This window comes from Mytilus californianus, unplaced genomic scaffold, assembly GCF_021869535.1.
Source record: "Mytilus californianus isolate M0D057914Y unplaced genomic scaffold, xbMytCali1.0.p SCAF_3, whole genome shotgun sequence".
Classification (NCBI taxonomy): Eukaryota; Metazoa; Mollusca; class Bivalvia; order Mytilida; family Mytilidae; genus Mytilus; species Mytilus californianus.
In genome coordinates this window covers 103,926,015-103,998,103 of record NW_026262679.1, presented here as the reverse complement: position 1 = coordinate 103,998,103, position 72,089 = coordinate 103,926,015, and the positions used below count along the sequence as shown (strand labels likewise).

The 72,089-nt window shown below is 32.3% G+C and overlaps 3 protein-coding genes across 5 annotated transcripts in view; 1 reads left to right on the top strand and 2 right to left on the bottom strand.

Moving 5' to 3' along the window:
- Window positions 1-11,213, bottom strand: part of LOC127735643 (protease-associated domain-containing protein 1-like) — a 17,117-nt gene extending 5,904 nt beyond the window's left edge. For both annotated transcript variants that reach the window (XR_007998537.1, XM_052245879.1), the window contains exons 1-5: window positions 11,084-11,213; window positions 9,211-9,353; window positions 5,124-5,233; window positions 2,934-3,101; window positions 1-2,366 (exon numbers count right to left, since the gene is read on the bottom strand). The exon at window positions 1-2,366 is cut by the window's left edge. Coding sequence is in view for 1 of the 2 variants with exons in the window: in XM_052245879.1 (XP_052101839.1) it covers window positions 2,243-2,366; window positions 2,934-3,101; window positions 5,124-5,233; window positions 9,211-9,353; window positions 11,084-11,147 (609 nt within the window). In the remaining variant the exon portion in view is untranslated. The remainder of the gene's footprint in view (window positions 2,367-2,933; window positions 3,102-5,123; window positions 5,234-9,210; window positions 9,354-11,083) is intronic.
- A 17,145-nt stretch (window positions 11,214-28,358) lies between these two features.
- On the bottom strand, window positions 28,359-49,204 carry LOC127735641 (E3 ubiquitin-protein ligase KCMF1-like). Of its 2 annotated transcripts, XM_052245876.1 has the most exons (8): window positions 49,015-49,204; window positions 45,324-45,491; window positions 41,376-41,515; window positions 40,197-40,298; window positions 38,728-38,990; window positions 37,916-37,963; window positions 37,348-37,491; window positions 28,359-33,014 (listed from the first exon to the last, which is right to left on the bottom strand). In XM_052245876.1, the coding sequence occupies exons 1-8, from the start codon at window positions 49,028-49,030 to the stop codon at window positions 32,450-32,452; spliced, it is 1,446 nt and encodes a 481-aa protein (XP_052101836.1). In that variant the 5' UTR covers window positions 49,031-49,204; the 3' UTR covers window positions 28,359-32,449. The 2 variants fall into 2 exon arrangements, with proteins under 2 accessions (XP_052101836.1, XP_052101837.1); XM_052245877.1 differs by lacking the exon at window positions 37,916-37,963 and having other exon boundaries at window positions 49,015-49,193.
- A 19,338-nt stretch (window positions 49,205-68,542) lies between these two features.
- Window positions 68,543-72,089, top strand: part of LOC127735642 (dihydropteridine reductase-like) — an 8,317-nt gene continuing 4,770 nt past the window's right edge. Inside the window, exons 1-3 of the mRNA XM_052245878.1 lie at window positions 68,543-68,670; window positions 70,389-70,578; window positions 71,627-71,767. Of these exons, the coding sequence (XP_052101838.1) occupies window positions 68,584-68,670; window positions 70,389-70,578; window positions 71,627-71,767 (418 nt within the window). The 5' untranslated portion in view covers window positions 68,543-68,583. The remainder of the gene's footprint in view (window positions 68,671-70,388; window positions 70,579-71,626; window positions 71,768-72,089) is intronic.

Sequence of the window (72,089 nt, the reverse complement as noted above, 5' to 3'; positions counted from 1 at the left end):
TTGGTTAAGGCAAACTAAAGTTAGGGAACGGAAACGAAAAATTCAGCAGTTTTTATGTTTATAAAGGACATAACTCAAGAATTGTAAAAGTGACGCCGTCCAATTTCGAACTTGATCTGTATTATGTGGTAATAAGCATGGTGTATACGTTTCATAACATTTGGTTGAGGCAAACTAAAGTTAGAAAACAGAAACGAAAAATTCAGATATTTTTCCATTTGTAAAGGGGCATAACTCTAGAATGGTTATACCAAAATTCAAACTCGATCTGTGTTTTGTGGTAATAAGCATTGTGTATAAGTTACATCACATTTGGTTGAGGTAAACTAAAGTTAGAGAAAGGAAACCAACTTTGGGACGTACGGACGGACGTACAGACGGACGTACAGACGGACAAGGGTAAAACTTAAAAATAGGAAAGGTAGGTCGGTATCTTCATTTTATTTTGTTTTTCCATTTTATTTTTTGCAACATGATATGTAATGTGGTCCGTTTTTTCATGGACGTAGTTGTCCATGGGCCCAATTGATCCATATTTCAAATGATTGGATTATTTCCCTTTGTTATTTTGGTAAAAAAATGGTGGCAAAGTGGTTTTTTCATCACAGGAGTTACCAGTTTCCTTAAAACAGCTGTCATAAGCACAACTGTGAACATCGAGATGTCTAACTACGCTTTTGAGACTAGTCCAGTTATTTTTTCCATTTACAACGGAAATAAAATGGCTTAGGGTCAGTGATTTACGGATTTCAAATTAGAAACGGTCAGGTAACCCTAAACAGACATATTATTTATTGGCCTTAAGAATATAGGTAGGGATTAACAATGTATAAAATGTCATGACAACAGAATACTGAAAAAGAAAACATCCTTTATTTTGGCAAATCTAGGGAAACACATCTTTATTAAAGTTAAGTATTATTACCCATTAAAGCTAACAATTTAAAATTCTGGTTTTAATTATTTTGAAATTGATTGCTGAATAATTGACTTTTATAGGTACATTTCTCCTATAGGAGAGTCAAAAATCATACAGAAAACCCAGCAGGCCCAAAGAGTTTTTTTTACAGAAATCAAAGCTTATTCCATTACAATTCATAACCTTAATACAAATCTTTCATAAAAACTGCAGGCATACTGCCTATGGGTCAACAAAAATTTCAAACATTGCCATCTAAATGTTAAAGAGAATAAAAAACTGAAAAAATATCAACATAAATGTACATTTAACACACATATACACATTTTAGTTATATGCATTTAGTATATCCATGAACCAAATCTGATTAAAATACAGATCTGGTGTCTATGCTTACACAAGGGTCTGACAATGCTTTGCTTTCTTTGTGAAGAACTTTTCAGGAATTTCAGATTTTGTTGTAATGATACATTCTTTCAAATATTTGAAAACAGAAAAATTAAATGGTTTACATAATAATTATCAGAACAGAGAGTAGAAGTGAATGTGTTCTGATCTTTGTAATTGAGCATGGACACAGGAGATCGCCTTGAATCATTCAGCAATTAGAAATAAAATTAAAAAGGACTCCTGCTGGCATATTTAAATACATAAAAAAAAAATGTTATGCATCATTAATCACTGGTTAGTGTTGACTATACATTAAAACAATACATATATATCAATACAGTGAAATCAGGCTAAACAAATTCTTAAACCTGTCTAATGCAGGGCTAAGTTTGGCAATAAAAACCATGAAAACATGTGAAATACAGGCCTTTGATTAGTCTAAGAAAATACTGTAAATCCAGGCATTTATTATTGCCACTGTTGGACAATGGACAAAAATGTGAAATCAATTATCACAATTTCAGGAAATGCTATCAAAATTTGAAATAACCACAGAAATAGACATGTTCTAAAGAAAGTTTAAAAAAAAGAAAAGGATGGTAAGAAGAAGGTAAAGAATAGTTGGGAGCTTGATCATGTTAGAATCTAGAACTAATGAGATGTTAGAGTGATAATTACTAGCTCTTCAAATTTTTATCTGGTTGTTTTTATAAATAAATTATTATTAATGAAAATAACAAATGATACTTTTCTTTATTTTACAAAACTTTGATCCCATCCAGAGTTATTCAAACTGTCAATTTAAAAAAAAAAATCTGTACTTTTTTCAAAATTATGTTACTAATTAACACAGTTTAATGGAATTCAACAATGATCACAGAGATTTGATATATAATTCTACAGTTGGGACTGATAAGAAAGGGAGATAATTCGTCACCATAACACCCATGGTGGTCTGTTATGCCTCTGCTGTATAGGAATCGAGGTAATGTTGATAGGTATATTGACTACTGCATTAGGTAGATTGTATTGTTCAATAGTTTTCTTGATCATATATCTGAAATAAAAAAAATAATAAATATTATTCAAAGCTTAAGTAGGACTATGATATACAGGACTTCAAATGACATGTTTACAAATCACATATACATAATGTAGTTCAAATAAATATTGTTAAAGCTGAATTTCATATGCTGAACACAAAATTTTACACAATACACTCAAGAAAATTTTGAATTTAAGATGGATGGAACTCATCATTATTATGACTGCATTAAAAATGTCTGATTAGGAAGCCTGGCACTGTCATTTTAGTCATGATAACGTGAAATTATCTTTCTTTCGTATTCACTTAAAATTATGGACCTTCTTTTTCTTCAGGTGTCCCTGTACTTTTGGGTTCTGTTTACTTTTTGGGTTAAATTAGGGTGTTTTATGCTAGGGTTAGGTTTAAGGGTTTGGGCTAGTGTTGGAGTCTTTCATGTGTCAGGGTTAGTTTCATTTAGTGCTACTTCGATTTGACCCCTTAATTAAAAGAAGGTCAAATTATGAATAAGATTGTATAAGTGTATTTATATTATTAGCATTATCAGAAACAGAAAAGGGAGACAACAGTCTAACTCACCCATCTTTCCCTAAGAGATATAATGCTGGTATTGAGACATCTCTTTCTGTTCCATCTTGTATCATATCTACAATACCCTGATCATTTGCCTCATCTTGGTCTGTTATCACTACAGCTACAGCACCAGCCTGCTCTGCATGGTAGGTCTTTGTAACAAAGGAACAACCTCTGTCAATTTAAAACCAAAACTTATTAAAACTACAGAATAATGTCAAAACTTTCTCTTGAAATCAAGCAAACTGTGGACTCATTTATTGTGGAAACCAATTTCCTGGATGAAGTAATATTATCTTTATGTGTATATTTGATTTCATTTAATTGTCAAAGTATACATACAAGCCTTTTAAAAATTTGTACTTCGTAGAGCATTTAAATTGTGGTAAACCTTTACCCATGAAATCCAAGAAAATTGGTATACAATGAATAATGATGATGACAACAGTACTCAATTTTAGTTAAATCTGTCTCTCTGTTCTTCATCTTTTATTTAGCAGGTGCTCTAGGAACAAAAATAAGTTATGTACAAAACTGAAGTTTTAACACTGATTCTTGTTAGGTGCTCAATAAGGGAAAAAATTAAAACAGTTATTCTATTGATATGATGGTCATGTCATATGAAGAGATGTGGTAAAATTCAGTGATTTAATACAGTGCTTTGGATTCAAGATGCCTACCCTATTTTACAGAAATGAAAACTCCATTGTTTTCTACAGGAAACCAACAAATAAACATTTGGACAATAAAATATATTAGGATGTACATTTACACAATGACAGGCGTTACAGATGCTTTGGAGTTAAACTGTAATCTAGTGGCTGCAGTAGAATTTAAAGCTTTTTCAAGGACAGTGAAGGAGTGGAGGGACAAGTATCAGTAAGCAGAAGTAACTATGTTTTGTGCATACAAAAATCATTTTTCATTCAACCTGTATAAGGTAATGTTTTACATATTTACAAAATTTACAAGATTAGAAAAGATACTTTCATTTACCTCATTATGAAAAATATCTTATTTGTCCAAAATTTACCCATGCCTACCCAAGATAACATCTCTTACTGCTAACTGATTCTATTAGAATGACATTATTGAGTCTTATGAGGATGAAACATGTAATAGTAAAACAAATTTTAAGCCTGGTATCTTTGTCCTTTAATGAGTTTTTACCAGGTATTTTGGACTGCCATTTATTCTGTTTTTGATTTTTGTTCTTTTTACTGTACAGAAATTTTGAATCTTTACTTTATACCAAAACATAGAAAGTTACAAGGGAGCACTTTATGAACATCAGCATTTATAATACTTTCATGGGACTTTTTTTATTCAGCAGAATGTACTATTCAAATCATTGACCATCTCACTTTTCAAAGAGATATGAACTATTATTTCTTTATGCTTTCTATGAAAGCATTCTATTTCCTTCTTATCTATACTTGCTAATTAATCACAGTAATGTAATCAAATACAAGAGATATGAATAAAAAGATATGTGGGGTGCTGCATACTTAATTGAGACAGCAATGTAACTACAATAATAACCAAAAGACATCTAGAGAGCAACCTAGTATTTATTAATAGACAGGTGTCTATACATGTATATGTTATAAATCAGCCAGAGTATCTAACATTTGTCAATAAATTTAACAGAAATGAAAAAGTATCTGCTATTAACATTCGATTGTCCAAATAACAATAAACATTAACATGATTAAGGTATGACAAACGAACTACTTACACGGTCCTTGACTTTGGACAATCACATCATAAACATAATAATGTGGCTGGGTGAAATAGTTTTTTTTAGATTTCAGCACTCAAATCTCAATCAGTAACTTATTATTCATAATAAGTGCAAAAGTCATGTGCCGAAAGTCTACATAGTTATTTTTTCAGCAGACACTGAACCACGAAAATGAGATGAAGGACAATGTTCCTATGACATAAATCAGATCATAAGGCATCTGTAAACAAAGGTATGAAGTATCCATGTCTTCTACGCTTCATTCCAACAGCCATCACCAAATAAGCACATCTATGTCTCCCATTTTGCAACTTTCATCCCAGACAAGACAACAAAAACACAAAATAAAAGTATGCTGTAAAGTGTTTTTGATTGCAGGCTTGGTATCGATAGTTTTCTACAATAATAACTTGACAATCTGATATAGCTGTTCTATTAAGCATAATACCTACCCTCTCTGTAAAAGAACAACAGAGTTAGCTACCAAATTATAGTTATTAAGACGACTGCATCCATGGTATGGATCACCTGGTACTAAGGCTATCCCAAAGTGTTGCTTGCCCTAGAAATAGAAACAGACATCAGAATTGATGAGCAGCATACAACCTGGTTAATTGCTTTCTTTCAGAAGGAACCTGAACCAAATCAGGATTATAATACATACATACATTTTATACCATATATTATTCTATAAGTGTTAATAAAGGTTGTTAAACTGGTTCTATCAAGACTACTCATAAACAACAGGATTAACTGAAGTCTAGTCGCACAAATTTTCAAGATGAGAAAAAATTAACTAGCACCAAAAATATATAGTTAGCAATTCTGCAAAGAAGGTTGACCTGAAATTTTGACTGCCAGTAGAAATACAAAGTAACTTGGATATAGGCTTAAATTTTGCTTTGCAACATACTGCAAGAGCAGCTCATTCTATATTTGGCATCAGAATTAGTGTCACTTTTAAATTTCCCATTACTTTTTACTGGGAATTTGAATACCCCACATACAGATGGTCCTTTTGAGTTTTATTACTAGACAGGAAAGATCCAGGGTACATATTTCCATAATTAAGTCAACCCTTTTAGGGTATATAGGCAAATGAAGAATAAACTACAAGAAAACTCAAGTGACATCTAGACAACAAGAGGCTCATCAGAGCCTTAATCTCTCACCTGGTAAATAAAAACTCTACCATTTTGATATCTATTTTTAACTTCATTACAATTAGTTATGTTTGCTTTTTGTAAATCTTATTTAGTGGCATTTTTGAGACCTTGTATATTGATCATCACTTTACTGGTTCCAGTTTATACCTATCTTTTTACACCTGGAGTGGAAAAATGGTAAATCTCATCTTTAAAGGGCAATACCTCCTATAAGGGTAAATTGACAATTTCAGCCAAGATAACTAAGATGTAGATCTTATTTTGCTGAACAATTTTGCTTTTTACAGTTTCGCTCTATCTATTATAGTTTTGGCAAAAAATTAACTACAAAAATCATCATTCAAAAGGAAAAACTCCTGTAAGGGGTCAATTTACAATTTCTGCCAGGTTGACTTTTTGTTAGATCTTATTATTCTGGTCATTTTTACTGTTTAAACTTTCACCCTTTCTATTGGAGTTTTACAGATAATAACCTAAAAGATAAAACAAATTTAAAAATGCATTTTTGCTTCCAAAATGGGTTGTCCAATTTTCTTAAAACTCCATAGGAGATAGACCTTGACCATCTTGTCATTTTACCCATGTCAGTTGTGCTCTGTCTTAATTTTTGAGATATAAGTAAAAATAAATGGGGAATGTGTCCATGGGCCACTGATGATGCCCCCGCTTGCATATAATGTTATAGAGACATAACTCTGGAATGGAAACGAAAAATTCAGCAATTTTTCCATTTGTAAAGGGGCATAACTCTAGAAAGGTTAAAGTGACGCCACCCAAATTCAAACTTGATCTGTGTTTTGTGGTAATAAGCATTGTGTATAAGTTTCATAACATTTGGTTGAGGCAAACTAAAGTTAGAAAACAGAAACCAATTTTGGGACATATGGACGTACAGATGGACAAGGGTAAAACCTGATGTCCCCTAGTCTACGCAAGGGGCATAATAATGTGCAAATTTGTTAAGATAAATATTTTGGGTCCAATAACCCCAAAATGGGTTGTCCTGTTTTTCTGAAAATTCCATTGGAGATAGATCTTCACCTGCTGATCATTTTAACCCTGTCAGTTGTTTTAACTGCAAAGATTTTTTTAGATACATGCATATATGCCAAAAATGCTTCGCTTGTGGCAGCTGGATACGACCGCAAAGGTCGAACTCTGAACAGTTGGGGCAAGTTTGGACACAATATTCAAGCTTGATACAGCTCTGAAATATTTGACACATAATAGATTTCTGACACAGAATAAATGTGGTCAGATAACTTAAAAATTCGAAATGGGACATTTAATCTACTTAATGGTCCAATATCCAAAATCTAATTCCATGGTTAGATTCAGCATATACATTGTATAAAAAAAAAACTTGAATTCAAACAAAGTTTAATTTTGGACCCTTTGGACCTTAATATGGACTAATTTGAAAACAGGGCCCAAAATTAAAAATCTGAATGCACAGTTAGATTCGGCATATCATAGAAATACCAGAATTCAGTTTTTGATGAAATCAAACAAAGTCTAATTTTGGACCCTTTGGACCTCAATCTAGACCTATTTAAAAATGTCCAAATATCCAATATAGTAATATATGGTAAAAAACTCAAACAAATTCAAGACTTTAAATTAATCCTCATTGAAATTGGTTAAGAGATTTGTATTTATTTTCAATTGAATTGAAGATTTCTTGCTGTTGTGCAATACTTTGCTGTTGCGCAATACTTAGTAAATCTGTTTACAAACTAAATATAATAATTTACACACCCTGTTTGGTGTGCATCCCCTGCCATATCAGTATTTGTTGTTTCTTTATATAGATCAGAAATAATTTATGTTAGAACCAGCTTAGCCAGTATAATAAAAGTCTTGGTTTTTGGCCCCTATTTGGCCTCTAGTTTCTTAACGATTAAAGCCACAACATACAAAATGGACCCTAACCTTCTGTGTGTGATATGGAACCTTGTGGTACAATTTCATAGAGATCCATTGACTAATACTTAAGTATTTGTCCGGAAACCAGAAAAACCTTGTTCCTCCCCCCCCCCCCCCCCCCCTCTTGGCCCTTTTTCCTGAAAGGTTTGAGCCATAACCCCCAAAGTCAAACCCAACCTTTCCTTTGTGGTATGAAACCTTGTGTTTCAATTTCATATAGATCCATAGACTAATACTTAAGTAATTGTCCATTAACCAGAAAAACCTTGTTCCCCCCCCCCTCTTTTTGCCCCTAATTCCTGAACGGTTTGGGCCATAACCCCCAAAGTCAATCCCAACCTTCCCTTTGTGGTATGGAACCTTTTGCTACAATTTCATAGAGATCCATACACTTATACACAAGTTATTGTCCATAAACTAGAAAAATGCCTTTTTTGGCCCCTTTTAGACCCCTAATTCCTAAACAGTTGGGACCAAAACCCCCAAAATCAATCCCAACATTCCTTTTGTGCTATTGAACCTTGTGGTTTAAGTTCATAGAGATCCATTCACTTATACTTAAGTTATTGTCAGGAAACCAAATGTCTTCCATCAACGATGACATGATAGCAATAAAGAACGCAAATTTTTTGCGGTCGTATAAAAACTGCATTTAAACTGTAAGTTCTATCATAAAAAGCAACCATGTTTCTAAATGGATCACATTTCCAGTGACAAATTTTAAACTAGATTTCCTAAGGAACATTCAAGTAAAGTTTGGAAATGTTTGGCCCAGTAGGTTCAGAGGTGATGATTTTTTTAAAATTTTATGATTACAGGCGGTTGACAAGGACAGACACCAAAGCTTTTTTGCCAGATGAGCTAAAAATGTCAATACTGCTGTACCCTGTACCTAAGCTTCCATTAACTATTACATATACTGATACTTCCAGAACTGTAGTAAATGCATGTACTAATTCTATCATAGTGATATACCGGTACAAGTTACGGTGTATACTGACTCATACTGACACTGATAGGTTTTTGGTTTATAGCAAACAGAAAACATCAATCAATGATATAATGTAAATAAATTACTGAGAAACAAAAATACGTTCTGATTATATACATTCTTTAATTAAAAAAAGAATACTTACTGCCTCATCACGGTCAGAAGTGATGTATATTTTAATTCATGCCAGAAATAATGAAATACGTGTCAATCGAGTTGGTATCATAGAAATCTAGTATATATTCTAAATATTAAATGTGTTATCTTTGAGGAATACATAAATGTCACACTCCTTGATTTTACCAAGACAAAAATTTGCAAAAACACCCCTTTTGTTCTGTAACATGATCACATTAAACATTTTCTGTTGCAACAAAAAAACATTTACAAGTATCAAAATGTTTGGTTCCTCAAATGGTTGCAAAAATTAAAATTTAAGAGCAAACTAAAACTTACAAAATCAGCCCCAAAGTTCTTGGCTCTTCTCAGTTTGAAAAGATAACTGATAACTTCAGGTTCAACAACTTCCATAAACACTGCATCTCCATATTCTAGTATGTCGATGTTTGGTGTCGTGGCAAGTTTGACTTTACTTCCATCTGAATATATTAAATACAGTTAAATAAAGTGTTCTTGGCTAGAAAAATTTCCTGGCAATTAATGGGGGAAAAAAATTTGGCATTGTAAATTCTCAAAAAAAAATTTAAAAAAACAACATAAAAAAACTATTCAATCATTGAATAAAAGTTTTTAAAATAACTTTTTTATTAAGTTTTACCATCTCAAAATTTACTGAAACAGAATATTTACTGGAAAAAAGCAAAATAACAAAAATACCAAACTCCAAGTAAAATTCAAAACAGAAAGTCCCTTATCAAATGGCAAAATTAAAAGATCAAACACATCAAACGAATGGAAAAAACTGTCATATTCCTGACTTGGTACACATGGTACAGGCATTTCCTTTCTATGTAGAAAATGGTGGATTAAACTTGGTTTTATAGCTAGCTACATTTTTGTAAACGTCTCACTTGTATGACGGTCACATAAAATTCCATTTTATGTACAACAATGTGTGAACAAAAAAAAACAGACATAATTTATATTGTATTTATATTGTGTCAAAGATCACGAGGGTTTTTAAAAACCTTGACTACCCATGAGGGTCTTGTACGGTCATAGATCAAACTTATTCGTTCAGTTTATATTTACTTGTTGTCGAGCCTTCGACTTTTGTCGAAAAAGCGAGACATAGCGATCCTACATTCAGTCGGCGTCGGCATCTGCGTCGGCGTCCACAAATATTCACTCTGTGGTTAAAGTTTTTGAAATTTTAATAACTTTCTTAAAACTATCCTGGATTTCTACCAAACTTGGAAAGAAGCTTGTTTATGATCATAAGATAGTATCCAGAAGTAAATTTTGTAAAAAGAAAATTCCATTTTTTCCGTATTTTACTTATAAATGGACTTAGTTTTTCTGCCAGTTAACATTACATTCACTCTGTGGTTAAAGTTTTTAAAATTTTAACAACTTTCTTAAACTATCCTGGATTTGTACCAAACTTGGAAAGAAGCTTGTTTATGATCATAAGATAGTATCCAGAAGTAAATTTTGTAAAAAAAAAATTCCATTTTTTCCGTATTTTACTTATAAATGGACTTAGTTTTTCTTCCAGTCAACATTACATACAGTCTGCAGTTTAAGTTTTTAAAACATTTATTAGATTCATAAATTATCCTGGATTTTTACCAAACTTGGACAGAAGCTACTTACCATCAAAAGATAGTATAGAGAAGAATATTTTTATTAATTTTTTTCCTCATTTTTGTTCAGCCTGCGATTAACAGCAAAAGTAGGCGAGACACTGGGTTCCGCGGAACCCTTCCAATTTTTTTTTTGTGTATATGTCCTTTTGATCAAAATAAGCCATTTCAGTTGATATTTAATAGTTTGTCTTTTTATGTTGAAATACTACACCACTGTCTCAGGTTCATGTGAAGGTTGGCGCCTGTTAAAACGTTTAAACCCGCTGTGTTTCTCGTTGAAAATTAGAAGTAATTTTTTTAATAATTCTAACATTATTAAATTTCAGTGTATATTCGATTCAACTAAGCCATGCGTAGTACAAGTGATATAAACTTCAACGTGTTCAAGGCGGTCATTACAAAGTAGAGGTAGAAGAGGCATCTATAAAAATAAAATACTCTCCGACAGCAGGTCAAGAATTTATCTGGACTGTAGGAAGTTTTTTTACTGCCCTTTTTCAGTTTCTGTTAGGTTTATTTGACGACTGAACATAATGGGAGATTATTCAAATTAATCTTACGACAGTAACTGTTTATCGAATACAAAGAAAAGATGATAAATGCTACAAATGTCTCCAAATGCATCTGAAATTTAATCTGACGTGTTGTTTCATCTCGAAATTAACACAGAGTTACGCCCCTTAAATCATTGTAAATTCATACTAGCCGGAACGGAAACGAATAAAAATCCGACTTTTTAACTGTCGTTATGTCAACGTATATATTTGTTCCACCTAACAGAAGTTCGGCTGTTACCCTGGAATTTTTGTTATAAACAATGTCATAATATCTGTTCCTGTTGGAAAAAATATTTTATACCCTTTATTCCGTAACTGCGCCGTAAGGAACGAAAGCTATTACATTTGTATAAAACAATATATTAAAGAATATTTCTTCCACTTGGAATTTATGTTATGAAGGGACTTATATTTCCTGACTTAAAATACTCCCAAAATATGATTATTTAAAAATCTCATAAAACTTAGACAACATATTTTTTAAAAGCATGATAAGCAGTGTCATGATAATACCAGAGACACAGTATTGTTTGTCTCTGGTAATACTATCAACCATAATACTGAAACGAATTCAACATAACACTAGTTAAAACCTGATTACCTCAACATCAATTATTATGCAAACTGTGCGATCTGAATATGATACATCGTTTTTCATTCCACTCTATAAGTATACGCGTATCTGACTACAATTTTTACTGAGTCACCATAGGCTGTTCACTCGTATTGATAACCCTGATTATCACAGAAGGCAATTTCTGAAATTAATATACTTTAACAGAGGTATTGGTTTTATTAGTTAACTTATCTAGTATGCCCAATGACCTAGCGTTCAAAACATTATACCTCCCGGCGCAGGATATGTTTGGATAACATGATAGAGTGGCTGAGCCACCTATCATTTTGTATATAAACGTATAAAAAATTCAGTAATTTTGATGTGTATTTTTTTAATTATAGAACATTTACACCAGACGTCAGTATGGACAATAAATGTCCTTCATCGAGAGACTCTGAATAGTTCAAGATCGAGAGGCTATAAACTTTCTTTAAAATAAAAGACCAAGATGTCGTCCTCAAATCGACAACTAAAATAGAAAGAGTTTCGTCAGGTCATTAAAAAAAGATGCTCGTTCATCCTATTGTGAAAATTGGTGATGGACGGGTCAAAAACTATATACCTCCGCTATCTCATGGCGTGCATTAGGATTCTGGGTCCTTCTGAATTCCAACATACATGTATGTTCAACTGCAGTAACTTTAGCTTTTTTATTTTGACTCTGTGAAATACATCTTCAATGTATAACTACGTCCATATTTATGCAATAGTGTTTTGCAGATTGACACCAAAGTTATAACACTCAATATATAGGTAAAACGAAAATAATATTTTCCGTGATATTTGATTTCAAACGGGTTCTCCAAAAATATTTTGAAATATGTATATATGTCATATTTGCGTTTCTACACTGTGAAATCTAGCTTCACTTTGACTTTTATAGGCTAATTGGCACCATTGTAACAATACCCCATAAGTACTTCAAAAGATTTTTTTTTGTTATAATTATTTGGTTATTCAGTTATTTCTGGGACATAATATATTTAATAGTCCTAGGTTATTTAGAGACAAAATCATATGTCCAGGATTCCTTAAATCAATCTCATTAAAATCAGCAAGTAGGTTAGCCAAGGTTTTTATTGTTAGAATAGCCTTATTTTGGGGCCGATTACGGTTGTGTGTGAGTTCAACTAAAAACCGATTTTTTTTTTTGCAGGATTTATTCTATCGATTGTATGAAATAAGTTTCAAAGTTTTCTGCATTTATTGATTTCCTACCGTTAGAAATGTCGTACAAATTGATATTTGGAAAAATTGGCAGTAAAGAAGATGATGGAAATATCCATGGATTAAGTTTATTAAAATGTATAGGTCACTGGCCATCTATAAGGTGAAGATGAATTAATGATTTTCACAGTTTTGGGGCAGTTGTTTAGTTATTGTACATGTGATCTTAGAGCATTACTTGTATTGTGATTTTATATAAAGACTTTCATTTGATTTAAATGTTTCAGCTATCTTACATTTGCCAAAAGTACTCATATTATCATTGTGTTGTGTCGAATAATTTCATTGTTAAGACTTTAAAGCACACAACTATTTTTGTAAAAGGTCATTTGAGCTTTTGTCATCACATGACGTCCGTAAATTTTATTAAATATCTACTCCTCTGAAACTGCTGAACAAATTTCAACCAAACTTGGGTTGAGGCATCTAGTATAAAAGTTTTTAATTCTGGTTAATTAACAAACACCGACCGTGCACTGCGAGGGCTATAAAGCCAGTCAAGGTCGTTAAAAACTTATGCATTAATTGTCTTCACAGGTACTTGTTTCTGAAAAAAAACCGTTTTATATTAAGGTATATATGTATTTTTTTCAGAGACAAGTGCCTGTGATTGTCTTGTATTTTGAAATTAAGAATAGGCAGAGAAAATTTTAACAGAGCATAAATGATCATAATGACAAGATCTGCCTTTTTCCCATTACGCCAAAATTATCAGATGACACTTCAAGTTAGGAAACAGGTACGCAATGAACGATCTCATGGAATTTTATGAAATTTTGCATACAACTAGAGCATGAAGAACTGTACATGAACATCGAAAAAAATGTATTAAACTTTTATACTTTCTGCGATATGGCAAAATTAAATTTAACGAAAAAAGATGCACAATTGTCTAGAATGCATGTAAATAATGTAAAAAAAAGTTCAGAATTTTGACTAATAGTTATCATTTATCGAAATCCTATCCTGCGCCGAATTTTTCTTTTAAAATGATATGTTCTTTCTACTGAAATTTCCGTTTTATTGATAAAAAATTAATAGGGTCACTTAACTCATCACATTTTCGGGTATAATATTCTACTCAGTTTAAAGAAAAAACGCAGAAAAAGCAAAAGAAAGACGTTGTGACTGAATTGTGCATAGAAATCTTATTGTTCGACGTTTTTTTAGATGTATCCGACACACTTGAATAATTTCTATACATCAAAATAATTCGGCGACCCCTTTATATTTTTATACCAATAAAACAGACATTTTAGTGGCAATAATATATAGTTTATAAAGTAAATTCGTAGGACAGATTTTTGAGAAAAGGCAACTAGCTTATAGTCAAAATATTCAATAATGACTTTTTGCGATATTTACGTGCATCCTATTCATTTCTTCTTCTTTCGATAATATATTCTTTTTGATATTTCTCCGGAAGTATAAAAGTTACTTATACTCTTTTTTCTATATTCATATGCAGTTCCGCATGCTCTACTTGCTTGCATAATTTTAAAAAACATAAAAGATATAAAATTGATATCTCTCAGGTCAATAAATTGCAACTATAGGTTACAATTAAGAGCCCAATTATTCGTAATGCATTTTCCATAGGGTAACAGTGACGTTCAATTTTTTTTTTCTCGAAGACTACACACTCTAAGAAAAAATGGGTAGCAGTTCCTGTTACTAGAAATGTCAGTGTTGCATAACAACCAAAAAAAATATATATGGTCATGCGGCAAAAGTTGACTTAAAATGCAGTTGAAAAACATCGTCTATTTTTTTCGCTTAATGAAAAAGGCTGATTTTTAAAGGCTCCGACGTGCAGATATTAGAAATATTTTCTATACTTTGTAAAATGTGAATTTGATTTTCTGCATTTTTTAAACCGATAAGCTTTCGATTAAAAGTAATTCCAATCCTGTATCATCCAATCAGAAGCCGTATAAGATTCTATTCTGAGTACCATCTTTCGCTCTTGTAACCTAAAGATTACATACGTTTGTTTTCACTACCGGTGTTATGTCCAAATATATTGTAATGTTTCGTTTGTTGACAACTTACATCAAATGGAATTCCCATTGCGTTTTGCGTTGAATTAGTTCAAGAAGAATGATATTTCTAAATTTCCATAGGCTTTCACAGTTTAAAAGTGTTCAATGTTGTCTTCTTCTTTAGCGCATAACAAACATTTACTGGTCATCTCGTATTTATACATTCTGATCCGGATATACGAGCCTGTCAATAGAAGAGGGTCTGGATCGGGGGTCATTAATTTTTGTATTCTTAAAATTTTTAAGACATGTTTCTTTATCTTTAAAAATAAAATTATTCTGTAAAATTCTCATGAAAATGATTTTACTATTAACATTTCTGTAATTAGATGATTTGTCTATTCTACACATTGCTCATTTCTGTATTCAGTATATTTTTTACCTTAATTTTTTAATATTAACTAACATTTATTCTTTATACTTTTGCACCCCATTATTCTCTATTCTAAATATTTTTCGCTGATTATTCTCGATTCATTATTTTTTTCATTATTCTCTACTCTGTAAACCACACCCAGACCCTTATAGCAGAGTGGCAGTTGATTTTGAACAGAGGGTGTATATTTCCAGTTCCCATGTTTTCAGCTGTTAAGAAATTGAGCCCTTTATATAATAACAGTAGCTGCACTATTGACCTATTCCAACGCTTGTATCTTTTCTTCTTGATAGTTGAGGTCCATATAGTTTTGTTAACTGGTTTGGTCAAGTACCAGCGTGCCACCTGTATTTGATACTTTCGTAGCCTATGCTTAATAGCAATTAACCAGTTAGAACTTCCGTCATTTTCTATAAGTAGTTAGCGTCTTGTTAGTGATTTTTCTATGCTCAGTGTCTTCAGGCTCGATGAAGAGTTTGTTAATAGGCCTAATGCTCGGATGTGCATCTGAGCTTCAATCGGGGAGTATTCCTGTTCAGATGTTCACTGTTATATCTGCTACACAGGTGGGTAGACACAGTATCTGCTTTAGGTTTTTTTTCTGGAAGTTTTCAAGACGTGATAGTGAACTTGTTATTAATTGGTATCATCAGCTCTAATCCCTGAAGTAGTACTGGAGATATGTGTATTTTGTATTTATAAGTGCACCATTGTCTCTACATCGAAACCGTTATGGCCATGGAAACGACAAATGCCGACATGACTGAATTCATGGGCGGACTCCTTAAGGAGTAATCGCCCATAAATTAAGGTTTTTGGCTAATTTTCACGTTTTTGCTTATTATATCGGAATTTTTAATATATAGGTATACAAACTGTTAACAGTAAGAATTTTCAACAATACAAGATCTACAAAAATGCTAATTGAAACAACCGAAACCATTGGAGAATTCATTACAGTAATTGCCATGAAATGCCGACTTTTGAATTTTTGTCACAGGCGCTTGGGGCATGAACCCCCTTGTCCTTTTCCCTTTTCTAAGTTTGGTGATAATCATTTTTTTTAGTGAATATTCTTTAGTATTCTAACTTACTTCCGTTCTTAAATGTGTGTTCTTGTTCTCATTCATAATATTACAATACCAGAAGTTCATGCATTAAGCGCCTTTGATATGAATAAGTTTATTCAAACAACCAAATCGTGCAATTATATATTTTTGCTATTAAAAGGAATTTAGACTATCAAAGATCTGTCCATAGGAATTTCTAGAACCTTCTGAAATATACAGATATTGCCAGGAGCAAAATAACACCTATACTCATCCATCACAGTTCCTGTAAGTATATATTTCTTTTCATTACGGCTTTATATGCGGGTTGCAGCACAAAATTAGCAATCATATTTGTTTCGAAAAACCATTGGGATATCTTGTTTGATACACACAAGTGGGGTGTAGTGTGAAAAGTTGTCAATGGAACTTAATTTATCTAAAACATCCAGTTTTTAACAATCCGGGAATATACTTAACAACTCAAACGACGCACCACATATTACCAAAATATATGTTTCACAATTTCTTGTTTTTACTTCAAATTTGTAGAAAGCTAGTATATTTTAGTCATAATCTTGAAATTAATGCAGAGTTTACAAAGAAATTTTCATTTAAGGCGAAGTGTACGTAATTAACTACTCAACAGAATTTTTTTTAATTTTACATGTGGATTCTGCTTGTAAAAATATATCAGACAATAAAATAAAAAAAGGGGGTAACCGTTTTCGTTTTTCAGATACAAGCTGTTGAAATTAACAGCATGATACGCCAAAAATACAAAGGATATATAGGGAAAATCATAAAAATCGGCAGATGTTTTTACTTTATCAAGATTTTCTAACTCGTTGGTCCACAGAATTTTTTTTAAAATCGATATGCGATTCAAAAATGAACGACGAACCCATTGGTGCAAAGAAAGTCCCTAGCAACCGTGCTAGTTTTCAAGCTATATCCTGTGGAAGTTTGATTTTTAGCGGAAAGAATAAAAAACATTCGGCGACGTTATTGATGTCTACTGTAACGTCATCACAATTTCTACTCTATAACACTATTATACCATACAGTGTCGTAACAAAATCGTGAGTGTGTATAACCCATTTTCCTTATTATTGCAAATGCTCCAGCGTAATCAATTGATAAGGAAATAAACTGACTATTTTTTAAGGATATTTCTGCTGCCAAAAAAAAGCAAATTGGCAAATAAATATACTGCAAGTGAAAGAAAGTTACTGTATAGACTTTAACTCCATCTGTTCTTAATTAGACAGGGTTCCACATCTTTTTTGAAATGCTTGTATTTATAGCTGACTATGGGCTTTGATCACTGTTGAAGGCCGTACGGTGACCTATAGTTGTTAATTTCTGTGTCATTTGAACTCTTGTGGAGAGTTGTCTCATTGGCAATCATACCACATCTTCTTATTTTTATATTGTATTGTTCTAATAATTATGAATCAAATATCAAGTTTGAAATTGTTCCGATTAACACAGCGTTGACAGAATGATTCTATTTAAATAATCGGTTATAATATTGGGATCGCGTATACACGTCTTTTTTTTGAATTTTATTTCTGCATGTTTGTATATTAAAAAAGTGAATATAATTTGCTGCATCTTTTCATCCTCACCATTTCCGGCGCTATTCGAGGTATTGCGCACAAAACCCATTTTATTTGTCAGGTTCACACACGTGCACGTGACACAACTCTGCAATTTTATTTTAAAAATTTCCTGTCTCGATCGCTTTCCCTTTTCTTTAACTACACGACAAAGCATGATATAATGTTTGCTGGAGATTTAAAGTAAAAAAGGAACTAATTTCTTGTATCATTATTTGTTAAATATCCACATGCACAACTCCCCAAAAAAAGAAAACTGTATCTGCATATTATCTTGAGAAATTTTATGGCTGTAATAAAGTCAAAAGAAGAACCCGCATATGAATTTTAGTAAAGTAAAACAGATCGGAGTTTTTGATATAACTTCCCGTAGTACAGATCATTCCCAGTGTTAGCCTTAGCATTGTGTATATTGTGTATAATACTATAGCATTGTGTATAGTGTAATGCTAAAGCTTTGTGCATATTGATATGCTCTAAATGTACTGGCGTAATACTATAAATGTACTGGTGTAATGCTATAAGAATGTACCAAGGGCGATGCTATACGAGTTTACCTAGTGTAGTGCCATACAAATTGCTCCTGTATATAATGCAAATGAATTGCTAATATAATATGAAAATAAGGAGATGTGGTATGATTGCAAATGAGACAACTATCTGCCACAGTTTAAGGTAGATTGGGTGTCTTTTTCTGAGCGTCCGTTCTTATCATGTTGCAAAAATACTTTTTGCTTTAAAAATATTTTACCAAGTATCATTTAAAATACAACAAAATACCTAAAACTTGAAATGTAAAGATTGAACTATCAAAAAATTAAGTGTCGTAAAGTATATTTAAAATTTTTGGGGATTTTTTCAAGAAAATAAGGCCCGTGACCCCTATTTTTTTTTTATATTTCGGAGTTATTAATGAAAAGCAATTCTCTTATCGAATTTTAGCCAATTCTATCATATAAAGTTTCCCCAATAAGGAAAACTTAAGTTTCCCCTATATTAACAATATAAAATAACCCTAATTTCGTTAATTTCAATGTGTTATTACGAAAAAACAAGGTCCGTGATCTCCAGTTTTTATATTGAAATTACATTGACCCAGAAGTCTTTTACAGAAGTTTAAGAAAAATCTATCGTCCAACATTTAGACATCCCAGCTACCTTAAATGATGTGGATGTAAGAAATTATTATAGGCAACCATACGGCCTTCAACAATGAGAAAAATCCATACCGTATAGTCGGTTATAAAAAGCCCCGACATTGTAGACCTTATTTTCTTCACCCCCTCCCCCTTCTTTCCCTACCTTATACTACTGCTGAATGATACACAAAAGCACAACGAAAGAAAACAAATTTCGCTATCCCTTCGAAATTGGAATTTGATAAAGAAAAAATAACACGTTCTATTTTTATCATACATGTGTAGTTTCAGTTTCAACCATGGTTCTAAATTTAGATTTTACTTTCCCCAAAAATTGCGGACGGAATAGAAGACACCTGTTTATTTTCTGCACCTTGAAAACTGAGATTTGGATGACATAGATTTTACTTATTCTGAGATAAATGTAATAGTGCTCAATTCTTAGTTTCTGAGTGTGTAATGTTTTGTGGACGGAATCTGATGTTTTTTTGTTGTTTTTTTTTGCTGTTGACTTTTTCTTCGGCTTATAAATGTTGTACTCGTGGTCGATTACCCCTTAGTATCTTTTATACTTTTACATAAATAATAAAATATAAAACATCATAAAATTTTCAATTGCATAAAAAACGGACATGCCAACGTCTTTCTAGTTCAACACACAAATTCTCATGCAATATAATTATTCGTTACCTACAATTTTTCGCTACACTGTGAATTTCATTCAAAACTATGTTTTTTCAAAAAATATTGTGGGGTCAATTCTGGTTTGATTTTAATGAATTTGATACGAATAGAAGCAGAATTGTCACTGGTTTATTTGTTTATTTGGTTATAATTTTGTTGTTTAGGCGTTTTAACCTTCTGTTGAAATAAACACGAGTCGTATTGTGTACCTGCTCCTGCGTGTCTAAAACAAAAACAGTGGTAATAGAGTCAGACTAACTCACAATAGGATACTCAGATTTCTGATTGGAGTCATTCTAATAATTTCTTTAAAGTTTTGAGATTGCACATGAATACTTGTTTGGATTCATGATAGACCGCACGAAGTCATTTTCTTTCATGTGCCCATTTTTCCTTTCTTGGAGTAGGGGAGATAACCCGCGTAACTAACGACGCACGTTTTTTATCCTTAATTCCGCTAGAGGCGTGCATATGTCTCTGGTGGTGACAATGGAGATTTCCACCACAAAATTCAACAAGAGGCTGTCAGAGTGACGGCAAACCGGATTTCCTGCAGAGGTCGAACCCTGAACAGTTGAGCAAGTATGGACACTACATTTAAGCTTAAAAAAGCTCTAAATTTGGATTGTGATTGAATATTTGACACAGCATAGGTTTGTGACACAAAACGAATGTGGTCAAAGAACTGAAAAATTTAAATTGGACATTTACCTATTATGGTCAAATATCCAAAATCTAGGTTCATTGTTAGAATCAGCATATCAAAGAACCCCAAGAATTCAATTTTTGATGAAATCAAACAAAAGTTTAATTTAGGACCCTTTGGACCTCAATGTGGACCAATTTGATAAAGGAGCCCAAAATCCAAAATCTCTAATACATGGTAAGTTTCAGCATTTCAAAATAAACTGCTTTGCTGAGCGCAGCTAGATACGCCCACAGGGCCAACCCTGAACAGTTCGGGCAAAAATGGACACAATATTCAAGCTTGATTCAGGTCTGAATTTGGATTGTAATTCAATATTTGACATATTATAGGTTTCTGAATAAATGTAGTCAAAGAACTTGAAATTGGTTATATGAATTGAATTTATATTCAATTAAAGATTTCTTGCTGTTGTGCAATACTTAGTAAATCTGTTGTCAGACTATAAACAAATAAAGTTCAATTAATTCTCAATGTCATATTAGAAATTTATGAAAATGTAAAGGGAGCTTACATCAATAGATATAAACAATTCACCAAAGTTTCATGAGAATTGGTGACAGCATTTTTGAGTTATTGTCCGAAAATTGGAAAATCACCCCTTTTTTAATGAATAAAACCCCATAACTCAGAAATGTAAAATGTAAAATTTATAAAATTCTAAAGGGAGCTTACATCAATACATACAAACAATTCACCAAAGTTTCATAAGAATTGCTGAAAGAATTTTTGAGTTTTTGTCCGAAAACTGGAAAATCCTCCCTTTTTTTGAATAAAACCCTGTAACTCGGAAACGTAAAATCTAAAATTTATAAAAATCGAAAGGGAGCTCATGTCAATAGATATAAACAATAACCACAATTTCTTGCAAGTTGGTGAAAGCATTCTTGACTTATTGTTCGAAGACTGGAAAATCCCCCTTTTTTTAATGAATAAAACCCCATAACTCGGAAACGTAAAATCTAAATTTTATAAAAAACGAAAGGGAGCTCACGTCAATAGATATAAACAATTCACAAAAGTTTTATGCAAATTGGTTAAAGCATTTTCGAGTTAATGTCCAAAATATTGACGACAGACAGACAGACAACGGTATACCATAGTACGTCCCGTTAACGGGCGTATAAAAACCCATAAATTCAATTTTTGTTGAAATCAAACAAAGTTTAATTTTGGACCCTGATTTGGACCAACCTGAAAACTGGGCCCAAAAATCCAATATTTATTTACAGGTGTAGATTCAGAATTTGAAAGAACCCTATATATATTTAATATATGTTGAAATGAAAAACAGTTTATTTTTATCCATATTCTTATTTTCTGTTCAAAGGGAAATAACTGAAACTGAATAAATGATAAACAAAATAGTTCTCTAAAATTAGATATGATGTTATAAATTTTCAAATTATAATCAATAAAATTAGATATGATTTAACCACTAAAACATTGTTAGAATTACCATATCAAAGAACCCCAAGAATTCAATTTTTGATGAAATTAAACCAAAATCAGAAATCTAAATATATGTTTTTAATAGACAATATAAACTTAGTTTTTAAAGGAGTTCACTTTATAAAAAAAAAAAAATTCTTCAATTTACCAAAGAAAAAAATAAATGTGGATAGTGTCCCCATGTGGACACAGATGATGCCCCCGCTTGCATATCATATAGTTATAAAGGGACATAACTGAAGAACGGTAAAAGTGACGCTACCCAAATTGAACTTGATCGGAGTTTTGTGGTAATAAGCATTGTGTGTAAGTCTCATAACATTTGCTTGAGGCTAACTTAAGTAGAGAACAGAAACTAACAAGCATTATGAGAGTATTGCATGGCAATACATAGTCCCCTACCGGGAAAAAATTCATTATACTGGAACAAAATGCTAACTTGTTCTATAACTTGTCATGGTGTAAACAAAAAGTAAATATCATGTCAATATCTTCAAGCATGACTAAAAACAGTGTGGAAAACTGTGAATTTTTCAAGTCCAAGGCCCATAACTCTGCACAAAATTATTAGACCGAAACAAAAATTTGAACTTGATCTGTAACTTGTCATGATAAAACTATATACCAATTATCAATTACCGGTAATATCTTATAAGCATGATGAAAAAAACATAAGTTATGATTAATAGTTCTCTAAAATTAGATATGATGTAATACAGTGTATATCCATTTTCAAATTATAATCAAAATAATTAATAGTTCCAAATATTTGTTCTTTCATTTGTCACAAACTAATGTAGATTTGTAACTTATCTATAAAATGTCAACAACTTTTATCTACACAATGTAATGTATTGAAATATACACATTAATAAAAAATAAATTATTATCTAATTAAAGGATTTCTCTTCATAATTTTTTTTATATATATAGCATTCAGAAAATTAGTTTATACTAAATAACAAACAAACCTGCCAAAAAATTCTTCAAATAATTTAACAAAGAATGTCTTTTAAAAAATGAGTTATCTCCCTTTGTACAGAAATATGGTTTAACATAGTACTCTTAACATTAGATATGGTCCAGAGTTATGGTCCATAACACTGGACTAAATCATCAGACCGGAACAAAATTCGAACTTGATCTATAACTTGTCATGTTAAACTATATACCAAATATCAAATCAATATCTTCAAGAACGAAGAAAAAAAGTGTGGAAAGTTGATTTGCTGTACTGACGGATGGACGGACAGAGTGCAAACCTAAAGTCCTCTTCGACTTCGTCGGTAGGGGACTCAAAAGCATTGATTGTAGTTGATTCCACTATAATCATGGACAAAGGAAGATAACTCCAATTTTAATAAAATGCTTCGCTGGGGCGCAGCTTGATACGACCGCAGAGGTCGAACCCTGAACAGTTGGGGCAAGTATGGACACAACATTCAAGCTTGATACAGCTCTGAATTTGGATTGTTATTAAATATTTGACACAGCATAGGTTTCTGACACAGAAAGAATGTGGTCTAAGAACTTGAATTTTTTTAATTTACCTATTATGGTCCAATGTCCAAAATCAAAATACATGGTTAGATTCAGCATATCAAAGAACCCCATATATTCAATTTTTTGACCCCAACTTGGACAAACTTGAAAACTGGGCCCATAATCAAAAATCTAAACACATGTTTAGATTCAGCATATCAAAGAACCCCAAGAATTCAATTTTTGCTAAAATCAAACTAAGTTTAATTTTGGACCCTTTGTACCTTAATGTAGACCAATTTAAAAAACGGGACTTAAAATTAAAAATCTAAATACACGGTTAGATTTGGAATATCAAAGAACCCCAATAATTCAATTTTTGATGTAATCAAACAAAGTTTAATTTTGGACCCTTTTGACCTCAATATGAACCAATTTGATAGCGGGGCCCACAAATAAAAATTCTAAATTCATGGTAAGATTCAGCATATCAAAGAACCCCATATATTCAATTTTTGTTGAAATCAAAAAAAGTTTAATTTTGGACCCCAACTTGGACCAACTTGAAAACTGGGCCCATAATCAAAAATCTAAACACATGTTTAGATTCAGCATATCAAAGAACCCCAAGAATTCAATTTTTGTTAAAATCAAACTAAGTTTAATTTTGGACCCTTTGGACCTCAATGAAGACCAATTTAAAAAACGGGACCCAAATTAAAAATCTAAAAACACGGTTAGATTTGGCATATCAAAGAACCCCAATAATTCAATTTTCGATGAAATCAAACAAAGTTTAATCTTGGACCCTTTTGACCTCAATATGAACCAATTTGATAGCGGGGCCTACAAATAAAAAATCTAAATACATGGTTAGATTCAGCATATCAAAGAACCTCATATATTCAATTTTTGTTGAAATCAAACAAAGTTTAATTTTGGACCCCAATTTGGACCAACTTGAAAACTGGGCCCATAATCAAAAATCTAAATACATGTTTAGATTCAGCATATCAAAGAACCCCATATATTCAATTTTTGTTGAAATCAAACAAAGTTTAAATACTGGACCCTATCTTGGACCAACTTGAAAACTGGGCCCATAATCAAAAATCTAAACACATGTTTAGATTCAGCAAATCAAAGAACCCCAAGAATTCAATTTTTGTTAAAATCAAACTAAGTTTAATTTTGGACCCTTTGGACCTCAATGTAGACCAATTTAAAAAACAGGACCCAAAATTAAAAACCTAAATACACGGTTAGATTTGGAATATCAAAGAACCCCAATAATTCAATTTTAGATGAAATCAAACAAAGTTTAATTTTGGACCCTTTTGACCTCAATATGAACCAATTAGATAACGGGGTCCACAAATAAAAAATCTAAAGACATGGTTAGATTCAGCATATCAAAGAACCCCATATATTCAATTTTTGTTGAAATCAAACAAAGTTTAATTTTGGACCCCAATTTGGACCAACTAGAAAACTGGGCCAAAAATCAAAAATCTAAATACATGTTTAGATTCAGCATATCAAAGAACCTCATATATTAAATTTTTGCTAAAATCAAACAAAGTTTAATTTTGGACCCTTTGGACATTAATGTAGACCAATTTGAAAACTGGACCCAAAATTAAAAATCTAAATACACTGTTAGATTCGGCATAACAAATAAATAAATGTGATCAAAGATTTTACAAATCTAATGCGCCATACTGTGCAATTAAAGATTACTTCTTGAAATTTTTCAATATTTGAAATTTGAAAAAAAAATAATATTTGAAGAATAATTCTTTTTAATTTCTGAAATCTGAAATGAGAAAAAATTGGCCCCCCACAATTTCTTTTTATCCCCCCCCCCCCTTTTTTCCCCCAAAAAAATTCTTTCCCTCAAGATATGGTCATAATCTCAATTCAAATTTCCAATGGAGTTGGCAACCATAATTACCCATTTAAATTTACCATAGTGCTAACTTAATCTATTTTATAATAGAATTAATAAAAATATAGTGTCAAATCTTTCATATGGATTTTTTTGTAAAAAAAAAGATGAAAACATTTGCAGATATTTTTACTGGTCTTCCTTTATAAATATGCATTTCTTTAAACATAATTTAAAAGCAGTGTAAGGGAAGTAACCAAAACGTTGTATTTGGATTATCTCCCTTACACTGTTTTAGATTATCTTTATTGTTCATTAACCATTACTTTATACATAATTTAAAAGCAGTGTAAGGGAGATAATTTCAATGATGTATTTGATTTATCTCCCTTACACTGCTTTAAATTATGTTTTGTACTAAAGTATTTGTCCATTAACCAGGACAACCTTGTTTTTCCCCCTTTTTTGCCCCTAATTCCTAAACGGTTTGAGCCATAACCCCCCAAAGCAAATCCTAACCATCCCTTTGTGGTATGGAAACTTGTAGTATAATTTCAGAGAGATCCATACACCGTTCCACAGTTATTGTCTGGAAACTAGAAAATGCTCATTTTTGGCCCCTTTTTGGCCCCTAATTCCTTAACTGTTGGTGCCATAACCCCCAAAATCAATCCCAACCTTCCTTTTGTGGTATTTAACCTTATGGTCAAATTTCAAAAAGATCCATTCACTTAAACTAAAGTTAGAGTGTGAAAACCAATATGTATTCGGACGACGACGCCGGACGACGACGACGCCAACGTCATACCAATATACGACCACAAAATTTTTTTGCGGTCGTATAAAAATGACTTGATATTTAGAATAAATAAAAAAAGAATTTTTTTTCCATTTGTAAAGGGCACAACTCTAGAACAGAAGTGACGGCACCAAAATTCAAAATTGATCTGATTATTGTGGTAATAAGCATTGTGTAAAGGAGCATAAACTCTAGAACTGTAAAAGTGACGCCACCAAAATTCAAACTTGATCTGTATTTAGTGGTAATAAGCATTGTGTATAAGTTTCATAACATTTGGTTGAGGCAAACTAAAGTTAGAGAACGGAAACCAACTTTGGGACCTACGTACGTACGGACGGACGTACAGACGGACAATGGTAAAACTTAATGCCCCCTCCGCTACGGCAGGGGCATAAAAATCCAAAATGTCATTTATCATTAATACAATGTCTTTTAAAAATCTATAAAACTTATCTGTAAGTGTAATCAAACTTTATATATTTAATTAACCATTTCTGTTCGAAGGGAAATAACTAAATCACATAATAAGTACCACTTTTTGACTATTGGAAAGGGATATAACTCAACAAGAAAAGCCTTTATTTAGTCACATGAAACAACATATCTAAATTTGAAAAAATTTTGTCAAAGCATTTTCATGTTAAAGAACAGACACTGTTTGGCAGCAGCCCGCTGTACATCCCCAAATCAATAACCGATTTTTCCTTCGAAAATCCGGTTAAATATCAAAAGTCGGAGAAAAGTCAATTTCAAATTGGGTCATTAGTCATAAACTTAATTGAGAAACTGAAAATCAACGTCATTAATTTTTCGTTGTTTTCTGATGAAAAGATACACAAGACTTTAGTTTTCACAAATCTGGTAACATTTTTGGGATTTTGGATTAAAATGTATTTGTATTTCAATTTTCACAGAATTTATTGTTTGACTTCAGAATTTTCAAAATATTGACTCATTTCAATCCCAAGTTATATATGCAATGAAAATTTCCACTCCAAAGACATTGATGGAGGTGTTGCATTTGTTTTGTTGTTGAGTATATTCAATTTCATCAAATGTGTATCTACTTCTTATGACCATTTTTACGTTCCACAATTCTCTCCAGTTTCTAACAATACTTAATGAGCTTGTCACAAGATTTAAAGGAGTAGGGCATATACCGGTAAATTTCACAACAGGGTCAATTTCAGTCTCAGTCTCAACTTTAATTCACAGTCTGTGTTCTAACAATATGTTGGCTTATTTTAAATTATAGTCATCAAATTATCATTGCATCAATATGTAACACTGAATAGCATTTTGGATTTTATGGAATAATATAAAATTGTGGAACAGTATGTAAGTACACAATATACTCTCTAATATCCAATTTCCAGTAGAATTTGGCAAATTTTAGATTTTTACCTCAAGTGAAATAAATACAGGGAAAATTGTTACGAGGTAATTAATGGGTTCCACTTTTGAAGCATAAACTGCTTACCCTTCCAGGACACTAGAGTTTACTCCTGATCTATTGTTGGATAAGAGTTGTTTAAGCTTTGTTTTCTAAGTAGTATTTTGGTGACTGTTGTCTGACAACAACTATAGAAACACATTTTGTAAAATTGTCCTAAGGAATACCAATTAACCAGCAATATTTCAACATCAATATTTAATCACCAAAAAAAATACAGATATCGATTGCATCTGTATAAAATCATCTGACTTGCATTCATTCACTCTTCAATTTCTGGTGATTGAAAATTATGACTACAGTCTAGTTTGAATTGTGATTTTGTATGATTAAGATAAATTCTTTACCCTAGAACTACAAATATTTCCATTGATACAGTTGCCTTTTTAATTTCAATTAAGTCTAAGTTCCACTACAGGTACCACATGTGGAGCAGGATGTGCTTTCCCTTTTGGTGCTCTTGAAATCGCCCCCAGTTTTTAGTGGGGTTTGTGTTGCTATTAAAGTCTTTAGTTTTCTATGTTGTAATTTGTAAACTATTGTTTGTTTTTTTGGTCGTTTTTTTGTTTTTTTTTGCCATGCTTGTGTCAGTTTATTTTCGACATATGAGTTTGACCATACCTTTGGTATCTTCCACCTCTCTTTTCACAGTGTTTGCAACAGATAACAGACACTGGTATTATGACAGATACCAAGTGATAGCATTTGTCCACATAAATAATTACATGAGACGAAACTATATTATAATTTTAATTCCATTTCAAACAATTTATGAACATTCATCATCCTCTCCTCTAACATTCAAACTTCTCCACGCTTGTAACTTGACCTGTTAATTCATTAAACAATGAGATAGGGTTTCTCCCTATCACAGTATATACCATGTACACATGTGATTAAAGTTTGTATCTTCTGTGTGAAGTTACAAGGAAAACTATCCATAAATATTTATATGTTGTATGGTAGCTGAAGTATAGGCTACTTTCAACTGTATGCATGAAATCATTTTTATGAAACACAGGCAATTTTTTTTTACTTTGTTTGTACTATCACAGGAAAAATGATGCTTAAATATCTTATATCATCCAATTATTATCTTTTCTTTATATAATCATTATCAAGGACAAATCTGTTCATTCCACTCTAAATTGAGGTCTTAATGTTTCTATAAAATATCATTGGAATGGATATCACAAAACCAATCTTTACCAATACATATAAGCATATATATATAAGTGGGAGGATTAAACAGCTTCTTTTGTTAATTATCATGATATATGTTAAAAAAATGAAATTTTAGCATCCATATTCAGTCTAATGTAGCTTTTGGTTTTAACTATTACTGTCCAAATATGTGATAAGATTTTGTTGTAAACAGAAGTGCAAGGGAGAGCAAAAACAGAACTTCCAAAAACACTACTTGTAATCATTTAACTTTAAAAAAATAATTAACCAGGAAACACTATTGATGAACATCTTATTCTCTGAATGAAATGATTTATAACCATCAACAGGTTTGTTAATTCATGGCCAATCAAAATTAATATTGTTTCAAGAACCTTTTAATTTAATGGATCGGGGAATATTGTAATCCCAAAGTCAGTCTGTTCATTTTTTTCTTTTTCACACTTTTGGTTTTAAAATGAAAAAAAAAAAAAATGCAACCAAATCTTTAAATAAAAATAAAAAATCATGAACAAATATGATTTTAAAATTCTAATGGATTTAAGGTTTACAAAGAAATGATCCAGATTTGTCAATTAGTGAAGAATGGAATTGAAATGGTTAATATTTAAGAATATTATTAACTTTATAAGCATATTAACTGGACAATAAACATGATAATTGTATTTGTATAACAATTTTTCATTCATAAGTAAATTCAAAGTCTACTATCATTTTAAAAAATTTGTCAGTAAGTAAAATCTCAAATGTAAACAGCTGACATGTACAAAATATGTATGTTTCTGCACCAGGCCAGAGAAACTGACATTCATTTTGAATGACCTATTTTTCAATATTATTCCACCCACATATACAGAAACTAGTTAAAACTGTATGTGCAACTCATTTCCTTTACATAATGACAAAATATCATCTTAATACTCTTATGCATTTTATAGGCCACTGCCTTTTTAAATTTCTCCTTTAACTCGCCATCTTGACTCTTGATGCGTTGATGAAAGATGTGAAAATTTTCAATGCCAGACTAACATGGGAGGTAATCTGTCATAATATCACTAAACTTAACCAGAAAAATGTACAAAACATGACACTGAATTTGTATGATTGACTAAAGCGATGAATAAACAAAACATTAAATATTGTTGCCTTCCCTATCATGTAAAAACACATCTCTTTAATCAATCTTTATAAAATAAAAAATTTTTTTTTAAGTAGCTAGTTTTTCACTTTCATAGTATAAAGTGACAAGAAAGACCAGCTTCAACTTTATAAGTGTTTGTAACTTCTAATCAGTTCGTATTTAAAATTTAAGCAACCAAGTCTGACAACACTGAACACCTTTTTTCAAATTCAACTACTGTAAGTTCAGAAATTATTGTTTTTATTAATGCGAAAAATGTGACAGTACCATGTTGGCGATAAGAAAAGCTTGCATTTATAATTTCAGTAGTGATGTTCCTTCACAAGATTTTTCGCATTAATTACATCTCAAATTTTTACCAGTAATCAGTGATCAGCGATAAAAAATGCACACACTTATTTCTGAATTTACAGTATCTTAATTTAATTATATTTGACAGAGATCAAGCTATTGAGAATTCTCAAATACCAAATTAAATCAAATTTTACTTGAATAAAAAATACAACACTAATTTTTTGTGGAAAGATCTTTAAGATGCATGTTAATTAAATATATGACTGTAATAATTTTTTACATATGAATATTGGTATAGTACAACCTGATGTATGATGACTTAGAGATTGAAATAATTTATTTAAATGATTAGAACAATTACACCATGAATACTAAAATGATTGATCATAAATTTCTATGTAGAACTTAAAACTCTACTGTTTCCATCATATTTCCAAGTGTAACTATTTTAGAAATAGTTAAAATAAGTGTTTATAGCTCTCAAAAGGTTGGAAAAAGTTCATCTGATAGTAAAACAAATATAAATAGGAAATGACAAAACACCAGTGTATGACTGCAAACAGAAAACAGCTGTTGACATTGAAAAATATAACTTTCAGAAAATAACAAACTATTTGTATTCCTCAATTTTTACAATAACGAAGGATCATAAATAGATGCTCAAAGGAGTCTAAATTGCTCATGTGAAAAAATATGCTATTTTGAAATTTACGAAAAAATCAGGAAAAACAAATTATTTACAAATCCTCCAAGTTTCATCATATTGGCATTTTTGTACATAATTTTTTGCTGCATACAGTTTCTGTCATATTATATCTATCATAATTTTCAAGAACATAAAAAGCTATTTAAAATCGATTATAAGGAGTTTTTATTTTAGTACAAACAGATAGCAGGAATATCCTGACATTCTAAACATTTTAGCCTCATTAGATTTTCTGAATCTATTATACTTTTCAAGATAATAGCTAATGACAACATCTCCTTGTTCTTTTGAATAAGACCTTTGAAATAGTTTACGGAAATTAAGAAAGTACCTGTTTCTATTATTGGCGTTGGTTGCCGTGATAGCAAAAACTGGACACTTTCATACAGAAAAGTCACTTGTTGTGTCACTATGTCACTGATGTTATAAATATGTCAAAATTGATATATTTGATCCAAAATGGCCACTTTTAAACTTAGTTTTAAACAAAATTATATATGAGCCAAGACCTTATGTAAACTCAAAAGATATTTTACACACATTAACATCTTTGTAAAATACATCTTACAGCAAAATATCTTTTCTGGCTTAAGACCTGGCTCCTTTCTAAACATAAATGACAAAATCTCAAAATATGGCTATTTTGGGATCTTTTCCATTAAAACATACATAGTAACAAGGAAAGGTACTTTGAAAATCAAGGAGCTACCTAAACAGGAAAATTAAGCATTTCTCTTACAATTTCACTGTACCAAAACACCTATACACATAGCTGAGACTGCAGTGTCTTCCTTGGTCCCATGTATGCTTTCATGAAACAGAATTATGGCTTTTGAACATCTGAAAGATGTAAATTTTAAATTACTTTTTGAATTTGAATTATTTGAGGGGCCAAACAAGTAGTTGTATCATACTTTTAAGTGAAAAAGAAAAATATACAAGCAGATATCAGTTTAAAAGTGTTTGATTTTTGCACTGTAAAAACAATGACAACAAATCTTGCTAAGGTTCTCCGTTTTGTTAAAATATTCCAACAGTAGGTCTACATTTGAAGTTTTTAGAATTGTTCTGTTTAAACATTGGTATTTAGATCTCACATAGAACATATGATTACTACAGAGATGTATATTACATGTACATATATACTGTGTTTGCACTAAAGCTTCTTACAGGCAGTGAAGCTCATCTCGATTCCTAATTCACGTTCCCTGTCATCTGAAAGCACTTGAGAATACATACAAACTATAGCTTGACATCATATCACAGTAAACAAGAAATTTAGCACACCTCTGTAACATGTTTCAATTATCAGTTTAAAAAAAATGAAATATACGTAAAGCTCATTTTTGAAATAAGCTGTCAATCATCTCAACCCTGTTGGTCTCTTTACTGGGTAATAAGACATTTTTTATAACAAGACTGAAGCAAAATAAATATTCTAATAATAAGTGTGATCATCCATCTTTGGACTTCATTAATTAGTAAAACAATTACAACAATCTTCAGTGAGGAGGGGGCTCACGGTCAGAGGCTTTAGAAGTAGGAAGCTGCTTAAACATTGTCTTTTTAGCAGCTGCCGGATTCATCCGACTGTCTCTTGATCCAGGCCTTCCTGGTAATGGTTGGGGATTGCTGGCACCAATCCCAGCACCAGCCATTTGGCCATGTTGATTAGAACCGGAAATATTTCCGTACATGGGACCTGGTGGTGAGGCCATGGTACTGTGGCGAATCCCACTGTTGTTTACACTACCTCCACCAGACATACTGTGGGCTGGTCGAGTAGATGGTTGAACTTTCGGTACCGTAGATTGACTTGGCTTTTCTGTCATAGAAGACTTGGAAGCCACTTCTTTAATTTGTCCATTAGTAGTCTTTTGAGGAGTAGGATTTAAAGGGGTTTCTATCACATTCTCTTCACTGTCTTTTGATCCTAAATCCTCTTCAGAAATCTTAAATTGTTCAGTCAATGCTGACAATAATAATTCTTGTATGAATAAACTTTTATCACTTCTTTCATCCTCATACTTTTTGTCTGAGTCCGTCCAACCCTGGGAATCAAAGCACCTGTAAAACAAGTCAAGATATATAAATTGAAATTGTAGGATTTTCGTTGTTACATCTGTAATATTAAGATAAATGTCATCAAAATAACAGTTGTCCAATTCCTGCTGGATGGTCATCAATTTGTATTAACACATTTTTTAATTATTCTGATGAATATGTTTCCAATACAACTCAGGATGTCATATTGAAATAAAAGATCTGTCTCACTGCATTGCAGAAAATTGGAAGACAATAACATGATGATCTTATGTGTATGTAAATCCGGTTAGTATTACTAACCACCTAACTATCATCTTCATCCCCAGTGGGACATAAGGTCATAGATAATCTGTACCCACATGTTAAACAAAATATTCCTAACAAGAGTGCACACACTGAAATGTCTCGCCTTCTTTACTAATCATTGATATTATGTTGATAGTCCTAAATATAAATCTTTATTACAACTGTCACATAAACTTAACATTAACCAAGTAAACTAAACATTGACCAATGAACCATGAAAATGAGGTCAAGGTCAGATGAACCATGCTAGGCAGGCATGTAAAGCTAACAATTCTTCCATACAACAAATATAGTTGACCTTTTGCTTATATTTAAGAAAAACCGACCAAAACACAAAAACTTAACACTGAGCAATGAACCTTGAAAATGAGGTCAAGGTCAAATAAAACCTGTGTGACTGACATATAGATCATAAAATATTTCCATACACCAAATATAGTTGAACTATTGCATATAGTATTAGAAAAAAAGACCAAAACTCAAAAACTTAACTTTGACCACTGAACCATGAAAATGAGGTCAAGGTCAGATGACACCTGCCAGCTAGACATGTACACCTTACAATCATTCCATACACCAAATATAGTAGACCTATTGCATACAGTATAAGAAAAACAGACCAAAACACAAAAACTTAACTTTAACCACTGAACCATGAAAATGAGGTCAAGGTCAGATGACACCTGCCAGTTGGACATGTACACCTTACAGTCCTTCCATAAACCGAATATACTAGACCTATTGCAAATAGTATCTGAGATATGGACTTGACCACCAAAACTTAACCTTGTTTACTGATCCATGAAATGAGGTCGAGGTCAAGTGAAAACTGTCTGACGGGCATGAAGACCTTGCAAGGTACGCACATACCAAATATAGTTATCCTTTTACTTATAATAAGAGAGAATTTAACATTACAAAAAATCTTAACTTTTTTTTCAAGTAGTCACTGAACCATGAAAATGAGGTCAAGGACATTGGACATGTGACTGACGGAAACTTCGTAACATGAGGCATCCATATACAAAGTATGAAGCATCCAGATCTTCCACCTTCTAAAATATAAAGCTTTTAAGAAGTTAGCTATCGCCGCTGCCGGATCACTATCCCTATGTCGAGCTTTCTGCAACAAAAGTCGCAGGCTCGACAATAAGACAATAAAACTAATATTTTTTTTTCCGTAAAGTATAAATATACTGCTGGTTATAAGCTTTGTGTAAAAGTTTCATAATATTTGGTTGAGGCAAAGTAAAGTTAGTGCAGAAACAGCAAATTCAGCTTTCTTTCTACATGTATTTATAAAGGGGCATAAATAAAGTACAGTGAAAGTAAGGCCACCCAAATTCGAACTTGATCTGTGTTTGGTGGTAATAAGCATTGTGTATAAGTTTCTTAACATGTCTCCTTTAAATTGTTTCACATTTTCATATCGGGGCCTTTTATAACAGACTATACAGTATGTATTTCTCATTGTTGGAAGCTGTACAATGACCTATAACTGCTTATAGCAACATTATCTAAACTCTGGAAGATAGTTATCTCATTGGCAATCATACCAAATGTCCTGATTTTAATACAAAACATGGGGAATAATTCAACATTTATTTTTAAGATAGTACCTCTTGATTATGAAAAAAGCATCTGTAAAAATTTCCTGAAATTCCATGGATGTTTGAAAAAATTGTAAAATCTTTTAACCATAGACAATATCTAAATATTAGGTTTAAATAAATGAAGAATGTCAGATGCACCTGCTTGAAAATATACAGCAAATTCAGCAATTTTTTAATTTACAAAGGACATAACTCAAGAAAAGCGAAAGTTACGGCCCCCAAATTCAATCTTGATCTGTGTTTGGTGGTAATAAGCATTGTGTACAAGATTTATAACATTTGGTTGATCAAACTAAAAGTTAGAGTGTGGAGACAACAAATTGAGCAATTTTTCCATTAATAAAGGGACATAACTCAAGAACGGTTAAAGTGACACCACACAAATTCAAGCTAGATCTGTGTTTGGTATAATAAAAATTGTACATGGTTACACTGAACTGTGCGTCTCTTCTGCCACTGCTGCTGTCAGTGTAAAAGTGTACTATCTACTGCCAAAAATTAAGTCAATCTATCAGTAAAAGATGGAAAAAGTTGAAAAAAATATCCAAAATTTTGCTCCAGGAGCTCTCTCTTGATCATCAAGAAGCTTGTCAAAAAATGCCATGGAGGTTTTAAAAAGTTATTGAAGTCTAAAGATACATGTGTCTTGCCATTGCAAAGGTTGAGACAAAAACAAACTAGAGACCCCTAGGAGCCTCAATCAATCACCTGGCAAAAAAAACACCTTCAAGCTATAAATTTTTCGTTTTTTTGTAATCAGATCAAATAGGTTTATTTTCAGGAACAATTTTGTTTTCACATTCAGCTTTTCAAGTGCATTCATGTGTGAACACCATTTTCCCCCTTAAATGCTGGGATCACCTGGGGGCTGTTCCAGAATTAACCTAGGTTTTTAGGCCCCATCCACCCATACTATAATTTTTTTTATTTTACTTTATACTAGAAAATTCAACCACCCACAATTAATTAATTTGAGTGCCTCCCACCCACGAAATCATGCCAAAATTTTGGAACGGCCCTTATTGATATGTCAAAATTAGAATAAACAAAATATTGACAAAAGCTTCCAAGCCTCCACCATTCCCACTTCAAAGCAAATGGCCCTCCACTATATTATCAATATTAGAAAACCAATTAAATGCTTATCAAGTCTGCTTTTTAAAGTACTTTAAACAACAAGAGTGCACACGCTGAAATGTCTCGCCTTCTTTACTAACCATTGATTTTATGTTGAAAGTCCTAAATATAAAGCTTTACTACAAGTAACACATAAACTTAACATGATCCAAGAAAATGAGGTCAAGGTCAGATAAACCAAACGAGAAATACATGTACACCTTACAATCATTCAATAAACCAAACATGGTTGACCTATTGCTTATAGTTTCTAAGAAACAGTCTTAACCAAGAAAACTTAACATTGTCCAATGAACCATGAAAATGAGGTCAAGGTCAGATGAACCATGCCAGACAGACAAGAACACCTTACAATCAATTTATGAATTAAATATACATGACCTATTGCTTATAGTATATAAGAAACAAACTTAACATTGACCAATAAACCATGAAAATGAGGTCAAGGTCAGATGATACTTGCCAGACAGACATAAACACCTTACAATCCTTCCATACAACAAATATAGTTGATCTATTGCTTATAGTTGAAGAAAAACAGACCAAAACACAAAAACTTAACACTGAGAAATGAACTGTGAAAATGAGGTCAAGGTCAAATAAAACCTGCAAGACTGACATGTACATCATAAAATATTTCCATACACCAAATATAGTTGACCTATCGCATATAGTATTAGAAAAAAAGATCAAAACTTAAAAACTTAACTTTGACCACTGAACCATGAAAATGAGGTCAAGGTCAGATGACACCTACCAGCTGGACATGTACACCTTACAATCATTCCATATACCAAATATAGTAGACCTACTGCTTATAGTATCTGATATAAGGACTTGACCACGAAAACTTAACCTTGTTCACTGATCCATGAAAATTGTCTGACGGGCATGAGGACCTTGCAAGGTACGCACATACTAAATATAGTTATCCTATTACTCATTATAAGAAAGAAATTAACATTACAAAAAATGTTGACTTTTTTTCAAGTAGTCACTGAACCATGAAAATGAGGTCAAGGACAATGGACATATGACAGTCGGAAACTTCGTAACATAAGGCATCTATATACAAAGTATGAAGCATCCAGGTCTTCTAGCTTTTAAAATATAAAGCTTTCAAGAAGTTAGCTAACGCCGCCGCCGCCGGATCACTATCCCTATGTCGAGCTTTCTGCAACAAAAGTCGCAGGCTCGACAAAAACAAAACATCTAAAAGTTCATAGAAATTACCATTAAATGGCACTCTGTAGTTGTTTTTTTCATAGAACGTAACTTTTTTTTTACAACATACAAACCTGGCTAGAAGAAAGGGAGAGTTGCTCTTTGCAGCACTGCTACTATTACTCTGACTTTCACCACTGGCATTATTACTACTACCAGCAGCATTATTTTTATTTGTTTCTACTTGTCGTCTATTTGGTAATCTTTCTAACTGTTGTCTGAAACACAATGATGATAACGAATAAGGATATATAAGATCACCATCCATGTGCAATGAAAATGAGAGTAATCTACATGAGAGAAGCATCTAGTATAAGCTTTTTTTCATAATGTGCTTATCAAAATTAAACCATTACAACACCAAAGGGGTAAAATATGTGCTTTTATTATTTTTCTAAAAATTCTCTTAACTTGTTTCCTTTCAAAATAAGAGTTGATACTTAAGTTGAAATTTATTCGGTTTTATTAGGATACACAACATGTAGTTCGAAAATGATGTACACATGTATTTTGTAAGGATGTGGCTTTTGTGCAAAGGAATCTGATCTTTGTTCCTGAGTCTTTGACTGTAAAGGAGGTATATACATATTTTTTGTTGGAGGATATATATTTGAATGGGAAGTGATCAGGAGTAATTCTTACCTGAAATTGAGCACTGTATTTGCATTCCACGATGTTTGGTTTGGATTCCTACAGAACCAGGGAAATGGTTATTAAAAGTACATAATTAAAGACACACTGTTATATTATCCTCCAACAAAAGGTTTGTGTGGTATTACAACATAAGTAAGGATGGAGGGAATTACAACAATGAACATTTCACAAAATGATGATATACATGATATATGACGATTATGAAAAAGACAATAGCATTGTTCTCTTCATTTCGATCATGAGGACTTTACAGTTATTTATAATTATTTCTTACAGGTTAACAGCTGTTCCAAGAAGCATAAGGGAGAAGGGGGTTAAGATTTCTTAGACCTCAACCTACCCCCTCTTATTGTCTATCAGTGGATACATTGAACCTGTCATGTATAACTTTATAAATATATACTCTTATAAACAGACCACTACTCTAAATAATTGAATCCCATTGGTTAATGTGTTATAGTATTTACTATATTTCAACTGAATGTGGACTTTTGAAAATGGATCTGGAGTGTTTTTAAATTCATTTTAATGCAAACCTTTACATAATCCTTTTGAAAATAGTGAGATACTTGATGTCCTCATTTTTCATAATGTCTCAAGAATGCAAATACCTTTAATTAATAATCATAAATATAAAGCATTGAAATACTATCAACCATCTTTCCTTATTGAAAAAGAAATAAAAAATATCAAAGTTCTTTCAATAAATCAGTTATATTGTCTAAATGTTGCACTCTATAGCTAGCATAAAAACCCTAAAATGATGACTTCCAATGTACACAATGACATTAGAAACTAACCTGGTTGATTGCAGCTGCATTTCAAGCTGTTGTAGTTGTGAGGATACACTTTGTGCTGCTGCTGCTCGGCTTCTCACACTTGACAGCTGCGATAATAATTCTGCTATTGGATCCATCGTTTCCCTACCCCCTGGTGAAAGCCCCGACAAAGCTGTGTTCCCCGAAAAATGCATGTTTGTTGTTCGCCTTGTTCTAGTACCCCCAACTGTTCCCCTTCCTGGATGTGGTATTCTTCTTACATGACGAATTCCTGCTGGTTCATCGTGTCAAAGTTAAGGAACTTAACATGTTTGTACATATTCCACATAAAAAGAAAATTCTAAATATAAATGATTCTGTCAATTTCTGCATCTGGCATTATGTCCCCTTGTAGGATTTTTGGATAAGGAAGAACTCAAAATTTTGAACTGTAGTCTAAGTTGTTCTCACCTTAGGCTTTGACAATGTTGCAAAATATGATTTTTTTTAAATTTCATCTAGTGACAAAATACATCTTCTGGCCCAGCTATTTTCCCCATGCTAAAAAATGTTCATGCTTCACTGTAATAGCAATACAATTGATACAAGAGACCAATTCTGGTAATTAATAAGTTGTCTTCAAGCAAGTGTCAATATATTCACCTGAACACTCTTATTATTGGGTAAACAAACTATCAACTGATTGACCAAAACATACACCTGTTGATCATCAGGTAAATTGTCATTATGACCCTCTAGGAACAATTGAAATAACCAAGGAAGTAATAGTTTTATACATGTCTACTTATCTTCAAAAACTAATGGTAAAGCAATTAGAATAAAACTTCCTGATGTTTCATTACTTTTCATAACAAAATTAGCAATTTTGCAGTCTGTTTAAGATTAAAATTTAAAGGTATCACTTCCAGTTTCAATGTAAACAAACATCAATTACCCTTCTTGCTTGCCATTAAAGTTAGAAAGGCTTTACCAAAGATTAACAATAAGAAGTGAAACCTTTATTAAAAAGATGGGATACATGACACTTGGCGCAATAGAAATTGACAACACAAATTTGATGCCGTTGATTTTTCTGGTGGTAGCTTTTTTTTTCAGTTGACCACCAGATATATAGATTTTTTTAGTACTTGTGAGTGTTTTCCATAGAACTGTTTTGAAGAATGGTAGTTATGAATTGAGAAGGTTCGTGGGGCTTATATACATGTAGCATAACGCTTTTAAATTAAAAGGATAGGGCCTAAATTAAAGAATGGGACCCTAACATTTATAAATCCTCTGCATCTAAGAAAACACTGTCTAACTGCTGTACACAAATTAGCTAAATGCTTACAGCAATTTTTATTGTCTCTTAGTTATTATTATTCACATTACATTTCTTTTCTCTGAACCAAATGGTTGTCTCATTTTTTAATAACATCAGTTGACATTATAAATTTATGAAATTATTTCATTAGTAATACTGTCCTTTTTTATTTAACAATAAAGGATATAAATTCTCTGGGTGTCCTATGTTGTAGACTTAAATGTTCCGAAAAGTCATCTGTCACATAGTTAGGTTCCCCACCAGGTAAAGAAGCACATATTGGACATACCTGTCAAATATAAAAAATTACTATGAAAATATGAAATTATCAATTTGAATATAATAGCAATGCATGGCTTCCAAAATGGTCATATTGTTCAGACAAGTCCAGGAAATTAAATTCTCAACTGGTTGTGCTGAGCCTGAAATGGATTTCAAACATGGGTTTGCCATGTTAACATAACTCAGAAATAACATTTGAGGATTTTTGTGATCTTTTTGATCTGACCTCTTGCCTTACACAGCCATACTTTTCCGGTCATAAAAGTACATGATGAATAATTACCAGAACGGTTAATTCCCACCTCTTAACCAACCAATCAGCTTGTTATAAATGAAAATAAAACAAATCAGCTGAGAGATTGACAAACATCCTCCTGTCACAAATCATTGTACAATTATAACTCAAACGATCAACACTGTTTCCTGATTAAATGGCTTTTAAAGTAAAATCCATTTGCCATTGTTTTTATTCAATTTAATCATTGACAGTATTTGTCCTTGCAATTGGCCACTTCAAAAATCTTGATATTCCTTGTCAGTTGCATTTTTGGTTACTTGTGTGTGTGTGTGTGTGTGTGTGCACCTTTTAGATTACAAGTTGTCTCCCTTATATGAATTTTGATGGCAACATGACCTCGGCATGAAGTCAGTCGGTCAGAGACATAACAGATTCTAGCGATTTTCAATATTTTCTAGCAATTTAAATCATCATTTCACCGTTAAGATTAAGCCCTACTTTTATACTCCCTCATTACAACCAAGGTCAACTTATAGTTGTCTGATAGACATAGCTGAAATTTACCTGTTCAGGCAACAGGTAACTATTTTGTACTAGAATTTTTGGAACAGATCTAGACTTTGCCTTAGAAAATGACAGACTTATTGGGTTCTCAAATTATTCATTTCAACACTCTTAATTTACTGTCAGAACTATCATCTCTATTCAGAGTCAGTATTTAGGTATTCTCTCAGACTTTTAAGAGATTTGAATATTCAGAAACCTTTGTTAATGTACATGCTTCATGGCTTCTGTCATTCCACTATCAATTAAAATAAATAGTCAATATTGTGTGGAAAACCTTACCACTTCTTGTGATGCTTCTACATGATCTGAGGCAACATGCTCTTGTAAAGTTGCATCTGTAAAGCCCATTTTACCACAGTAGGGACAAGTAAAGGCCTGTGGTTGATCTGAACTCATGGCTTCACCACCATAAAATAAATCTGAAGTATAACATACAACATATTAGCAAACCTTTTATTATTTAGTAGCTTTGAGTTTGTACCTATATATTTATGACAATTGTAAATGATTTAAAATAATTCTATTTCATGTTGCACTTAATAAATAATTATCTGAGGTGTAAGTAGGAAGATTATAAATAAACAAGAATATATGTTCATAGGACACCTTGCCCAGCTCGTACTATCACATTTCTATGTTCAGTGGATCACAAAATCTCAATCAAAATCCTAATTTGGCATACTGAAACCTTTTTTTTAAGATTCATATCATAACCAAGTTATTTGTACTTTGGTGAATAGTTGTCTCATTGGCAATCCTACCACATCTCAATATTTTTATATACATGTATGTGGGGTGAATTTACAAAATTTTAAATAAGAAAGAAGTAGATATACAGAGATTGCGAAACTTCGATTTTTTTTATCAGACCAAAGACTGACAGAAAGCAAACTTTTGCTGGTCCTTCCAAAAATTTGGTGGTCCTTCATTTTTGGTAAATTATTACCCAATTTGTAAAATTTGAATATTTAAACATGTTAAAAGGTGGAAAACATTAGAAAATGAAATTAAATACAAAAATCATTTTTTGAGACATAAAAATTTTGTAAGGGTTAGGGTTTCATTTTAAAATAAATGGGGAATGTGTCCATGGGACACAGATGATGCCCCTGCTTGCATATCATATAAAGTTATAAAGGGACATAACTGAAGAACAGTAAAAGTGACGCTACCGAAATTTGTTATTGATCTGAGTTTTGTAGTAATAAGTATTGTGTATAAGTTTCATAACATTTGGTTGAGGCTAACTTAAGTTTGAGAACGGAAACAAAAAATTCAGCAATTTTTCCTTTTGTAAAGGGGCATAACTCTAGAACAGTAAAAGTGACACCACCAAAAATCAAATTTGATCTGTATTTTGTGGTAATAAGCATTGTGTATAAGTTTTATAACATTTGGTTGAGGCAAACTAAAGTTAGAGAACGGAAACAAAAAATTCAGCAATTTTTCCATTTGTAAAGGGGCATAACTCTACAACGGTTTAAGTGATGCCACCAAAATTCAAACTTGATCTGTGTTTTGTGGTAATCAGCATTGTGTATAAGTTTCATAACATTTGATTGAGGCAAACCTAAGTTAGAGAACGGAAACGAAAAATTCAGCAATTTTTCCATTTGTAAAGGGGCATAACTCTACAACGGTTAAAGTGACGCCACCAAAATTCATACTTGATCTGTGTTTTGTGTTAATAAGCATTGTGTATAAGTTTCATAACATTTGGTAGAAGCAAACTAAAGTTAGAAAACGGAAACCAACTTTGGGACGTATGTACGAACGTACGGATGGACAAGGGTAAAACTTAATGCCCCCTCCGCTACGGCGGGGGCATAAAAATCATTGGGTCTGTAGAACAGAATTTTAATATACTTTTAAGAAAATCTGATCATTACTACAGACAGAATTTTAATATACTTTTAAGAAAATCTGATCATTACTACAGACAGAATTTTAATATACTTTTAAGAAAATCTAAAAAAAATATTATTCCATTACAGAAAAAAATTGTGTATTCACCGAGTCCAGTTCCTGTATATTATATTAATGTACACAAATTGCAATTTTTGTCAATGTTCTGTGAACATAGAAGATTTTGGAATCAGTAACTTAAAAAGTTTTTTGTTGAATAATAAGCATTATATCTTGTTTGTTCTAAAAGTCCCCCAAAAAATTAATGCATCACAATTCAAAAGGAATAGCACTAAACATGCTAAAGCTGTTAATTAAATATGAATTCAAAAATTCACCCGATGAAACTCATTATTTACATGTACAAGTCAGAAATTAGCTCTACAATGGTTAAAGTCAATAACATAAATAAATTATTTCATAAAAAAATAAATGTGGATAGTGTCCACATGTGGACACAGATGATGCCCCCGCTTGCATATCATATAGTTATAAAGGGACATAACTGAAGAACGGTAAAAGTGACGCTACCCAAATTTGAACTTGATCTGAGTTTTGTGGTAATAAGCATTGTGTGTAAGTCTCATAATATTTGGTTGAGGCTAACTTAAGTAGAGAACAGAAACTAAAAATTCAGCAATTTTTCTATTTGTAAACACTCATAACTCTAGAACGGTTGTGTATAAGTTTTACAACATTTGGTTGAGACAAACTAAAAATTTCAGCAATTTTTATGTTTATAAAGGGACATAACTCTAGAATGGTAAAAGTGTTGCCACCTAATTTCGTACTTAATCTGTATTATGTAGTAATGAGCATTGTGTATAAGTTTCATAACATTTGGTTGAGGCAAACTCAAGTTAGAGAACTGAAACAAAAAAATTGTACTTGATCCTTACTGAGTTTTGTGGTAATGAATATTGTGTATAGGTTTCATAATGTTTGGCTGGGGAAAACTTCAGTTACAGAATGGAAACTAAAAAATGTTGCAATCTTTCTATTTATAAAGGGGCATAACTCAATAATGGTTAAAGTGACACTACCCAAATTCAACTTGATCTGTGTTTTATCAGTGGAAGTCAAAATTAAACATTGCATTGTATAAAGCAATGATTGTAGTTGATTCAACTATAATCATGGTCAAAGGAAGATAACTCCAATTTAAAAAATATATTATATAAACTTGATATTTAGAAGAAAATAAAAATTTTGCAATTTTTCCTTTTATAAAGGGGCATAACTCTAGATCAGTTAAAGTGACACCACCAAAATTCAAACTTGATCTGTGTTTTGTGGTAATAAGCATTGTGTATAAGTTTCATAACATTTGGTTGAGGCAAACTTAAGTTAGAGAACGGAAACTAAAAATTTTGCAATATTTCCTTTTATAAAGGGGCATAACTCTAGATCGGTTAAAGTGACGCCACCAAAATTCAAACTTGATCTGTGTTTTGTGGTAATAAGCATTGTGTATAAGTTTCATAACATTTGGTTGAGGCAAACTGAAGTTAGAGAACGGAAACCAATTTCGGGACGTACGTACGTACGTACGTACGTACAGACGGACAAGGGTAAAACTTAATGCCCCCTCCGCTACGGCGGGGGCATAAAAAACATTCCTAGCTAACTTTTATAGTTAAATGATTGTTACTTGTACCAGTTATAATCAAAGTTCTGAATTTATCACTAGGAACATATATACATGTATATACAACTTTGTTCAATATGAAAAACAACATTTACTTGATAGAGACTGCTGGCATGGCTGGACTTTAACCATTACAAATTTTCATGTTTACAAATTGCCAATTTTTTTTTTTATAATTGTATTCAAAACTTTTCCAATCAACAAATTCTAGTCAGGAAATGATCAATGTTTGTTGCTTTGTAATATCTTTTGTCCATTTTGGAATTTAGTGTTAACGGAAGATCTTTGATAGTCTCTATTGTTACGAGGACATCTAAAAACAAGGAATTATTTGAATTTGGAATAATTTTGAATTCTGGAAAAATGATAAATGTATGACATGTATGATGAAAACTAACCCAACTAAGAAGGGTTAGCTATGCATGCATGGCTAAGGGGGTTAGTTAATTCATACTGAAATATCAGTGAAAGTAACTTGAACCTCAGACATGCAAGCATGGCTTAATCATTTAAGTTGGGTTAGAGTTCGTCAAACATTTCTTATTATTTTTCCAGAATTCAAATAATTCCTCATTTTAGATGTCTTTTTGGTTTAAATATGTATTTGAGTTGCTGTCTCAATGATATTTATCCTGTATTTCTCTTTATCTACATAAAAAACAACTATTTCTTACCAAAATCATTTCTTGTAAGGATACACTGCATTGGGTGATCTGCAGTGTGTCTGGATGTTGTGGCTCCAGATTCATAACATGTAGAACACAGGTCATAATCGTAACAAATTAAACACTTATATCTTCTTCCTTTAAAGTTCCCTTTCAAACAGGAATCACAGCTTACACCTGAAAATGATAGAAAGTAAAAATATATTATTGTTACCATGATAACAGTAACCAGGGTTCTCACTAAGGATTTTCCAAGGTGAGTCCAGGGTCTCGTCATTCTTGGCAATGGCGATTCCAACAGTGAGATTTTTTTTATTGCTCTATAATTTATTATTTCACTCGCCATGACAAAATAGACCAAGCAAAAGACATCAAATTTAGATTATTTTAAAACTTTTGCTAGAAAATAATGAAATGTGTGTTCATTTTACAATATTGTATGTAGAAGGTCCTATAACAACAACACTTTAAGGAATGTTCCAGTAATTTATTGAGATCGACATATTTCGGTGGCTAGGCCACCGTCATCAGGATAGAAAACAATACATAAAATCATGCTGATGTACAAAATCGAGTTGAGAAAATAAAACGTCACAATGTTGCTATGGTGAGTAACATTTGAAATAGCAATTGAAAGAGAAAGTGAAAGTAAGTATATATGGAAGTGAACTATTAAAATAAATAGAATAAAAATACAATGTTTTTGTTGTTAAATGTTTGTTAAAATTATTCTGCCATCATGTGTTAGCACTCTTGCACAGTGGAACGAATCAAACAATAAATTATTGTCAGTTGTGTTCTGTGTAAACTTTGAGTTCAATTAACTTCTTTATTTCCAAATATAGACGCCATTTTACTAGCAATTCCGTACTTTTTTTTTTTTATTTTACAATATTGATACATCTTTGGACTCGCCAGTTTTAAAATTGATGAGTCCAGACATATTTTCATGAGTCAAGGACTCATTGACTCGCCTTAGTGAGAACCCAGAACTGTAACTTACTTAATAATTTACAGGATCTATATAATATTACCAAAAGAAATGTTTCTTTCTTGGCATGTGAATGACAAAAAACAGTTAAAAACAGAATTTTTTTTGGTATGACAGCTACCTGTAGCTATGAACTTTCAAGGTTATTAAAACATTTCAATGAAACATATATCATGTGTATATATCTAATTCATGATTTACATATCTTTCAACCGACATTACATTTTAGAGTTGCACCAAATAATTCACTCACTTAACAAAGATTTCAGTACACATGTATTTTCCATTTTCACCCTTATTGTCTACGTTTGTCACTTAATAAGTAGGTCAGTAGCCCTCTTAAATGTTGTTGCATAGATGAATGAATATCATACATCAGTAATGTCAGTCTGAGATTGTTCTGATGTTTGACACATTTTTTTTTCACTTTAGAAGGGTTTGTACGAAAGCTTTATTTCCATTATAAACCTTCCATTTTCAGCAACATACTATGAGTTTGAACACAATATTCAGATCTAATTATATTTTCTCACAGAGCTTGTAATCATGAGAGCTATTTTATGCAGAAAGGATGACATATGTGCGCTATGTAATATTTGTTTGGATATGACAGATTTAATGAAGAGGTATACCTTGTTAATTAATGTGGATCACTGGTATCATACATGTATGCATAAATTAACATCAAAATTTAATGCACTGGAATGAAATAACACTTCAAGCTTGCATGACTTGACAACTTGTTCAAATAGAAGGGACATAACAAAAAAACAGATATGGGTTGGAATGTATGATTTATTCACTTGAAAATGAATCTATGACAATATCAAGAAAGAAATATGCCATCACAAGGTTTGGTTGGTGATTTATATGTTTTGTATATGTTCAAATGTATGAGCTGCAATCTAATGTCCAACAGCCCCAGCAAGTCCTAAACTTGAGGCCTCTCAGAGTCTGTTTCACTCACCTGGTAGAAATATGCTACCAGTATTTTCTTACTTTTTACCCAATTATTCGGATTAATATATCTCAAAGGTAATGCAATTTCATTTGTATAAAGTACATTTGTATTTTGAAGTCTCTAGGCTTGTCTTATAGCAAATGTTGTTGCCACATACAAATTCATAATTCTTATTTTGCACTTTCAAAAGTTATTTTTAAATTTACTACCAAGACTTCTACCGGTTGGGGAGAATCCTCATAAATGGGTACTATATTCCCATTTATGGGTATCAATTTACAGTGACAAAAAAATCAATTTTTGTATTTCATCATAATAGCTGTCATGGCGCAAATTTTCATACAAATGGCAACATTTTCCCCTTTAAAACCATAGTACAAATGAGAACTTAATACAAAGATAATGGCCTCCAAAAATGCTACTTTTGAAGGCTGTTTACCTTTATCCTGATGATATTTCAGTCATGATGTCTTAAGACAAAATGTTGTCCTATACCCGAATGTTTGCGCCATGACAGAAAATATCTTTAAATCCAAGGTTTATATTTTATCACTGAAAATTGATACCCATTTTGGTGTATAAATAAAGGCAACAGTAGTATACCGCTGTTCAAAAGTCATAAATCGATTGAGAGAAAACAAATCTGGGTTACAAACTAAAACCGAGGGATCAACTATAAGAGGAAAACAACGGAACTACAGAAACACTGAACTGCAACAAAAACAGCCAACATACATAGAAACGGACCATTTGATAACAACTGCCATATTCCTGACTTGGTACAGGACATTTTAAGAAAAAATGGTGGGTTTTATGGCTAGCCAAACCTCCCGCTTAAATTACAATGTTAAAAATATCGCTAAAATGACAACACTATGTGACAGGAATACAGTACAAACAAACGCAAGAACACTCAGCACAGAGAAATGCATAAATAAATAATATAATAGTACATTACAACATGTAAACCGCGAATAACAACGGACATCTCCCATTAATGACAGCACAGGACACCACAAACTGCACGTCACATGAATGGATCAACGCCACAAAAAGTGATGTACACATTAACTTTAAATTCATACAATTATATGGAACGAGATCCAAAAATTCACAATTAATTTCACAATATTAGTGCAAATAAACAGTCCTTTTGACTTCTGAGCTGCAGGAATTTCTTTTGAATGATGCATTCAATTTTCAATATAAAAATGATGGACTCTTAAAAGAACGTAATAATTGACCATCATCATACATGAGATATTTGTGAACGTGATTAAGATATGATTGAATAATATTCCTTCCACTTTGTTTCTTGGATGGATAATTCTAAAGATACACCATCATATCTAAATTGGACCGAAGGCGAAGGGTTGATATAGAAGCCTTGGTTAGGATTAAGACTCATTTGATTTTATGGCAATTTTCAAGTTTACATTTCTACCACATATTACCAATTGTGATGGCGAGATTGTCTCTCTCATTTGTAGCCCCCAAATCGCTCATCTTATGCAATGACCAATGCCTTGGAAGTGAAGTGAAAACAACTTCCTGGAAACTGTCTCGTGCTGACAACGAAAACTGCTATATATCAGAAGCCAACATACAAATCATACACTGAATCATGAAGTGCAAAAGTATAAATATTACTCTTAATAATACTATGTCTTATCAGAGAGATGATAGTTTTTTTTATATTACGCTGAATATTATTGGTGGCCATTTTGTCGACAAATTTATGAACTCACCCTCATGCCTCGACATTTCGGAAATAAAGCTTTTATCTTAAAGAAAAGATATCCTGATAAAGGTAGAGATAGAGAAGGATTTACTGTCAATTCTTCTGGCATGTAAATTAGCGTATGTAAAAGATTAATTTAGGAAAATCCAAGGTTACATTCTTGGCAAATGGGAACCATGATGACGTCACGTAATTTCACGGGAAGAATTTTAGAAATACGAGAGTTTTCTAAAAGATTATTTTTTTTTAATTTTATACCACTACTGAGTAGCAAAATATTGTAAAACCGTGCTCTGTATACTTAAATAGCATTAAAATATTTTCCAGAACTTATTCACAGTACAATTCAACAAAAGTTCCAAAATAAATAAGATACAACTAAAGCAGCAACGGACGTTATATAACACCTGTTATTGCAGGTAGATTTCTACTACGCTTGAATAGTCTATTTATTAGGAAGTTATAAAGCAAAGTAGGATATAAGAATGGTATCATTTGAGGTTCAATATTCAGTGCAGGTGGATTTCTAGTCCACTCTCTCTATTAGAATTTACCCCTTGGTTTTATTTTACTAAAAAATCCATCTAAATATATTCTTAAACTAATCAAACAGCTGCTATTCATTGCACACATGAAGAGCTATTAACTCATTATTTTTATTCATTTTTTGTCCTTACGATATAAGATTTTCTGGTTATACTTTCTGCTGGGAACACTAGGCTTTCAGGGAAATATTTCTTATACTACACTTAATAGAAAAAACAAAGGATATGGGGTATCCATCCATGACACAGAATCAGCACATGCACATAAAAAAAAACACACAAAAAGCAAAGGAGCAGCGTTTTATTGATGTTTTTCATCTTTATTACTATTCAAGAATATGTTTGTATGAAGAATATGTTTGTATTCCCTTATTTTATTTATTTTGTATTTACATTGTATCATAGGTCAAATTTATTTGTTCAGTGTATGTTCACTGGTGTTAATATTTCCTTTGAATGAGTTAAGCCATTTCAGTTGATATTTTATAGTGTGTCTTTCTATGTTGTGATGTTACACCATTGTTTCAGAAAAAGGGTGAAGGTTTCAAGGGCGTAGCTGCCGTTAGGCACTTTAGGCACGTGCCTTCCGATAATTTTTTCACAAATAATTTTTTTTATCAAAAAAATTATGGCCAGACAACGTTATCTGTAGATGCACACGAAGTCGTCAAATGTCATTTGTACACTAGTCTATCATCCTTAGTGAATGGAGACTACGAGTATTGGATACAATCGTGTGCACATTATATTCCACCTTATATAGAAACTAAAAACTAGAACTTTGGTTCAGATCATTTCACTTAATAAAAATACTTGAATGAACCTCAACATGCTCAAAACCCTGACATTCTATTCTTATATACATGATTTATTTGTATTAGTCGTGTTGGCTTTCAACTAGCTTTCCACTAGCTTGGTCTTCATCCGACCTATAAGGAAACCCTTGCCGAATTAGGACGTCCGTTTTGGCTGTGCGGGATGTATAGATACGCAGTCACCTCTGGTCAGAATGTGGGCGTTAAATCCGATGCCTAATGTAGAGAGAATACCATGCTCTCTGCACGTAAAGAACATTTACAACAACTCTTTGAGGGGTCCGTAGGTGGTCTGCTGAAAGGCAAAATTTATGTCCCTATCCAATAAACCCTTGCAATTGCATTTCTAAACTTACAGACCTTCATCCTGGACGACCCCTATGACAGGACCTACCTGTTGTATTTATTGTAAATTTGTTTTGTCCTGAACATGCAGCACCTATTTGCCACTGGACATTTAGCAATCAACCAATCAATCAACTAGCTTCCAGTAACTTCGAGTACTATCAGATCTACGTGTAATGACAAAAATTATTCAAATTCCTAGGGATATTACAGTACAGGATATTAGAAAATTTGAATTTCTTGAATTTTGTTAGATAGTATGAACAGAATAGAACTTCTGCATTAGGCATTGCCTGTGTGTGTGTGTATGTGTTTGTGTTGCCGGGGAGCATGACGGTTTAAGAATCAAAAGATGAATGATCGATGCCTAGCCCATAGAATACAGTATTATTATGTTAGTCTCAGTGTTTACGTGCCTCTTTTTTTGATGGAGGATCGTCAACATGTACTACCAATTGACGTATACATCATTATCCTCAATCAGAAAGGACTAAATATGAAAATACTAAACAGGATGTACTGCTTAATTAAATAGGCTACACTGATCTTCGCTGGGCAATGCATATTGTAATTTTTTTTAGGATTTCCGATTTTCACCTGTGTTAATTCATTAGTCAGATGTTATTGTAAAATTATGTATAATTCTTCGAATTTTTCTTCATGTATATTATTATGATAAAATGACCAGTACATTTTATGTCTTTTGTACACAAAACTTTGCAACTAAAAATGCTGAAAACCGTTTTCCGTCGGGGGCTTCAACCCCCCCCCCCCCCCCCCTGGACCTGCTGGGGGCCTTGAGCGGCCCCGAGACCCCCTGCCGCAAATTGTGCCTACAGTTTATTGGATACCTAGCTACGCCCCTTGGTTTGGTACCATTAAAACGTTTAAACCCGCTGCAATTGTTTGCACCTGTCCTAAGTCAGGAATCTGATGTTCAGTAGTTGTCGTTTGTTGATGTGGTTCATAAGTGTTTCTCGTTTCTCGTTTTTTATATAGATTAGACCGGTGGTTTTCCCGTTTGAATGGTTTTACACTAGTAATTTTTGGGGCCCTTTATAGCTTGCTGTTCGGTGTGAGCCAAAGCTCCGTTTTGAAGACCGTACTTTGACCTATAATGGATTACTTTTATAAATTTTGACTTGGATGGAGAGTTGTCTCATTGGCACTCATATAACATCTTCTTATATCTATACCTAAAAGTTTTGTCTGAATAGTTTTGTCATCAGGTTTCATTGTCAACGTTCATTTGTTCCTCCTAACAGAAGTCATCTGGAAACTTTGTTATAAACAATAATATAAAACCTGTTCCTGTTGGAAAAAATATTATATGCCAATTATTCCGACAGGAACAAATACTGTAATATTTCTTCCAGTGGAAATAATATTCCAGAACATTTTCTTCCGTTTGGAACTAATATTAGACTTCTATTTCACGACACCATTACCGTTTCCCCTCATTTTTTGACACCAATTATTTTTTATATATGACATATATTGGTGATTTCATGCTATTATCATGGTCATGATTCCCTCGGATCACGATTCTCGGGTAGCGTCGAAAATTTCACAGACTGGATTTAACGGTAATGATTTGCCTCTTGAGACAGCCCCTGTACGCGCATATTGCCGTATAACCACGTGATATTGTGTATTGTTTACGAGGTTGCTGTAATAAATATTTTATTCTTTAATGCATATTCATTGTGATATCTAAATTACATTAGTGTCCTTACAAACATTGTTATATTGCTGGATCGTCCAAGTGCTCCACGAAACCTCTTTCTCAATTATTAACATCTTTACACATGCACTTGTCTCAGAAAAATATTTCCTATATACCTTAAATTGAGGTATATAGGAAAACTTTTTCTGAGACAAGTGCCTGTGCATCTTTATCAGTAATCTGTTGTCAAAACCGGGCTCAAAGTTATTGTGAAACTACCTAATCAAGGGGCGGTGTGAATCAGATGTTGATTCTGAAAAAATCACAAGATCTGATTAATATTAATCTGATTAGAGCACTGATACAATCCAAGTCTCTTTCCTCTTTCAATAGTATTAAAACGTTCGACTTTCCTACCCTTTACAACAGTATTCTCCATTGCACAGTGTCACGGTCTAAACTAAAAGACAAATTGAAAGAATTGGTCCTGAATGCTTTCAAATTGTTTCATAAAAAAAGGCCAACGTAGATACAAGTATCTTGTCTAACGGATAGATTAATCGTACTTTGTAAATAAAAACACACTCAGATTCAAATAAAAAATTCTCTGAATTAAAACTGACATTATGAAGATGCTTGATTTTTTATTTACAACTATATTTGTTCCGTTAGCACGGAAGACGTGTTTTTTAACAAACAATCGGCATTCCTATGTGAACCAACATTCCTCTTCTTGTCGACTTGTTCCTTTATTTATTTGAGGCAGATTTCATTCAGGAGCTTCTTCGGACGAATGAAAAGAAGCAAGCCTTATCCTGTATATATACATTTCCCAAATGATACGATATTCCAGAGTTTGCATATCCTATCATAATTTCCTTGATAGAGGGTTGTTGCTTACTGAGAAGCTATTAAACCAAGAGTTCAAAGTGGTGAAGTTGAAATCATCCCTTCGAAAAAATTTACGGATGCCATAACGAGTTTGTTGACCATTATGGAATATCTTTTTCACAGATGACAACGGATATGTTCCAATGACAATCCCGTCCTCTTTTCCTCGAATATGACCTACCAAATCAAACTTATCACAGGGTTTGTACTTACATGAGCAACAAGACGGTTGCCACATGTGGAGCAGGATCTGCTTACCCTTCCGGAGCACATAAGATCGCCCCTATATTTTGGTGTGGTTTGAGTTGCTCAGTCTTTTATTTTCTATGTTGTGTTTTGTGTGGTGTAACTGTCGTTTTTGCCATGACATTGTCAGTTTGGTATCGACTTATGAGTTTGTTTATCAATTTGGTATCGACTTATGCGTTTGTTTATCAATTTGGTATCTTTCGCCTCTTTTTTATTGACTGCATTTTACATTTTTTAAAACAGTGGGATGTTTACTAAAATCATTTAGATTTAAAGGGACATTAGCTACGAATTCGATAAAAAAAATTATATGAAATATGTTTTTGTTTTTGTTTCAAACATTTATAATATTTCGCTATTAGCAGTCAGTTTGGTCCAAAATCGTCAAAATAGGTTAAAATATGGTATCTCAGAAACCCATTAACATTGACTTACTTATTATAATCGTTTTCATAACAGTGTGGACGAGACCATTTCTTGGCGCGCTCAGGTCTCCCATTGCATTTGAATCCGTTTTCCGGCAACCTTTTAATTTGACCTTAAGAGGAGATGCATTAAAAAGAAAACAATTTCACCATTGAAAAGTGAAAAAGTGAGTCACAAGGAATAACCATTTCTTTGACAGATCTGGCCTACAATAAACATTCTTATACAGGTAAAACGATGATTTTAAAATATTTTTAACCTACCGCATGAAACAGAAAAACAGACCTAGAAAAATCCGATTGCAAGTGCTCGCTATCTATTTATATTTATGTTTATATCGGGTTATATGACAGTCGGCTGTCTTCGGAGGTCATATCGACGGATATGGCGTCTGGTAGGAAATACGTACGAGATGCTGATACATTATAGCGAGCCAATGCATTGTTAATTGTTTCTTTTGGACTTTTTGTAATTTGGATATTCGTTTGAGTATGATAAAAAATATGAGAATTTGGGTCAAATCGTGAACATGAATTTGACAGCTAAAGTCCCTTTAAACGATGTTACTTCTTGAACTACCGGACAGTGATTGGCTCTAGAATTTAAAATAATGTCCCAGTTGGCATTAATTGTTACAAATTGTGTATTGGGTCTTTAGCAACTAACGATAAATTATATAGATGACACTCATCTTGCATAAAATGATTATCCTGGAATATCGACTACACTAGACTCTCTAATGTCCTATAGGTAACTGGTTGTTACCGACAAGTAGATTAATTAGGGCAACCGTAAGAGTTATCTGGATCTGCTTGCATGCTTAATCAAATTTTGATTTACATCGTGATCATACTGATGAAGAATATCTGTTATCCGAAATATTTAACATTTGCTCATTTTATTATTATTTTTTGGTGATGTTGTACCCTTTTAGACTTGTTATATATTATATTTTGTAGTGTACTGTGTCATAATTATATGATCCATCGCCCCGTAAGATTAATCGTTGGCTATTATTCAGTCATTTTATATATATATATATATATATATATATATAGCAATCTTGAATTCTATACAATAAAAAAAGTGAAACAGTTTCACCCGAACATCATATGTAGAGACACTTATAAACTTTTAAAATTTCCAAAAAACGACTCAAAGACATGCCTAAAATGAAAATAGTAATTAGAGATATGAACTGGCACAACTCTAAAATTCCAAAATGACGTCAGTTAAGATGTTACAACAACTGCGTGTAAATATATCCCCCCCCCCCCCAAAAAAACAGCACTGATCGATATAAGCTGGTAAAATATGTCAAACAGAGGCTTTTATCATCCCAAATAAATAGCAGTTTTATAATGAAAAGAAAAAATAATAGTAAATTTGGGATAAGGTTAAAAAATTGGACGTGGATGCGTACTTGTACATCCCTACCAAATGAAAAGAACCCTGGTATTTAAACTAGTAAAATTCAAAAAATTCCAAAAGAATCCTTAAACCTGTAATAGCTAGTTTCATGTACAACATGTACAATGAGCTGCAAAAGTTTCTTATCTACATCCGATTTCACCTGGATAGATGCACGCTTGATGAAGCTAGTTGGTCTAGCGAAATATTGCGTTTATTTTTATCGCATTGTAAATATTTTAAACATCCTAATATTTACATACTAAATAGTGTGTTAAAATTACATTGTTAGGCAATTTATTATTTCATTTGTGTAATTGAATTAATCCTTGTACTGATTAAAGGAGACATGACACGATTTTTAAATATTTTTTTTTATTATTAAATCAATAAATATTAGTCTTAAAACATGTTTTGTACAATTTTGCTGGTCAAAACCTGATAAATCAGCATTTTTCTGGTCAAAGAATCAAGCGCTTGTCATTAAGAAGGATTTTTAATTAGATAACGATTACTGACAAACTATAAAGACATTGTGTGTGAAAAATAACCAAGAAAAGGATATTAATTCTTCATGCGAAGAGTCCAAAAACGACGATTTTTCAGACAATACCGATCGGATTGTTACCATATATATTTGGTTTGTCTGATGAATAAATTTAATAGACCGCTTTCTCCTTTATTTCATTTAAATAAAACTACTTTTTAATCATGATTGAAAATATAAATTTCTAATTATTGATGATCAAATTGTTCTTTTTTTCTCTCTGTTACGTTAATGTTATAATTATGTGTGCGCCAGAAGCAGAAAAAAAAACGATGGTTACAGTCAAATTAGGCGTTCGCAAAGTGTCCGTTTTTATTTTTTTTTTTATTACATAGAGACTTTTTATAGGTATAAATTATCACCAAAAGTTATGCTTATAATTTTTTTGGTTGGAAACCATGCATAACACAAAGGATTTGTATAGTGGAAAATCCTTTATCACACTATTTCTGCATTAGGATATTCAATTAACAATTTTATTACTTTCCCCCTTTTATGAAAACAATTCAATTCAATATTTTATTTACGTCTCAACTAATGTATAAAACTACACAATACAAAACATTTATTGGAGGCTGTTGTTTTAGTGATTAAATGTTGACACCTATAGCATACTTGACCAGGTGAAAGGGTGTCTTCCTCCTATTCCCACTTTTTAAAAATCACTATTCCTTCTATTCCCACATGCAAATAACAATAGATGTTTTGATAAATAATTTGTTTTTATAACAATCAAGGTTAATTTAAAATTCACCTAAGATTTACCTGTATTTTTTAAAAGAAAACATATTTCTTACACTTTTTATTTGTAATACTTAAAAAATCAATAAAGAATAAGTCAGATAAATAGAAGTATTAATAAGATTTAACAATCATTGAATTTGTTAATTTAAAAAAATTGTCATCCGAACAAATAAATTGATGATAGATAATTTTATAACAAACTTTCCCATCTTGCAAGATTTCCATGTACAACAAACGCAAGAAGAACCTAATAGTTTTACCAAAAACTGTTGATGAAATCAACACAGATGGTATTTGGGCTCGTACTACCAAAGGTGACACATTCCGGCTAACAGACGACAACACAGTTGGGCGTATGTTAATCTTCAGTACTCAAAATAATCTATTACACTTAGCAGCTGCAAATATCATATATGGGGATGGTACATTTTCCTCCTGTCCCCACATCCAAACATCTTTAAACTCATATATAAATCTAATGAAACATGAGGAAGCTTTCAACTCCCTGAACATGATCAGAATGCAGCCGGTGGGAAGAGAGTGACCCAAAAACAAAAGTATGTCGAAATCAACAACAGATTAAAAGAGCTTAAGGTTAGACACCACAACCAGGAAGTCATAGCAGTACAGTTTGGTGATGCAGCCTCCCACCTTCTTCATGTTGAATAGATTATTAAACTTTAATAAACTTATATACAGTGAATTTCTAATGTGTGTGCTACAATGTATGATTTGTTTTAGTGCTGTTAACTTGTATTGTTTGTTTCATATTATAATGCTTGCTTGAATCAACTGTTGAATTTGTGTTATAAAAGAAAAAAATAATTTACTTATATTTGTTTCCATTTATTTCATATTTATTTCAATTAAAAACACAGAATTCATACACACACAAAAGTAACCTTAAGTAAGAAGGCACCTGTAGTGTGATTTAGTCACGTGTTATGTTATTTACCTTTAAAAATCATACATTTCTAAGAAAAACTATCTTTATGTTGAAATAATTAATATAGTTATACTACACTTCTAAAGTATGCTATTCCATCCAGACCCTTATAAATCTATAACTTCAAATTTAAGGAATTACACAAAGTAAATTCAAATTCACTTATTTCCACACCTCTCTTCCAAATATCATTTAGCAATCAATTTGTTTATTGCTACCAGCAAAACGCTTGAGTCCAGGAAAATATTCGCAACACATAATGTTCTTTTTCAAAATATTTTTTCTTAAAGGGGTCATTTGAATAAATGTTAGATTTTCAATCGGACTGAGCAGGAAAATGTTTACATGTAACATACTTCAGTCATCGAGAACATGAGTTGTGTATTAGCTGTACTTGGCTTTGATCTAGTTAACATTATTTGTGCGTTGTCTCTATTGTTTTAACGTTAGTGGTTTCTCTACTTCGTACCGATCTTTTGCGTTAGACTGGTTTTAATTTATAGTTCTTATGTACTGCTGTAAGACCAATGTCACACGTCGGGAGGGGGAGAGGGTACCGTAGGCGCTCACAAACATATACCACCGACACATTTTGAATGTGCCTGTCTTAAATCAGGAGCATATAGATCAGTTGTTGTCGTTGATTCATGTCTGTCAATTTTTTTCTACGGAAATTATTTTGTTATAAATAAGTTAGTTTTCTCGTTAAAATTGTTTCACATTTTCACGTTGAGAACTTTTATAGCCGAATATACGGTATGGGGTTTTCTCATTATTGGAGGCCGTACGGTAAACGACACTTTCTTCATTATTATAAAGTTTCCATTTTAAAAAGAAATGTTTTTTCATCATCTGAATCTTTACCAACTAAATAGTTGTCAATAATTATATTCGATGTTCAATATAATAAAATTGAGAAAAGAAATAGGGATTGTGTCAGAAAAAGAATGTAAAAGACTTATGATTCACATTCTCGTATCATTTCCTTGTTTGCTTTTTATGCTTTATGCCTAACAATTTCTTATGAAGTTATAGACTTGCAAGCATACAAGAATATTACTTTTCCATCCATTTTTATATCTGCACATTCTTAAAAGCAATAAAAATAAAAAAAGATCTATATACAGGTTGTCTATTAGTTATCAACACGGGTTAGGGTAGTGGTGCATAGGGTATTGTATGGTCGTACTACAGGTATTCATCAAACATATATGATCAGGGGGGCCTCGGTGGCCGAGTGGTCTAAGTAGTAATCAATAGCCAGTCAACACTGAGGTTGTGAGTTCGAACCCCGCTCGTGCGGGTGCACTCGACTCCAATCTTAATTGACTAGGATTGTCAGTTTACCTATCGAAGGTCGGTGGTTTTCTCCGGGATTTCCGGCTTCCTCCACCAATAAAAACTGGCCGCCACGAAATAGCCCAAAAGCGGTGCTTAAAAGTGGCGTTAAAACACCAAAAATCAAAAATCAAATTATATGATCAGGTAGTTGTACCTGTTTTCTGTACACAACAATAATATATTCCAATCTCACCTGTGCCCTCGGCAAAACCAACATCCAGGATGTACACAAAGAGCTTATGAAGTAATATTGCGTAATCACTATATGTCTTTATCAATCCCCCATGTGGAGTGACACATGAAGTTTGCAACTTCAAACGAGACCTGAAATTGCGAAACTCAATCATCTGTACCGTACACCTGTGACCTATGATGAACTCATGGCATGGCACCCGATACCCCAACTCTGGAATCGTAATGAAAGTGGGCGAAAAGAAGTGTAGTTTGGGCTTGTTAAAAAGTCCCATCTTTACACCTTCTAAGTCTGCGTGTCATTCAAAAAACAGAAAATATCATGTCAATATTCTTTTTAATTATATTGTTGAATCCATCGGCATCACGCATAATTATTGTTTATCACTGTCATTGGTTTTGTTGGATAATAATCGAAACTAAATTTGTGCTGTACCCATATGTCAATATGAATGAATGTAACCACTGACGTAGTAGCCTCGTTCTGAGTGACTTCCGGGATGGAAATATGCATATTTGACAGGTCGATAAATCGTTGCATTAAAATCTCATTAAAATACATATTTTCCTAAATAGTTGACACTTATATTGCTATCGATATATTTTTGGGGAAAGTTAAGTATAAATAAACATTTTGAAACACAAATTGAAAATCGTGTCATGTCTCCTTTAATCCACACTTGTGTATGTCATGTGTTGCTATTTATAGGCACTTATATATTTCTATCATTATATTACATATATATATATATATATATATATATATATATATATGTTTGTGTGTGTGTGTGTGTGAATGTGAATATTATATTTTCAACTGTATCAGAGACATATATACACATATATATGTATATATGTCTCTGACTATCAACAAGTTGCTTTTTTAAAAAAAAAAAGACAATACGTGAACCTTAGAACTTTTTTATTCTAATTATTAATTCAACTGAATAAGAAATTATATATCAGTGTTATCTTGGCCATGTGTGTGGAGGATAATATTTTCTTTTTGTTGTAAGTCATTACAATTTTGGTTGAGAGAAGTGTTAAATATAAAGCATGGGGAGAGAAAAAAAGATTCCCAGACGTATAATTTCTTAAAGAATAATAATAATTCAAAACATGGAGGACACATGTACCTTCTTCCAAAATTAATCTAGAAATAAGTAATGAGGCATTGCGAACTGGTCAGCTAGCAGGACACATTAATGTTCGTTACCGACCAATCATCAATAAGTGTAACTCTCCCGCGAGTGATACTTACTTGATCTAATTATAAATATAAAAAAGAAGATGTGGTATGATTGCCAATGAGACAACTCTCCACAAGAGATCAAATGACACAGAAATTAACAACTATAGGTCACCGTACGGCCTTCAACAATGAGCAAAGCCCATACCGCATAGTCAGCTATAAAAGGCCCCGAAATGACAAATGTAAAACAATTCAAACGAGAAAACTAACGGCCTAATTTATGTACAAAAAATGAACGAAAAACAAATATGTAACACATCAACAAACGATAACCACTGTAGTGCAGGCTCCTGACTTGGGACAGGCACATACATACAGAATGTGGCGGGGTTAAACATGTTAGCGGGATCCCAACCCTCCCCCTAACCTGGGACAGTGGTGTAACAGTACAACATAAGAACGAACTATAAAAATCAGTTGAAAAAGGCTTAACTCATCAGATGGATACAAACAGAAATACTACACAGAGTGGACGTGGCTGGGTACTTGTATATCCCAACAACAAATAGACACTAAGTACAGATCTGAGAGTACTCGCAGTTACTGACAGCTAGTCCAACTAATTAAAAAAATCATGCATCTAAGACTAAATTATCAATTAGTACACATCCTACATCCAATTATTGAAAAGGCATAACTTTTTGGAGGACGTGTTTTTCAACAGACTGTCGGAATTCCAATGGGAACCAATTGTGCCCCTCTTCTTGCCGACTTGTTTCTTTATTATTATGAGGCTGACTTCATACAGGAACTTCTTAGGAAGAAAGATAAGAAGTTAGCAATATCCTTTAACTCTACGTTCCGCTATAAAGATGATGTTCTCTCACTAAATAATACAAAATTTGGTGACTATGTTGAACGAATCTATCCCATCGAACTAGAGATAAAGGATACTACAGATACAGTTAAGTCTGCCTCATATCATGACTTACATCTAGAAATTGACAATGAGGGTCGGTTGAAAACAAAACTTTACGACAACAAAAGATGATTTCAGCTTCCCAATTGTGAACTTTCCATTTCTATGTAGCAACATTCCAGCAGCGCCTGCATACGGAGTTATATCTCTCCCAATTGATACGATATTCCCGGGCTTGTGTTTCCTATCATGATTTCCTTGATAGAGGATTGCTGCTCACAAGGAAGCTATTAAACCAAGAGTTCAAAATGGTGAAGTTGAAATCATCCCTTCGTAAATTTTACGGACGCCATCACGAGTTGGTTGACCGTTATGGAATAACCGTTTCACAGATGATATCGGATATGTTCCTTATGTCGTAACTACAATACCCTTCCCTTTTCACGAATGTGACTTACCGAATTAGAATATTTACCGGATTTGTAATAACATAAGCAACACGACGGGTGCCACATGTGGAGCAGGATCTGCTTACCCTTCCGGAGCACCTGAGATCACCCCCAGTTTTTGACTATACTGTCACTGTTTGGTGTGCGCTTGCATACTTAACAAGTCCAAAAATAATTTTAACAGAAAGGAAATAATTTGTGCTGTACATAACATTTATACATGGTGCAAATAAAAACATGGGACTTGAAATCTAATGTGCATGCAGTAGTCTTTTGAACGAGTCAAGACTTTCTGCAGCGGTCACTGAAATAATCGTGACATCAATTAATTAAATAAACATTTAATTAACTTTCAAGATAACTTAATTGATAGAGAATACTGTAAAAAGGAAACAGTAAAACTTGTAAAAATGTATATTAACGAACAGTCTTTATTCTACTTGTTTTATTTTCATTTGAAACAGATTTTTTTTATCTGATTTGTCAAAATGACAAGTGTGCATAATGATTTTATTGTTACAAATCAAATCCCAAAGCCCACTATAACTCATTATGTAGAAACCACAGCACTATTTTAAATATCTCTCTGTGAATATCTAGACACAGATGTTTGATACCATAGGTCGTTAAAATTAAATCTTGACCATTTAACTTTCACTTGTTTATCAAAGGGTACAACTGTCAACTTTGCTCAAGTCAGTAAACCCTTGCAATGCATAAAATGTAGCTTTACAATAAATATACATGTTTGAAAAGGATCTATAGATTGTTTATTATTATATATCAGATAAGTGAATTAGCGATCTATGGAAATTCTTTATTGTCATGTTTTAAATATCTTAGATATACCGTATGGAGGTGCTTTTAATTGCAGGAAGCTAATACAGATAAGATGAATAGGTGTTCCGAATGAACAATAATTTCGCTTCCGAATATTCCTCCATAGACTATATTTCTAACTAATAAATATGCGTGAACCCTCAGGGGTTCACGCAATCAGAGGAGGGGCGACAGCCTTAGGTGCCGTGTGCAAAAAATGTTGGGTCACGTGGTACGATTTAAGCGTCCCTCGGCAATTTTGAATCTGGTAAAAGATCGTTTGTTCATGTTTTAATATCAAATATACTCTCTTGCACTCGCAGTAAATATAGAAAGTTTTGAAATAAAAAGATTAATCAATGATAGATCACGTTATATGAAATATTTTCATTATTTTTTTTACCTTTAAAGTAAATTTTATCAATAAAGAAATGCACTGTAATGGCGGGAATTTTTATTCGATCTCTGCGAAATCACGGGGCACAGATTTTTGTTAATTTTACAAATGTCAGCACGTGAAAATTATTCAAATTTATGCCAATTCAAGAACACTATTCGAGCATATTCTAAATCTTCTTAAGTCTCCTTAAGTCTCCAGCCGTTGCTTCGTAATAAGTCGCTAAAATATGATTTCCGGTAATTAAAATATCAAAAATATTTGTCAAATCCGCGACTACATATGTTATTTTAGGCATATAAATTCATATGTATTTTAATTATTTTGAAAACAAAATGAAAATTTTGTCTTATGAATATAGCCATGATGAAAAAATATAGTTTTTTTCATTATTCAATCGTGTATTGGATTGCTTAATTGCCTTCTCTCTAGTTTAATCTCTGTTTTGTTAACTGACAAATGACGAAATAATGCAGTATTCAAAATTTAGTATTTTACAAAACTTTGTCTCGATTAAAAACTTAAAACCGACTGAATAAATTAAGATATGAGAATTCAGTGATTATCGATGTCGAAATTAGCCCTTGGTAATAAACAGTTAGTTTGGTTTGGGTATAAATATGTTTATTCCCAAGAAATAACTAACAAATTTGTTTATTATGTATGTACAAAGTATATGTATATTGTATAATCAGCCCTTCTGTATATTACTTGTTATTTTAATTGATTCAACAAAATTAATTTCGCTTGACCAGGTGTCAATAACGGTGATGTCCACACCACGAGATGTTTGATATAATATTGACACAATACCACCGCGACCGATTGATAATATAAGACAAATCTGCGTGCCTTGTGCAAAGTGTCGTCCCTCCTCTATGTATCAATATACATAATATTTACTACATATATGAAGAGGTAACAAAAATCAAACAAAATTATTCGTTTTTATCAGAATTGGATACACGCTCACCCAAACTAAATATTGAAGACCCATTGGTGCATGGCATTCGGCTGTTGTCTGCTCTATGGTCGGGTTGTTGTCTCTTTGACACATTCCCCATTTCCATTCTCAATTTTCTTGATTATAAATAAAAGAGTAAGTAATACGCCATTTTTAGGATTAAAAACAAAATGCAAGTACTCGCAAAGCGTTTTGTGTTCGGACCGGCCGACAAAGCAGCCAGCAATGTGGTGGTATGACGTAAATACTACACGGAAGTCCTTAGAATGAAATTATACATTCAACTACATTCAAGGCCGTACGCTCCACAGAGACTCATATAGTAAATAATCATGTCACTACCACAGCTAAGCTTAAGTCCTCCTCTGAACATTTGAAGGTCCCCACTATGTATTGGTTACCTAAACTACAAAAAAAAAAACGTAAAATATCGTTTCATCGCGGCCTCCAGTAAGTGTTTTACTACTAATCTTTCAGTGCTTTTAACGTATTTCTAAACTACTACCAAAGAACTTATCATTAATTTTTGTAATAAAACATATGAAAATAGTGGAATTAACCATTTTTGGAGTGTAAAAAAATCTTTGGATGTTTTAGATAAATTACGTGCTTATGATGGTCCTTTTGATTCAGTTGACAGTTTTGATTTTTCCACTCTTTCTACAACACTTCCACATAATCTTATCAAACAAAAGTTTTCCTATCTAATTAAATGGTCGTTTGATAAATCTATTTGCAAATTTAATTGCTGCAACTCATATAAAGCCTTTTTCTCAAATGAGAAAGGTAAATATGCTAGATATACTTACTGGAGGTGTGATGAGATGATTAAAGCCCTAAATTTTCTCCTTGACAACATTTATGAACGTTTCGGCAATAAAGTTTATCAACAGATTGTATAAAATTGAGAATGGAAATGGGGAATGTGTCAAAGAGACAACAACCCGACCATAGAACAGACAACAGCAGAAGGTCACCAACAGGTCTTCAATGCAGCGAGAAATTCCCGCACCCGGAGGCGTCCTTCAGCTGGCCCCTAAACAAATATATATACTAGTTCAGTGATAATGAACGCCATACTAAACTCCAAATTGTACACAAGAAACTAAAATTAAAAATAATACAAGACTAACAAAGGCTAGAGGCTCCTGACTTGGGACAGGCGCAAAAATGCGGCGGGGTTAAACATGTTGTATGTATTCCTATGGGCACAAATTGTGCCCCTTTAATAGCAGACTTGTTCCTTTACTGTTATGAATCCCAGTTTATGGCCTAACTCAGTAAAGAACCGTCTAAATTCCATTTGATTGATAAATTCAACAACACTTACCGTTATCTTGATGATATTTTTTCGTTAAATAAGCAAGAATTCTCTAAATATACTGCTGAAATTTACCCAAAGGAACTTACTTTAGATAAATCAAATATTGATAGCAATAACTGTCCTTTCCTTGATTTAGATATTTCAGTGTTACACCAGAAACTCTACAAAATAATTTACGACGAAAGGGATGACTTTTTGGATAACAATGACCGTAATCTATGTAATTACTAGTAAATTATTAAGTCACAACTTACTTAAAACCTTTACTAAATTCTTCCATAGATACAAAGATTTGGTTTGTAAGTTGGCTGTACCTGTAGAAAACTTATTTCAAACGGAATAGCACATCCTAAATTTTACGGTAATGTTGTTAACCGAGTCGGGAAATTTAGATACGATCCGCGTAAACTTATCAGTCCTTTAAATAAACTTATTCTAAAAGGTTACCAATTCAAAACTGTAATTAAATCTTTGAATATTGTTTTTATTTGTATAAATATTGATTTTACTTGTTATCAGTAAATTAAAACCATACTAAATATTACACATATGTACTTTCACGACTGACTACAATACCCTGCCAGGCAGCCACGTACGTCCTGTCTGTTTGATGTTTTTCTTTGTATCGAACTGATTTGTTAAGTCACGGATATAAAATGAATTAAAGCACTAGCAGGACAAATACCCGCCAGTGATATGTCTTTTCCAAGATCATTTATTTATCAAATAACTAGTTTGTTCCCCGTGTCAAAAAGAGTAATTTTGTGGATTTTTTTCCAATCTGGATTGATTGGTGATTGCTTTACGGCGCATCAGCAGAAAAAGCGATCCCAATCTGGAAAACATGTTTATGTTTAGGTACGGAGTTGGTATTTTTCTCATCTTTTTAATCACGTTTAATCAAAAATAGTATTGTAATAAATATTAACATTTTTCTTTTTTTCAATGCTACATGTTTGTATTGTTTTCTGTCTGTCGTTTTGTTATTTATATGTTATTCTTTAGTAACAATCCTATCAGTGGGTTGGCCATGATTTTAAACTAATAACATTATTATTCTTATTCAGTCTTATTCGTTGAATAATTTTCTTAGAAGGGAATATTCACGTATAAATTTCAAAAGACATTTTAGGAAATAAAAAGAATAAGTCATAAAGATACAATGAAAAGATATCACTTTATTCCCACATGTTAGTGATTTTTATAGGACAAGCACGGGGACTATAACAAAGTCGGCCTACCATTATTCTTATTAAGAAATAAAGTGAACAAACTCGGCCTATGATTTCAAGATTATGTTGTTTACTGTCTTTTTTCTACTGTTTTTAAAGTTTACATAATTTATAACAACTTTATAAACGAATTTATAGATAACGATGAATATTTTTGAAAAAAATATAAGAAATGTATTAAAATAAACTTAAGATAAAATGTGTATTTATATCAAATACAGTTTAATTGAAAAATCAGTTTGAATACTTTTGAATGATGATAATTAACTTCTATTTGAAATGTTTTTGTGTATTTCCAGTTTCAACATTATACATAGATTGTGTGAGGACAGACGGATTTTCGTTTTCCATTTACGAGACATTAGAGGAATACATTTTCGTAAATAAAATTGTAATTCTACATTTGACACAATACACTTTGGTGATGTTTCAAGCATAAAATGTAACTCTTGCTTAGCTTTTATAACCGTTGTTTGGTTAATTGTAAAAATGAACTATCCAAACAAAGTACACATCAATTTCCCAATAATCATTCATACCAAGATCATATAACAGTGTTTTAATACAAGTTGTCCATTTGTCCCTTTAATTGCTTTTTGCTACTAATTATATTCTATGTACCAGAGACATATAATGTACTATGAAGTCATTATAGGTGTTTGGTTAAGTTAACGTCACGAAAACTAAAGTGATGATTTTTTCAAGAGGCAGAATGCCGTCAAACTTACATTTTAATATATACGGCAGCTGACATTGAAATAGATAAAGAATTTAACTTTTTGGGCATATTATTATCTAGAACTGGTAATTCTAAAAAAGCACAGAAGCACCTAGCCGATACTACTGTATGGATGCAGGCACGTAGCTCCCTATACGCTTACTCTTCGGCATGCTGAAAAAAATAAAAAGGGCAAAAAAAAATATGAATAAAATGTTTAAAGAAAACACATATATATGTTGTCGCTATTTTAATTGATGAAATGTCATTAAATAGCGACATTTGGTTTCAAACTGAAAGTTTTTTTTTATTTAAATCATGACGTTTCTGGTTATATATACACACATAACATGTCCGGCGTTGAACACGACACGACGTCGAAACGTAGCGAAAAAGGTGAAAAGGCTAAATGGAAAACTATTGACAGTTTTTTTTTACTAAACCCAACAATCCTTGCTGAATGATAGAAAATGATAGAAAATGTCATCTTTGTAATATTGGTAGCATTGGAGACAAATTTCATTATCTGCTAGAATGTCCATTTTTTAACGACAGTAGAAAATTATATCTTGAAAAATACTATTTAATAATACACTAAAGTTTAGAAAATTGATGAGCAAATTAAAAATACGTCAGAGGTAAAAAAAGATTATGCAAGTTCATCAAGTGTGTAAATAAACTTGTGGGTCCTCCTGGCTATATTATTTTGAAACCACTGCATTGTATATAAATGTTTGTAAATAGATGCATATTCCTGTAGATAGTTTGTACTCTCTCTGTAGTATGTATCTGCAATGGTTATGAGCATAAAGATATTATGTTAACTTAATTACGATTTCATGTAATTACAGGTAGTTATGTTCTCACTTGGGTGATTAAAAGCAGTGCACGTGCCAGTTATTAGTTTAACTTAAGGTGATTTAAAAAGGTCACAGTGTCACCAATATACGTGGCAGTATGATGTCATATTCCCAGTTCAAACAAATAAGTCGTGCATATGATAAATAATTTTAAAAAGGACTCATAAAAATAAGAGAAAAGAAAATAAAAGCCAAATAAGTGGTAATTTTTCATTGTCAACTGAAAGAAGTCTTACTTTTCTTTGTATACCTAGTTAACGTTACTTATATTTCTTGGTTGTAAAATGTTCAAAATATATCATTCAATTATTCTAACTCTAATTAATTTCAAATAAAGTACTGCTAATTAATTTCAAATAATGAAACTAACATCTATTATATCTTCTAGTAGTCCGAGTTTGTAATAGTCCGAGTTTGTAATAGTCCGAGTTTGCTATAGTCCGATTTTGTGAGGCCGATTGTGTTATAGGCCGAGTTTGTTATAGTCCGAGTTTGTTATGGGCCGAGATATCAGGGAGTCGTTCATTTAGAGACGTTCGTTAAAGGGAGTTAATACGTTTTCCAAGAAAGTGAAAGTAGGAAATCATGGCACTTGCCGGCAGAATATTAGTGTATGGTGGTAAAGGAGCCCTAGGATCAGCTTGTGTCACCCATTTCAAGGCAAAAAATTATGTAAGATATTGCAGCTAAGTTTTCTTGACCGAAAAAGATGATTTTACAATGTGGCAACTTTTTGGGTTTCTTGAAATTATTCGCAAATTAAAATGTGTAAATCTACCAACCAAGTTCACAAGAAAGTAGTCTGTCAGCTGTCATTATATTCATAATGTAGATTTTGTCTGATATATTTTGCTTAAGGTCTTGAATCTTCATGCATATGAATATTTATATAGAGCATGTCACCATATGTTATAGTCAGTTTATTTTATGCGGCTCCTTGTACATTGTACCTTTAGATACAACTTTCACATTTGTGCACTGTCCTGTACATCTCCAATGTTGCAATGCTTATGCTTTTACAGTAAGAGTCAATTGTTCACTGATGTCATTTATGTGACTCGTTCTTTTAAAGAACTTGAAATTAGTCTATTGGAATAAAAGAGTACCTCAGCAAGTCCAGAATTCCTCATAAACTGCTATCAGTAGTCAATAAATGTCCATGAAACCAAGGCAACTGCTCTGAACTAATCGTAACACATGTTTAAGTTGCTGCTCTGAATTAACCTTAAGAAGCACACTTTTGCCCTTGAGTCTGACACTTTTGCCCTTGAGTTGGAAACATTATAGTAACATGTCTAAAAAATCATCTCCAAAATGATATCATAAACTAAATAACTTAATGTATTTAGTAACATTAACTATAATCCTTTGTCACTGGAAGATATTGAATTGAACTTCAATATCAATATTTCATATATCTTGTCATAAGGGGACAATGATTTAAAAATGTCAGAATTAATGGTTCATTGTACATTTTATATCAGACCTAGAGGCAGGTTATCTTATATAAAAATATAATATTTCCAAACTAAACTCCTCTGGACAGCTAAAAACAGAAATGTCACTATGATGTCATGACATGTTGAAATTAACCTATTTGTAATTAAAACATGTTAAAATGCCCATTTCAAACACAAAGATACTTTCAGGACTTTGCATCTTTGTATGACATATAGTATAAGTACAATGTATACTTTGAGGAAGGCTCTGTGTCATATTGTAATATAGATACAAGAAATTACACTATAGGACTAAAACATGAAAGGACTTGACACTTAGAACTCAGGTGCGGATTCAGGCAGGGGAGAGTCGGGCTAACGCCCCCCCTAAAATTTGCAAAGCATGGGTTGTCCTCAGCTTAATAAAGAATATTTCAATAATTTTACCTCAAAAAAATCTTCGCCTCGCTCCGCTCGGAAAACATTTAAGTTTGCACCCCCCCCTAACCCAAAATCCTGGAACTAGTAGTATTCAGCACTGAGCAGTAAAAAAAAATAGTAACCCAGTCCTCTTTTATTTTCCCATAGATTTCTATTTACAAAACATAAAATCATCCTGAATTCAGTCTCAAAGATGGAAGATTGTGGATAAATCAGATGTTATTTTAAAGGAAAAATGATTTACAATATCTGTATAAATAGAAAACTCAAATCAAAGTTCAATAAAAAAAAAAATCATAACTATGACAATTTTTTTTTTGGCGAGACCTCATTTTAAATAGAAAACTGTCAAATCAAAGTTCAATAAAAAAAAAACCCATCACTCTGACAATTTTTTTTGCTGGCGGGACCTCTTTTTCCTTCAAAAATTACAAGATGTATGTTTGTAATCTACTGTATTTTATTGAAGCAAGATAGTATGACATGGTTATACATTTCCTTTATTTGTAGTGGGTTGGATCCATTGATTTAATGCCAAATGAACAGGCTGATGCCAATGTTATTGTTAAGCCATGTGACTCATGGACTCAACAGGAAGAAGAAGTTGTTAAAGCTGTTGATGGAATTGTTGGAAGTGAGAAGTTGGATGCTGTTCTGTGTGTAGCCGGAGGCTGGGCAGGTGGAAATGCTGCAGCAAAAGGTATAAAACAATTTCAGCTTGGTTAAAGCGAGGGTAGTAAAGACTGATATACCAAGAAGGAAATCTTTCACAGTTGTATAGACTTGCACAATATACCTTTTTTTCATAGAAAAAAAATCTCCATTCTATTTCTAGAGCAAGGAGGAAGAAAGATAGTTGAAGGGAGGGAGGTGGGAATTGAATACAAATAGTACAAAGGTAACATGCTGACTGTCAGACTGTAGAGGAATACTTATTCTGCAATTTTGAATTATTGTATAACATGGTAAGACTAAGGTAAAGCAAGATTAAATATATACTTTTGTTTCCCTTATTACCCAACCAACAATTATAATATGGCACATATGGTGATGCATTTATGGCCACTTTGATCAAGCAATATAAAAATCAACATGAATACTTCCATCCAATTTTTCAATCAAGTTAGTGGAAGCATGAGTAATTTATGGTTGTCCTTGATTTTCATAAGAATTGGATTTGGAGACTTTTTTCTCTAATTTTTGTGCTATTTTCACATTTCTTGATCGGTGTGAGAAAAATATTTCTCCTCACTAGGGAAATATCTGTTCTCGGCAAATGATTTGTTGAAATTTAATGATGACTTAAAATTTTCTTTGTTTCTTCTGAATTTCCTATTGTGACCTCATGAAAAAAGGCAACCATGCCTGTTGACGTCATGAAAAAAGGCTACCATGCCTGTTGACATCACATATAAAGAACACATCTTTGAAAAGGAAGGATAAAATTATTAGAGAAACAGATTCCACCACTATAACTCGTGTATTACGATGTTTCTCCATTCTCAACAGTTAAATTTTAATTATTCAAAAAGCTCTGCAAGCCTTGCGCTTTAAATATTAAAATTTAACTGTCTCGAGTGGAGAAATATCGTAACACACTTGTTGCAGTGTTGGAATCTATATGAAAAAATAAATTGTATAGTCATTTGTTCTATTTGCACTTTTCATTTTTCCATTAGGAGGGGTTGTGATATAGATATCTCATGTTTTATCTGTAACAAATAACAAATATTGTATTTGACTTCCAGAATTTATAAAGAATGCTGACATGATGTGGAAACAGAGTGTTTGGACGTCTGCTATATCTGCTGCTGTTGCTTCCAAATATTTAAAAGATGGAGGACTACTTACTCTTCCAGGTGCAGCACCTGCTGTTAGTGGCACTCCAGGTATCTCATATATATTGTAAAACTTCTTTTGAACACTATTTAGAATGAAAAAAAAATTCAGCTTTACATTTGACTGGTATTATAAGACTGGTAAAAACTGAACATATTTTAGTAATTATCTGTAACTGTAAAGAAAGCATCAGTAAAAACTTCTTTAAAAAAATGTTGCTGTAAGCATGAGGCCAGTTGAAAGGATATTCGTCAGAATGGTCTTTGATATGAAAAATGTTTGCTGTAAATAATGAGGCCATTTGAAAGGGTATTTGCCAGAATTGTCTTTAATATAAATTTTGTTATAGTGTTATGAACACTACCTGGTACT

Coding starts and splice junctions, on each gene's coding strand:
- LOC127735641 (XM_052245876.1), bottom strand. Junction 38,991..40,196: donor ATAGGACACCCAGAGAATTT/ATATCCTTTATT, acceptor TAACTTTGACAC/GATGAACCAGCAGGAATTCG. Junction 33,015..37,347: donor TCTCCCTTTCTTCTAGCCAG/GTTTGTATGTTG, acceptor CTTGTTTTACAG/GTGCTTTGATTCCCAGGGTT.